The 72,049-nt window shown below is 41.6% G+C and overlaps 2 protein-coding genes across 3 annotated transcripts; one reads left to right on the plus strand and one right to left on the minus strand.

The window, feature by feature from the left end:
• Positions 1-4,027: 4,027 nt before the first annotated feature.
• On the plus strand, positions 4,028-31,901 carry NUDT4 (nudix hydrolase 4). 2 transcript variants are annotated; one of them, XM_081997661.1, is made up of 5 exons: positions 4,028-4,232; positions 18,110-18,220; positions 27,018-27,062; positions 29,408-29,495; positions 31,194-31,901. In XM_081997661.1, exons 1-5 carry the CDS (start codon positions 4,134-4,136, stop codon positions 31,394-31,396), a joined length of 546 nt encoding a protein of 181 aa, XP_081853787.1. In that variant the 5' UTR covers positions 4,028-4,133; the 3' UTR covers positions 31,397-31,901. The 2 variants fall into 2 exon arrangements, with proteins under 2 accessions (XP_081853787.1, XP_081853788.1); XM_081997662.1 differs by having other exon boundaries at positions 29,411-29,495.
• Positions 31,902-41,494: 9,593 nt separating this feature from the next.
• Positions 41,495-60,879, minus strand: UBE2N (ubiquitin conjugating enzyme E2 N; the record flags this gene model as incomplete). Its single annotated transcript, XM_082001446.1, has 4 exons — positions 41,495-41,535; positions 42,136-42,276; positions 42,451-42,697; positions 60,850-60,879. 4 exons carry the CDS (start codon positions 60,877-60,879, stop codon positions 41,495-41,497), a joined length of 459 nt encoding a protein of 152 aa, XP_081857572.1.
• Positions 60,880-72,049: the final 11,170 nt, after the last annotated feature.

Genomic DNA, 72,049 nt, shown 5'->3' on the forward strand with positions numbered 1-72,049 from the left:
CAGAACCAATGATCATCTAGAATGACAGTAACTAAAGACACTGGTTTCCCTAACATAAAGTAATTAATTTGATGTGCTATTTGCAGATATGAGGAAAAAAATCTAAGTATCTATTTCTCTTCAGAGCAAATGTCAAGTAGAGGACTCAAAGTACCTCCAAAGCAAATATTTCATTTTTATTAACTATAATAAACTAAGAGTGGAAAAGAAAAGTTACATAAAACTTGCCAGAACATAGTTATTGAACACTGTAGTTTCTAATCTCAGCAATAAATGTAGGTCAAGGGAACTGGAAAAATCTAATTACTCTGTAAATTTTTAAACCTGTTTCTTTCTTCTCAAGGAAAAGAAAATCATTCCGTTGCATTTAAACAGACTTCACTCAAAGTGTAACTACAGCTAGGTGGAAAGTTATTTTTGTCTGAACGTAGAAGGCTTTGAACTTCCTTTAAAGTGTCTTTGCATCCTGCATTATACACTCAGCTCTGGTTCACACTGGTACTCAAGGTATCATCAGTCACTTCACAATTACTATAACTACAGTGCAAAATCCAGAGACACTCTTCACAAAAACAAACAAAAAACCCCACACCTCTGAATAAAATAGACCTTTGGTACCACGCTGTAGCAGTTCCTTTCAGTAATATATCTCATGCAATTATTTGATACCCAGTATTCATATGCCACATTAACAAAATATGAAGCAATGCCTCATTACAGAACTACTGCAAATATGAATATGTGATAGAGCTGTAAATGTTAATTATTTACTGATGATTTGACTGTTTCACATACAGTTGTTGCTGACTTCTGTGTAGCAACAGACCACATAACTCAGACTTACAAGAAGTTCAAATACTTAAAAAAATACAAAAACCTTGAAGATTCAAGCCTCTTGATGATTCTGAAAGCCAAGGGCCATTCAAGAATCACATCTCCAAATAAGTACAAAAGAACCATTTCAGGCATTTAAGATTAATTCCTAGCACAGTGAATCTCAACTTTTCTCAAAAAAAAAAAAGCAGCACCTTTCAAAAGAAAATCCCTCAAGGTCCAAAAACCGAACACATCCTACCACTTCATTTTTTAGGATTCATCCGTCATCACTTTTTAATATTTTCCATATTCACAAGGTTGGGTTTCTTCTATTTTGTAAAATAAAGGCCTAATTACATACAGGCAAAAGTTGAGGCTTCCACAAAAACAGAGCACGCCCCAATGAATTTACAAATCATTGGAGTTGTTACCATGTTTGAGGATACGTGGACTAGAAAACGTTAACTATAGCCAGCCCCCTGACTGGCCCGTCCCACGGAGCTCTTCCGGCTCTTACCGCTGTGATACGTGACAAAGAAACCATCGAGTTTCACAACAGAGATAGGATTTGTGTGTTGTGTTCTGATTTGACAGTCAAATGTTTTGTTTGTTTTTTGGGGGTGGGAAGGGTGAGCTGTACAAAAGTGGAAAACCTGGCCTAAGCTCGTCTGATCTTTGGACACTGCTCTCGTTAAGTATAAATCCTACTTTTGAACTTCCTCCAATTGCGTGAGAGGTGAAGCCTCCCAAACAAACAAACAAACAAGATAACCATTTTGAAGACTTAAAACTTGTTTGTCTTAAAATGTAAACCCTGAAACAGTAGCTCAAGGAACAACCCAAAGAAAATTAGTTCTGTCATAATGGTCTGTTATAAAAAGCAGACCAATGGCAATTTCTTTTCACAGCATGCATTACAAGAAAGCACATCTCTGCTATTTGTAAAGATGTATCTTCAAAACTAGACTGCAAAGGTGTCAAGGTCAACACGTAAAGTCTAAGAAATGTTGGTGCAATGACTAACTGTACAATCTTAATTTGTAGCCCTTGAGTTTCATTACACCATACTTTTCTGTGTCATGGACAAGTTTATGAATACAAGCATCAAAAACACATTTTTATTCCTCAGCATTCTCAAATGCTTCAGATCTCAGCCCTTTAAACTTTGAACTAAAAATTTCACGCACTAATTGGGTATTGGTTCTTCCATCGCAAAAAAAGAATTTGTTCTGACTGGGGATCTATTAAATAACTACTAAAATTGTACATAGCCTGAGGCCTGACTCATGACAGGTAGTAATAAATGAGACCTGGATCTGCACTGAATGAGGAAAAAAAGAAGTTGTCTAATCTGCCAGTCCATTTGCCAAGTGGCGAAAGTGGCAGGGACCTTTTAAGAAAAATATGTTTATACAAGTAATCAATGTGTAAAAGCAAATTAAATTTGGACTTTCTTAACATTTGGGTGTTTGACTTTATAGCTTAATTATAACTTTAACAAAATAATATAACCGAATACAATTGTGTTTTCCTTCCTTCAGCTTCCATGGTTTTCAAACATGATATGCCACTGACTCGTTGCACTTGGTTCACGTTCTGAAGAACAGTAGGTCCAAATTTGTCAAAGAACCAGAGTAACCAGTGATGACTAACCAATCTCCTTTCAATGCACACCACAAAAAGCATATAAAAAGTCTGACTTGATACAGATCAACAAAGTTGTTTAAAAAAAAAATCTTGGAGTGAAAATAAATAAGTGTTCTGGAACAAGAAACAAATAGGATATAAGTTTAAAGCACATTGGTCCACTCTAAAAGCACAAAGGAGCCTACCGAACATCAGTAAGATTCAGATGAAGGAAAAAGTTTATGAAACAGTTTGGATGGGCGATTTCTAGAAGTATGTAAACACACATTACCTTCCCTCTTCCAACACAACTAAGCAAGCTTTCATGCACAAGCAGTAAGCGCTTCGATGGCTACTTGCATTGACAGCAGTCCGGGGACACTGAAGAGTAGCATTTCCTTGTTTTGCTTTTGGGTTGGGTTTTGTTTTCTTTTTTTTTTTTTATGATCATGGAAACACCAGGGCTGCCACCCTACCAGATGATAATAAAGGTATGTGCATAGTAGACCTTTTCGTGGCCTGTCAGCAGCACTGGGAAGCCCTTTTGTCCACCTTCATCTCCCAAATATTATATAAACAACAAAAACCCGTCAAAATAGCACGGGCACCTGTTTTCCCAGCCTGCATACGCCCATACCTCCTAAAAACCAGTTGCTTCAAAGACAGTTTAATTTACATTGGCAAAGCCACACTCCCCTTACTACTGCACTTGAGCCACGTGCATCCGCCATCTACCCGGCCGGACAGCAGGGAAAGCCGCCCTGCCTCGCACACCTGGGCCGGGCTCCCTGCCACGGAGGCTGCCAGCAGGGACCGCATCCCCGCCGTGCTCGGAGACCCGTGCTGGACAAAGGCCCAGCGCCGCTGGAGCACCGCCTGGGGTAGTCCTGCGGGCCCGCAGGGACCGCCCGTCCCCGGGCGCCGCTGGCAGCGGGCCCGCTCCCGCCCCACGGGCTTGTGCGACCCGGTGTCCCCGTGGGGCAGCCCCGCCCTACCCCTCCGCACCCGCCCACGGCTCGGCGGGGCAACCGCGGCCGGTGGGGCACCGGGGACGGGCCGCCGCCCGGCAACCCTGCCGCGGGCCGGCCCGGTTCCTGTCAGCCCGCGGTGCTGGGAAGGCAGGCGGGGGAAGGAACCAGCCTCCCCCTGGGCATTCTCTGCCGCCTGCTCCCCTGGGAGGGGGTAGGGAGGGGACAGGCACAGCTCCACGCCCGCCGAGGCCCCGCCAGTGACTAAGCACGCCCGCCGCCACGCCGTGACCGGCCTTTTACCTCCCCTCCCGCGCCCCGGGCCCCGCCCGCCGCCGCGGCCCGCCTCTCCCCCGCCTCCCGCTGCCGCGCCCGGCGCCTGCGCAGTACGGTACGGCGCGCGCGGGCGCAGGAATGTGCGTTACAGTTAAATAGTGGGAGCAGGGGCGGCCGCCACGGCGCGAGGGGCCGGCAGGCGGGCGAGGGGCGGCGGCTCGGGGGCGAGCCGGGCCGACGAGGGAGCCTCCATGGCGCGGTGCGGCTCCTGGGGTGGCGGCAGCGGTGCGGCGTTGCTGTGACAGGAGCTTGGCAACTGGGACTGGCCTTTCTCTTTCCCCACTCCCGAGCGGGGGGCCCGCGCCGGCGTCCCGGCGGCGCTGGGAGAGCGGAGCCGTGGCGGCGGCGGCAGCGGCGGCCGGGGGCAGCCGGCGTGTCACCGCCTCTATGATGAAATTTAAACCGAATCAGACGCGGACGTACGACCGGGAGGGCTACAAGAAGCGGGCGGCGTGCCTCTGCTTCCGCAGCGAGCGGGAGGACGAGGTGAGCCCGCCGCGCACGTGGGGCGGGGGCCGCCGAGCCCGGCCGGGCGGGGCTCCCGTTCCGCTGGTGCCGCGTGCCTTTGTCTGGCCGGGGGGCGCGGGCCCCTCGCGGGGACACCCCGCGCACATGCGGAGTTATGCCGGGGCTCTCTTCCGCCCCGAGCCGGGGAAGCGGGGCGACGCCGCGGAGCTGCGCGGACCCACCGCGGCCCGCAGCCCCCCCTGGGAGCGGCGGCGGGCGCTCCCGGGCCGGCCGCGGCGGCTCCGCAGCGCGGACGCGCCTCTCGCCCACCATCTTGGGGCGGGGCGGTGGGTCGCGGGCCCACGTGCGCGACGCTCTCCTTTGTGCGCGGCCGCGGCCCCGCGCCGCGCGGGGGGGACCGGCGGGTTGTGCCGGACACCAGCTGAAGCTCCTGCGTTATCCTCGGTGTGCGCCGAAAATCGGTTAGCGCGTAATGGCGCGCGGAGGGCAGGGCTGGTTGTTGCCCGCAAAACGAACACCCTGCCACCATACTTCGCCGGGGGGGGGGGGAACAAACACCCAAAAACACCCCGTTGTCTTTGCAAAATCTGCGCCTTGGCGGGTGTTTCCCACCAAGACGGTAAAATGGTGCTCAAAAATATTTTGTCAAGGAACTTGGGGGCGGGAGCGGGGTGTTGCGGTTTTGGTTGTAGAGGAGAGCGCTCAGCCGGGTTTTAATGTTGCAGCAGAATCGGGAGGTGGCAACAAAGTTGTCCTGTATTGCTAGCCAAGGTCAACGGCACTGGCCGTTATCTGGAAACTTTGCTGATGGTTTCATTGCACAATGCATTTACAGACTGTCTCAGGCTGGAAGCGTACCCTTTCCTGATTTTCATTTTCATTTTCTTGTTTAATAGCTATAAAATATCTACAAAGTTTAGGGCTGGGTTGGGGGTTTTTTCCCACTTTATATGCTGGAAGAAGCAACTGTCCTATCTTAACTGTCAAAATGGAAATTGCTTGCTTATTTTTAAACATCTAGTAAGGAATATAATGCAGTAGGGAGAGGCCTGATCTCAAAATACTGGCCCTTAAGTTCAGGCAAAAATTTGACATGGTGTTCTAGTATGTGCTATTGCCTATGTGGTGTAAATACAGCCCTAGGATCGCACTGGTCAGCTTTTCCTAGTATTGTAAAGGAGAAGGGTGTCCGACAGAAATCTTGCTGCTGGTCTAGCTTTTTTTCAGTTCCAGCAGCACCTCTGATACTCCAGTGTACTTTCCTATTTATGTGTCTTCAGTATTTATTTTTGGATGCTACTCCAGCTCAGACTTGTTTGGAGTTCAAACACCTGAGCCCCTGTTACAGCTTCTTTGCACCAATTGTAGTTGGGAATTTGTGTCTGGGGTCACCTTTGTCAGTATTTTCCATTCAGTCTTCATTTCCTGCTGCAACTTTGTATATTCTCTTTGAATCTTTTATTCAAATGGGACCACTGGCTGCTTCAAAAATTGTTTATGCATAAGAACACCCTCTGAGGTGAAGGATGGTAGTAGCAGCTTTGTTGGGCTGTGAAAGAAGGGTGAATGCTGACACTTGTTGCGCTGGAGCGCTTTGGGGTATTGCAGATGAAGCACCTGTACAGCTGGCACGAGGCTGGGCTTTGGCGTTGTGCACGCAGACACAACTTCAGGATTAAACGAATAACACCAAGTCAGATTTGGGACATAGAATAAGCATGTGGTAACAGTTCAAATTATTTGAACTGGTAAATTACTTCCAGAAAAGCAGCGGCAACATCTTGAACTTGCTTAGCTGTTTCCCAAGTGCCAGCTCCATCTCTGTCAACATGGAACCTATTCCTGAGACGTTTGATGCCTGACTACTCTTTGTGATTAACTTGTATCACCAGCCATGTTCCCCAGATTGGCTGGATGAAACTTGCTTCTGCTGTTCTTGAACACGGTTGTCTTAATACATTTCTGTGTAGATCTACTTCAAACTCCACCTAAATGTTTTCAGTGTTTCCTTTCCAGTTCTCTAGAGATTGTACCATCGATTTTCAGTTGACCTACATCTCCAGGGATCTTTAAGTGCAGGGTAACTTCCGCTTTGAAGGAGCACAGAGGCAGTACCTGGGTGACTGGAGGGAGAAGAGAGAAACGCCAGACTCCTGTAGAAGCTATTGGGGGGAGGAGGAGAATTAGCTGTCAGTTATTTTAACCTACAGGGTTACTACCCCATAAGCAGAGAGTTACTAGACAGTGGAGGAGAGGCAATAGAACAGAAAACTGAAAGCAATCTTTAGCAATACATTCCTTTTTAGGAGTCTTAAAGCAAGAAATCAAAATACCAAGTTGTTTTTTTTTTACTGGGGATACTGTCTGCAAGACTCTTAATAGATGATGTTCTACTTTTCAGCTGCTTAGTTTCTGTCTGGAGGAGTGAGTATCTGCAGCAATCTTCTGATACAAACCTTAGACTTAACCTATCTTCTTGCTTCTGTTCTGATTTTCTGAAAGGCCAGTTCATATCCAGTTGTGCTTGTGCTTTAGCTTTTTTCCTCCTTTCTTGCACTTAGCTTTCTGATGTATCTTTACTCAGCAGTCATTCCTTTCTTGGCACTTTTATGATGGACTTGAAGTCTTACAGCCCTGTCTCCTAAAGCCAGTTTCCTTTTTCCGATTGTCATGGTAGCTCTTTCATCTCCTTCAGTTTGGCAGCCATATTTTTTGAATGTGGGCAACAGTAGTAGTTCCTTTAGATGGAATCTCACGGTGTTTTGTAGAAGGTTACTAATACTTCTCTAGCTATACCAGAATAAAATATTGTGATAGGACCAGTCTTTATCATGATTGTGAAGCTATCGTGTGATAGTTATTCGATAGATATATAGGTGATATCTTGTGATTAGGTATCTAAGTCTCGAACTTGTTCCCACCTCTTGAACTCTCAACTTGGACCAGAAATTCTTAGTGTCCTGCACATTAGATTGACGATACATTCTTCTTAACCAAATGTGATCCTTCTGCAATTTCAGAATGAGATCTGCTGTTGATATCATGACTTATGGACACTGCTTCTTAATTTGGAGACTAAAAATTTCAATAAAAGCTCTTTGTGATCATCACCAATGTAAAAGGGCCCACTCACTAAAACATTTAATATCTCTATGTTAATCATCATCTAGTAAAATTTGTTTGTTATGGATGCTTGGTCTGTTTCTTGCCTGTATTGCACTCCTTATGCTACCTTTGTAGCCTTGTTGAAGCCCATGTTACAGCTGAGCTCTATGGACAGTGAAGCAACATGTCAATTGAAAAAGACTGTGGTAACAAGGGATGTTTTTGGTAAAACCATACTGTATTTCTATTCATTTTCTGTTCACTTTTTTGTTTCTTAACTTGAAACATAGGTAGGCCCTAGAATACCACTGAGGCAAAATTCAGTCTGGTGGTCCCTGCAAACAGTTTGAAATACAGACACTGAACTACTCTCCAGCTATAGTACCCTGTCCAATTAGACTTACCAGCAGTCTTTGCTGCCAGATGTAAAATTGTTGAGTCCGTTCTCTTGTGTGTTATGGGCTAGAAACTGGGCTTACCCACAGCCTTGCAACCTGTCAAAAGCTTCTGCTTTGTCTTGAAAGCTGGTATTGCAGCTGAAAGCATGTATCTGTGAGATGACTGATGGTTGTCCAGATGCACCACTGCAAAAATCCTCCCTTCCTGTTTGTTTCTTCATCTTCAAGTGACTCCACATATGCCAATTTAGTGCTATATAGCCAGTTTTATTTTTGATTTTGTGGCTTTCATGCTGTGATACTGTGATATTTCATGTGTTGATTTTTTTGTTTGTTTGTTTGTTTTATTTTGTTTTTTCTTTTTTGTTTAAATCCTGGAGGAAGCCCAAACAGCCAAGTAATGTGGCCAGTAGCTTTGATTTTTTTCTGGATGTTTCAGAAGATCTCTTGGACTACTGTCATTAAAGTGTTGCCTGTTTTGGTCTCCCAATGCTGTCATTTGGGCTGAAGAGAGAGCAAGATGGCTAGATTTGAGCTTAAGTGCTGGCTCCTTTTGACGTTCTTAATGTAAATGAAACAGTAGTTGCAAGCACTGTCTGCCCTTTGAACAAAAAAAAAAAATTGCTGGAAATGAAGCAGGAGAAATCCCATGAAAAATGAAACAAGGCTACATGGGCATGAAATGTGTGGGGGCTGCAGGCTTTTTGCTTTGAACAAGCAAGAAGCTGTTAGGTGTGTGCAAAAAGCTGATGGTATTCAGCAGACTGGGATGGGCTGGCAGATTTGTGCATGAGGAAATGCAAGTCTCTCTTGAACAACTAGGAGATTTGGATGGCAGCTTTAGGATAGGCCTGCAGGAGAACCTCTCAGTACCATGAGGACCGACCGCTTCCATGGGTTGGAATTGCTTATGCATTCAGTACTCTGCAAACACTGGTTTTACATAAAACACTGCTGTCTTAGGGTCTGAGCAGAAGGTAGACAAGGAAATTCTTACTTCTCAAAGCAAAGAACAAGGCAAGCCTTTAAAACAGCAAGAGGAAATAGTAATAAACATACTTTTTCTAGTCATTTGGATAACTAAAACAATTTTAAAATTTAAAAGCCAATTTAATTTTTCTTCCATCAACTACATATTATACAAATAAATGAACAGCTTTTTTTAAATACCTTGAATATAAAACTTGAGTGCGTTGTAATTATTTTGGCATCTGTAACACTGCTTTATGTAATTGAATATAATATTGAAAGCCCTACTTTAGTGTTCAGCCAGCAGTTGCTAGTGGCAGATCTAAAAAATCGTTTCATATGCAAAAAAAGTCTTCAAGCTCTTCAACTTTTAATTTTGCTATTTTTGTTGTTCAGTCTTTTACAAGAGATGAAAATAGATGGGAAGGGTTTCCTGTTATCATTGAGACAGTAGTAGTGAGGATAACTGCTGTCACACGCTTACGGGAAATGTGGATTTTTTTTTTTTTTTTCCCTTGTAGCAGGGCATACACTTGCATGACAATAATTGCCTCTGAGTTAAAAATGATGGGCTCCTAGTATTGTATCTTCTTTTTGGTCTTTTTTATTTCTTGGGCTGTAGAATGTCAAGATTTAAGAAAGCCTTGTGTAATCTACCTTGTTCTGGTGATCACGGTTTCATTATTTTAAAAAATAGTAGTGTTCTTCTGTTTTGTACAGCTGTTGCTTCATATTAGAAATGGTTTTATTAGAGGATAATAAAGGAAAAAGTACAATGTTATTTGTATTGGTCTAAATCATCTGAAAACCAGAAAGACCTGTTGTAATGTAACCTGATCTATAAAACCAGGGCCCAGAAGTGTCACCTGGCTGCCCAAGCAAAATGGGGTGTTCTAGGAATTATTGTAAATAAACTTGTACAGCAATGAAAGATCTTCTATAATTGACTCACAATTTGTCATTTGGCTTCTTTATCCTTCAGTGTAAGCTCTCAGGTGTAAACACACAGATAATGTGTGCTTTAAAATATAAGTTGGAGTATGACCGTGGCACCATATTTAAGGCTAGCATGCTGCCCAAAGCAATGTATGGACTGATACAGGTTACCTAGCTTGCTCTCTGATTGCCTAATAGAATATAGGCATATTTTAAAATACCAGAGAGTACACATTTCAATATGCATTTCAGGCATGCTGTGGTTTTAACTTGTTATATCTCATGTCCCTGCCCTGCTAACATACAGGAGGAGTAATTGACGTAGGATGATCAATGGCTTAATTTTTCTTCAGCATTTTCTTGATATTTGGATGTCATCTATGTAGAGTAGGAAGGGGGTATAGCTCAAAAAATCAAGACCTATGAACAGCTTCCAAAATACCTTTTTATGATGTGTCTACAGAGACAGCATCAGCTTATGGTATGTCTCTGCAGGCTTCTATGGGGTTCTGCAGTGGTTTAAGCTTGTGGTAATGTTAAGAAAAATAATTGAATATTAGGCTGCTGTGGTAGGATTTATATCGGGTAACCAAATGAGAAAACACAAGTGCCTTGTTATCCCTACTTCCACAGAAAAACAGCTTTCTGCAGGCATTGCATATGCACCTTACTTTCACGTTGGGATCTTTTTTGACAAATGGCAATGGCTTGCCAGCAGTGGAAGCCTGCAAGTTCAGAGAAGCTGTAGAATTCAGCTGTCCACCACAGCAGGAAGCTTCAGTCTTCACTCATGCCTCTCTAGATATGGAAATCAGTCAACCATGAGCTGTTTCTTATTGTGAAAGCTTGATGATTTTTTTCCAGTACCCATGGTATTACTTGTCAGTACCATATGAATGTGTTTAAAGGCGTGGATAGTTGCTCAAAATAGGCTGAGGGAAGAAGGAAGCATGGCTGTACCTGCCTAACATCAGGCTAAGGTGTCCCCCAACAAAACATGTTTTGTGTTTTGCCCTGTTCAGAAGAGGCTGTCTCTTTCAACTAGTAATATTTGTAAGTGGTTAGATACTTGAGAAAATATCTTTTTATTGCTTACTTGCACCATCCTAAGTTTACTTTGAAGATTTAAACTGGTGGCTAAGTTTCTGTTTGAATTGCCCCAGGTTAACTCAGCAGTGCTCAAAACTTCCAAATTACCAGTTTCTGTGAAATAACAGAGTGGCAGACTTCTTCAGAAATACATACAAATCCTAGCTCGAGATACATACGCATATACACACACACACACACATATGCGTATATATCTCGAGCTAGGATTTGTACCCATGTTTTCTTAAGCATCTTTTGTAGATGTGAGTTCATGGACCACAGGTTGATGTGTATTTTTTTCCAGTCTTATTTGTAGAACACTTAAAAAGCGTATTTTAATTAGGTGGCTTTCTGACTTAGTGCTTAAGAACTTCAGTGGAACCAGTCCTGCAAACTATTTTAAAACAACTTTTGTCTTCAAAGAGGTATTGTTTTTTTTCCCAAGTATCTCAAAGACAAAAAAGGCTGAAAGGTAACTGGTACTTGTCGAGAAATAACCTTGTTCATGTATTTACCTGCAGGTGAATGGTTCTCAAAGTCTTGGAGCTCTTGTTTCTGACAAGTGCTTGGAAGCTGATCCCTCAGTCAAACAGATTATGTTGCTGAGTAACCGGTAAAGCCCAGTTCTCCTGCTCAAGATTAGGCCGTGGTTTCAAGTGAAAAAGAAATGAGCAGTGGTACAAGTTTTGGCTCTGCCCCTACCACCTTATGTGTGTTCTCCCATGGTCTGTATTGGCAAGCCTAAGGGAAGAAGAACATATTGTAAAGTGGATTGGGGAACTGACCCACCATGAAAAGTAAAACTTCTTTTATAGATACTTGTGGGGGAGGTTCTTGTTTGTTTGCAGGGTTTTTTGCAGCCAGGAATCTTTTTTTGCCATATGGCTGGGTGCAAGATCAGCTCCCTTCATCGCACCATGAGACCTGTCACATCTGATTCTCTGAAGAGTACTGAAGTTTAGGGGGAGATGTAATGTTACAGGTGACTTGAGTGCTTGTTGAGGAAATGTGTTCTGACTGACGTGCCGCAGTAGTGTAGTGCTGTCTGTTCCTGATATGAAGACTTTAGCCAAAGAACAAAACAAAGTATTCTAAATAGCCAGAGGAAGGTACTCAAATTCTGCATCACTGTAACATGTTAGCCAAAGATGTGAATTTAATGTGAAATAAAATTTATATAATTTTATTTGCAAATTAAAGCAGAACTTTTTCTGGAAAAGGCTGATGTTTTTCCCCCTATTGCCGTATAGCCTTAAAACAGAATATCTCAAAGGAAAAATTGTTTGCAGATCTGATTTTGAAGTATTATAAAAATATATGTGTATATTTCTTTATCATTCATCTGCAGAATGCTGGTAAAGTCACACTGATTGATGTCCAAGCATCATGCTGCTGCTTTGAAAAGTGACCTTTACTTAAAAAGTTGTGAAGGTATTTCAGACTTTATTTAATATATTGTATAGGCAGAACCCAGTTTTCTGGATTGCTTTCAAGATGCTGCACTTAAGTTAATGAATGTTAGCATTAATGTACTGCTAGTTGTTATGCCATTTTCTCTCCGTTGCTGTTTGTTGAGACTAAATCTTCTTTTTAATCTACATCATAGCTGGGGACTGCTTTTCAGTCTATTGTCTGTAAAGTACTTTGCTAGAGGCTCTTGAATTGGCTTAGGCTGATCTGAAATTGGGTAGCTGCAGTCATGCCTTTCTGCCCCAGTTTGTGCGGGGCTGACCCTTGTATGGCTGTATTCTGATCAGTGTTGAGTGCGTGCAGGCTGAAAACTAAGCTTTAATGGTACAGGCTAGTTTTCAGCCAAATCAGCTTCCTCAACTCATTGTGCCAGTGTAAAGGAGAGAGTAAAGATGTTGCAGCCTTGGCATTAATTAGCTTTTAGAATGCTGTCAAGACTGATCCCAAGGTTTTTTACTCCTCTACAATAGCTTTGTGCACATTACATCTCCAAGTTAAAAAAACGAAGTCATTTTGAAAACGATTGCAGTAAAGAATGAGGACTATAAGCAATCACGCTACTGAGAATATTTTCAGGAAGGCAAAAGTATGTTACTTACTAAATGCTACCTGTGTGACATTAATATGGCAAGTTGTAAAGCTCTACTGCATTTTTGAAGTTTCTGGAGTCCGAAAAGAGGCAATGGCATTCTAGGACAAGGATACCACGGTAACCTGTAGGGGAACCAAGAAACCATTTCAGAACTACTGAAATGAGGTAGTGATTCTTAAAATAGCAAAAAGTGTTAGATAAAGAAAATCTCTTAACCACAGTAGCAGGTTGACATGTGCTCTCTAATTTGAGATGTATGCTTTTGCCTAAAAAATCATACAATGAATCCTGCAAATATGATCCAAGGTTTGTAAGAGGTGCTTTTCCTTGCTCCTCAATAGTGTTTCTGTGCTGTAGCATTCAGAGTAGTTTCCCAGTACTTTTAAAGAAGCTCCCCAGCTCAAAACAATTGGAGTTTGGAAGTGTTGGGGAATACTAAAATATTGCCTGATCATATTGTTCCCTGAACATCTGCTTTTGGCCATTTTTAAGCAAATCATAGGGCTTGACTGACCCTTTTGGCTGTATTTGGATTAAACAATCGTTATGACTCTTTCAGGTGCTTGTAACTTTGGCAGACCAACCAGGTAGGCTGAAGTTTTCATATTGAGTGTGCTAGGTTAGATTAAATTAACCTTCATCAAAGTGGATCCTGTTTTTTTCTCAGATCAGGGTTGAATTTTTTTTTTTTCTCTTAATGTTGCTGATGCCTGTGAGAACGTGCAGTACCCCCGTTCTCTCTAACAGCATTTTGACACTTTGTTTTGTACCTGAGAGGTACCTCTTGCTGCTTTATGATCTTTCCTATACTCTGACCAGTTTAAAGCTTTTGAAATGCTTCATATGTACTCACGTTTGTAGAGCTTGGGAGCTAAATCCTTCATTTTCCACGCACCTGCCTTCTCCTTTCCTTCTCTGCGCAGTGTTTAGTTGTACACCCGAGCAATGTGGTGATCTTGGCAACTGAGCTACAGCTCAGTGGTCTTTCAGGGGTGAGGGGTTGATTCCCTTCTGGAAAGTTGTTCTTTTTAACTGCCAGTTTTACTATTAAAAAAGGCAAAGTTATTTCCATCAGGTAGCTCAAATAGCAAGTTGGACATAGCTAGTGGATTAGTGGGGGTATGAGAGGGGACCAAATGGGGTGTACAGCGGGAAAGAGAGGCATAGATGTGACTAGACTGGGAGGAGAGAGCTCACAAAGACATCTAATGACAAATAATTTCTGTGGAACTGGAATGGTACCTTTTCAACTGCAAGATTGTTTTTCCTTGCAAGTAATGCACTGCTATGGAAGAATTCCCATCTTGCAGTTGGTTTATAATGGCTTCTGCTGCTATTGCATCATTACTTCAAGTTGTGAATAACTCTGAAGTCAAAGGAATCCAGCTGTGCGGGTTTGTTCTTTCTAGCAAGTTTCAACTTTGACCTTGCTTTTTCTTTCCTTCTTTTTAATGTAAGCTGGTTTTTAATACCATTATTTTTGTAAGCTATAATACCCTACAGTTAAGGAAAATAGAAAGTAATGATATTTTGTATAACCTTAAATGATTTTCTACCTCTTTAAGTGCTTGATATAAAAAAAAGTATAAAAAGGAATAGCTTTTGGTGGTAATTTGAATTACTCTCAGCTGTTGCCATTTTAGTCTTCTGGAATATGGCTGCAAACTGTTTCACAAGTTTCTTTTGGCTTGAGAAACTAAACAGGCCAAGACTTTGGCATCTTTCTCTATAGATTTTCAGTTGTTTGTCTGCAGGTTTAGCATTTATAGTGAGCAAGTCCCGTGATGCCACATGCTGTGTAATTATCATTGGGTTTTTGGTTAACCATATCTTTGGTTAAGTGTATCGATAGGTGCTTATTACAAGTAGGCTGGCTAGCAGTTTCTCTTCCTCACTGCACTCAAACAAAGGTCATTGCTATTCCTGGACTTGAAAACAAGGTAAAAACTTGGCTGGTAAGACTGAGTGGAAGAATTTTTCTTTTTTTCCTCTTAGCTGAATTTTGCAGTTTTACTTCCTCACTTGGCAGTATTATGGAAAATAATAGCTTTACCTTAGTCTTTGGCATAAGATAAACTTAGCATCAAATCTGCTTGCCTAGTTATACTGTTATTACTCTGTACTTTGGAAATCATTTGAACAAAAGTCATCAACAGTAACGCTCTTTCAGAGACATGGGAAAGGCAGCAATCACTAGCAAGTAATAAAACACACAAAATCTCACTCCTTTCTCTGCGTTCAGAGATATGGGATTACAGGTACAGTACATAGGAAGTACGTCTGTTGTTTTCTTCTGAGGCTGATGACGTTATGCTGTAAAATTTGGTGTGCACAGGCCAGAAAAAACATAGGTATGTGGGATTCTGCAGTCTTGTTTTTCAGTAGACTGCTGTAATTTGTGTGAACATGAACCTGCCCAGAAAAGACTCGATGTTCAGGCAACCTAGATCTCTATTCTCCTGCTTTGCTTATCTTATATTGAGACAAGGTGAATTGCTGGCTTTTTGCTGCTGATTTTGCACCTCTTTTGGCATGTTGAATGCGTTGTCAACCAACCACAGCTTTTTGGTGTCTTCATTTTTAAGTGATATTTATAACTGCCTGGTCATTCGGGTACTGTGGGATGTGTCTTCTGGCCACTTACAGATAGAAACACCTGAAAACTACAACCATAAATAAATAATAATAAGAAAGAAAGTGCCAAACAAACCAAAAAAAAGGTGCAAGTGAGTGCAAGACTGCTTGCTACCATAACTGGAAGAATCTGTGTGGAGTGCTTTTCAGCCTTACCACACAATCTTGTAATTGCTAGCTATCAGCTCTCAGTTTTTGTAGAAATTGATTACCGCCGAGTACATTTGTGCTAGCACACCCCAGGATGGATACCTCATGCCCTAGTGGTTTCAAATGTTAATGTTACCGGGTGGAAAAAATTGTGCATCTGGAGGTCTCGGGGATATACCTTAGTGCGGTCCCTTGGATTCAGACTGTAAAAGCAGTGGGGTGACAGGACAATAAAGCATAGAGGCAAAGATGCTTGACAAAACGCTTCAGTTCCAGGGTTAGTGGAGAGTTGGGTAGTTGCCAGAACGAACTTGCAGGCTGTAACGCTTGGGAGTTTATTTTATGTAGAGCTATAAAGCCTATTTACCAGAGTTGATGTATTTTAATGTTGATTATTTGCTAGATGTATTTGTTTCTGCTTTCTAAAAGGGTAATTTAAAGCTAATAGATACACAAACACAGCCCAAACATAGTCTACTCAATATAGTAGTTGACTACTATATATAAAGGCATAAGTTCCTGGCTTTATACTACGCTGCCAGAACCAGCAACCTGATTCATCTCTTAGTAGTAATTAAGAATTTATGTTTAGCCTTAACTAAACAATGAAAGCTGATTAAAAACATTCTACCAAGCTGGGAATGATTTAATGTGATATAATCATCCTTTTGTTCATTATTGTTGCTAGCTTCCACATGACTGCAGTGACTGCTAGTTTCATCAGCAGAAAATAATGTGTAATGCTTATTTCTCGGATCCCACAAGGGAATTCATAACTTGATTTTTACAACTGCTCTTTAAGCATTGCCGACATGGTGGTTCTTTGTAGTTGTATAGGTGCTTCACCTATGTGTTCAAAAACCTTTTCTAAAACTACACTTGGTAGAGCTGTGTACCCTCTGGGAATCCTTTGTTAATATCAAAGGATCCTAGGAAACTGAAACCTTTGGCTGTAGAGATCAAGTTGAGACGCATTTGTGTCTAACCTTGTTGCCTTTCCTGACTATTTCTAGGTTTTTAGATAGCTGAATAAAATATTTAAGATGACTGAAAATGTGAAGATTTGTATCAGATGCTAAGAATGATTCTGTACTAAATGTCTCTGCTGTGTTCCTTTATTTTGCATAGGAGAAACCTGGGGAAAATTAGTACAGTGAAGAACTCTTCAGAGTAGGACAAATCTTGAATGCAAATAAAATAAATATTACAACAAGAAAATATCTGTCAGATAAGGCTCTTCTAGATGCACCTCAGTATGCACATGCATTGTCACATTCACAAATGTATGCAGTCATCTTAATTACACTCCCTGGTTCTGGTAGGTGAACCTACCCCATATTTCCATGAGTGCCAAAGGGATGCAGTCTAAGTGATAAGCATTTCCCTGTTGCCCTCATCAGGGAACAGTTTTCCTACTTAATCCAGCAGGAGAGGAGTTTAAAGATCATAAAGGTAGTTGGTGAGGACTGGACTGTCAATTCAGTCATCTGGCACTGGTCAATACTTGAATTTTTAGGCTGAGGTTCTTGTTGCTAATCTTCTAACTGCTCTTAAAGATTCACTCACTGACCCTGTCCCACAGTTGTCCTTTGACTTCATGGTAGAGCTTATATAAGTATTGCCTAGAAGCATGTTGCTACACAGATTATTATGTCTTAGTAATCAGGACATGTGTCAAATACAAGTTAAACTGTTTATTTCCATGTGGCCCTGAATCAAGGTCTTTATTTTCATCAACTTCTACTGCAAATTACCGCTTATATGAGGCATCCTAGTTTGTTGGACAGGTGGCTAAAATCTTTTCATCTGTGAATATTATGAAGGACAGGTCCTATAGACAGTGGGGTTTAAATTGGTGTATATCAATGATATGACCAGTTTACAGCGTCAAAATTAAAGTGTCTTGGGAAAAAAGTTATTAGAAATCATTTAAAATTCAGTATGTTGCAGTTTTTCCTGTTAGAAGAAACCAAATTGGACAAGGGCCAATGAAGTACTTTCCTTATAATTTAGTTACGCAATAATGTAAGCATGCCACTTCAGTGACATGAAACATGACACTTCAGTAACTGAAAAGAAGCTTGTCTAAGACTAAAAATTATAAATATTTTTCAGAAATCCAATTTTTTTAGCCAAAAGATGTAATTTCAGAAGAATTAGTTTAACTTCTGTGTGATGGTGTCTTAATTTTCACGCTTTACTCTCTATATGACCCTAAGACTTACTCAGTATTGAAGAATATTGTTAGATTTTTGCTCTACATCTTCACTCCTGTGCATATTGTATTGTGTATTTTTCACATCTTATTAAAGTATTTGTGCAAGATTACAATGACATTGTCTTGACTTAGTTGTATTAAAAAAACTGGATGTTAATAATTTCACCTCTTTTATTTTTTTAACTTCTTGCAACTCCTGGTTGCCTATTATGTATCATTTCTGAAGTCTATAATCCATCTGGCTAGGTGAATAACTGTGTTGCTGAAAAAGTAGAGAGTACCGAGATTACTGACTTGTGAGCTATATTTAACAGCTATTTGCAATTATTTATAGGTGCTGTTGGTAAGCAGTAGCCGATACCCAGATCAGTGGATTGTACCGGGTGGAGGAATGGAACCAGAAGAAGAGCCAGGGGGAGCAGCTGTCAGAGAGGTGTATGAAGAGGTAACGAAAACAAAACAAAAAAAATCCATCTTCTTTCTGCTGCTGCTATCTTCAGGTGGGAATCAAGAGAGAGAGAACTCTACCTCCTTTATCCAGGATTTGACAGAGACTTCCATGGTTGTGAAATTCAAAGAACTGCAGTTCTATGTGTTAGAATCGAGGTGTAGTGTGGTGAGGTGAAATAATTAGCTTGCTTCCCAGCACGCTTTCATTTCATAGCTAAATTTCTGTCTGCCTTCATAAACGCTTACTGGAAGTGGAACTGTGACTTTATGCCAAATGACATACTATAGTGTAGCATTTCTGTGTCTGTGGAGAAAATTTTTGACTTGCAACTTTTCTAGAACAGACTGAAGGTGAACTAACCATTAATGTGTAGCTACATAAGAAAGAGAAAAAAACAGACCTTCGAGGAGATTCCAAACTAAGCGTATTAGAAACTGATCTTTCTGAGCAGTTGAGAATTCAACAATAAAAAGACCTTGATAAGTACTTTTATCTATGAAGCAAGCACCATAGGTATAGTCTGCCTTTCTGTCTCTGCCCCTACCCCTAGGCAAAACAGAGCTTTAAGTCTTGATGAATTAATGCAGCTTCCCACTCTAGTAGGTGCTTAAATTTCAAATTAAAAATTCTGGGGTTTAACTTGCTATTTATTTTTACTAGGCAAACTGTTTAAAATGTTAAATGTTACTTGAATACCTAACAGCCAGGACTGCTAGCCAAATAAAACTTCAAGAAAAATCAGGGTCGCTTGATTTAGCTAGAAATTATGCAATGTATAAGTGACCACAGATCAACTCTTTAATTCTTCATATCATACCTCTTAAATAGAAGGTATAAGATTTTGCAGAAAGTGGGTGCATCCTGGCAAGTGAGTGAACTGCAGGATTATTTCTGCTAGTCTGAAACAGCTTTCTCATCCCAGTTCAACTGCTACTATTCACAAAACACATGAATATTGTTGCCAATTAGTATGTATAATGATTTTTATTAGCTGTGCTATCTAGTGTTTTAGCTTGCTTACCCTTAAGACTGGTTCTGCTGGGTTGTAGAGGCTTGGGAACTTGATGTAGATGCAACTTGCACCAAATGCTGCCTGCTATTTGGTATTAAGATGAGATCTTCTGTGAACTGTGATTCACTGACACTCCTCCTCTCTGACATGGAGCAGACTAGTTCAGTATTGAGTGCTTTTAGCAGCCTTCATGCAGCAAGGTTCAAGCATAAATATGTCTTATCGATACAAAGTTATTCTAGACTTTCTGTCTATGTCCAGTTTTTCTGGGGGAGCCAATTTTGAGGGGAGCTGCACAAGACATACACAGATCTAAGTGCTTGTGTATTTGTAAAAGTAAAGGAGGCAGACACAAGGCAATCCATTTAAAAGAAGCAATGATTTAAGATTCTAGGAATGAGTCAACAAAGATTTAGGCTTCTTAGGCAGTAGTAGCAGCTCTGAGGAACATCCTGGCACTTCCCACTGTCACAAGTTGATGGGTGGGATGAAAAAGCACAGGACCACTGGCTCAGTGTTCTTGGGAACACTGGTAGCTTTAATAGCTGAGCTGACTAAGGCACAGACCAAGATGAGGGATCGTAAAATCTCATCTCCCTGTCAAATTAGAGCTGACTGAACTGTAATAATATGTTTGTGTTTTTTCTTTGGTGGTGAAGAATGGATCATCTTGAAGGGACCTGTCTGCAGTTAGTGTGTCATCAAAGTTGCTGTGGGGGTTTGACCAGCTATTGAAAGCTGCCTGAGTGGTCTAGCTTCTCAGCTTGCAGGGAATGCAGTGCTACACGCAAAGCTCTCAGGCTGACTTCGTAGCAAAGTAGTAAGCAGTGAAAGTTGCGACCTGGGGGCTGATAACTAGTTTTCTACTACGCGGCCTTCTGCCCTGAGACTATTCTGAGGAACACTTCCAAGTCCTGGCTTTGCTGGAGCTCTGCTTGCAAATTTCTGCAGAGGTGCAGTGCATGGGCCATGAGTGTTGAAGAAGGTTAAGCTGGGATAGCTAAGGAATGGGTAGAGAATATTACTGGGTGATACATCATATAGTACAAATTTATCTGCTAATGTGGGAAAAAAAAAAAAGCAAATCAGAAAGTGAAAAATAGGAGTAACTGCTGTAATGATGTGAAGCAGTCCTTCCATAGCTCTGTTTTGTTCTTGCCCTCATTTCTTTCTCAGGGCAAAGCAAAATACTTTCCCATTCATCATGGTGGTTCTGGTCAAGAATTGCAGTAGTCAGCAACCCTAGGCTGTTTTGAATCCTGAAGACAGAGGTCAGCCTTCTTCGCTTGTACACAGAGCTCTCTTTTGATTGTGTTTTGTTGAAGTGCTGTCACACAAAGTGAATCTTAAAACCAGCTGCATGTTAACATGTGGTTTAGGCAAATGCTTTGACTACCTTTCAGTCTACTGTATGTTAAGCTGTTCTGCAGCTGCTTAGAATATATGCATTGTCATCAAAATTTCAGTAAGAGGCTTCATGATAGAAAAGCTGCATGTTGCAAATGACTCAAAAAATGCCAACATCATCAGTGTTTATATACCACGAGAGAAACTATTTTCTAAAGGTCAAGAAGAGAACCCAGCAAATATAATACTCTTGAGTGGTGATAGCACAGGGGCATTTTGCTCAGAAGTTATACCAATTTTTATTCACTTTTACTACAGTGGCTATGCTTTTTTATTTTTTTATGATGTTCTGGAGTAAGACACAAACTGCCAACCGTGTTCAGGTCTGAGCTGTGCTTGCAAATGCATAAAGATTTTTCAGAGGCTAGGAGCTTTAGTAAGCAAAAATAGTTTGGTGACATTTGTTCTACAGCTTCAGAGTTCCCAGGGTTTGATAGCTTTTGTAGCTCATGGGTATTAAAAGCTCATACCTTAGAGTAGAATATCCTTAAGCATAGGTTGAATCTCGTGTGTTGCCACAAGACTGCAAAGCACCATTTGTAAAGAAAAGCCAGAGTGGTATTCAGGGTTTTTGACTTGAGCCATGGAAATTCATACTAACTTTTCTAGAAATGGATGTCCTTTCTATTTTTATACTAAGGTCAATGTCACCTGGCAAGCTGGTTACAGTACAGTGAAATGAACTGTTAAGAGTTTTGTGAATGAATAAACTTCAAAGGAGGCACACTGTGACACTGGTTTGAACTGTGTTTCTTTAGTATTGGGTCATGCACAAACTAAGCATCTGTTTCCATTAATTTATTAAAATGGAGAAATTGATAGTGGGAGTTACAGTGGCATTTCTTAATGATAGGAGTGCTAATAGCTCACAATATGATAGCCCACTGGCTTTAAATATCCCTCACTTCACCACCACAGTAGTGTATTAGAAATCTTTGGTTTAAAAACAAGCAAAGATCTTTGTGGTCAAATCTATATGCACTGCAATTGTTCCATAGTCTGCTTGTGTGCATGACTCTAGATTTTCTTTTTTTTATCCTTAAGTTCTGTTCATGTTGGTGATTTGGGGTTTTTACCTCTACTAAATGTTTAGTATTAATTTAATTTTGTCTGCCATTTCACAGCTTATAGTAATTAAGGTAACCTGTCAAGTTCCTTAGGTACAATAATATTTTACAAACCTGAAGTAGAATACCAGAATGACATTACAGTATAAAGCAATCACAGAAAGGGATTAAACCTCATCTAAATAAGGACCTACTCCGTTAATGAACGTGGAGCTTAGTCTTTAAGTGGGTAGCGTGAAAGATGGAAATAAGAGTTGTTTGCACATGTGGTGTTCAAAGAGAAATATGACATAAGTAAGAAAGGTAGCAAGCTGATGATGTCCAGCCCCTTAAACGGAAGGAGCACTCTTCTACTCCTGTTTCTTCTTCCATCTAACCAAAAACCTGAGACTCTTGCTTTGTTTGTACTTAGTAGTATATTGAAACACCTACCAAAACCTATGCAGTTCCTCCCAGACCTGTGTGAATATAGCTTCTGAGAAGAAAAGGCTGATCCTGAAGGTTCATCTGCTGCAACAGTGAAAATGACATAATACTATCTAAGACCTCTTGCAGAAAACAGGAATCTGCTCCAGTGAGTGTCTAATATTTGAAAAATGATTGGGTGTTACAGACTAGGACTAGGTAAAACAGCCTTTCAGCTGAGAGATTGTGGCAAGTCCAGTGAAACCCTTTGGGTTTTATAAGAGTATGCAAGGAAGGGCAGGAATAGTCTTGCACTGTGCCTTCAGGAGCGTAGCTGTTAAAGTACTATCCAACAGATCCCACAGTTAAAAATAACTGAAATCTTTCAGATTTTAAGCAACTTTCTGCCCTGGTAGACTGTTAGCCTAAAAATGAAACTGCAGCATGGCTCTTGCTCCATCTACAGGAAACAAAAGGCAAGTCTGACCACACATCTGAGACCGCAGTATGTCTAGAGCTGCCAACAGCAAATGACCTCCAGGCCAGAAAGATTATGGGATGAAGTGGACAGTTTTCCCTTGTGTGGTTGGATTAAGACTAATACTAAAATATATGCATAAATTCAGATTTGAGACCTTATCTACATAGTGCTCTTATACTTCCTTAGGGAATAGTTCTGAGGGGGTGTAGTGCTTAATTCAACAGCTTGTACGTCAAAAGAAATGCTGTTTTTTCCAGGCTTTTCTCCCAAAGTTTAGACTCTTACATTTTTATGGTAGCCTGTAGGATTCTGTTTACTTAAAGAACTATATTTTAACAGCCATAGGTACGTAACAGCCAAAGGAAGAAAGATATTTTTATTAGAGACAAATGGTTCAAAGTCTAGAACTTAAACAGTTTATTGGATTAGAATCACAGAATCACTACAGAAGCTTACAACTGGGAAAGTGGGAACTTTATTTTACTTTCTAGGGAAAAAGCTGAAGCATTTCTTGGTCCTTTAGCACTTAATGTTGACACATTTTGAAGGAACTACATTAAGATAAGAACTTGGAGGAAGTATTTTTGTTTGAAAAGCACTTGCAAAAATGACTGTCAAGTTGATGGTACTTTTTAAACCATGAAGATGATTAAGTTGAATATATTACTTTCAGAGAAAAATCATGAGACTCTTAATTACCACCTTTTTATACTTTTGAGTATAGAGGTGTGGTGGGCTGACCCTGGCTGGATGCCAGGTGCCCACCAAAGCCACTCTATCACCCTCCTTCTCATATAGACAGAGGAGAGAAAGTATAACGAAAGGCTTGTGGGTGAAGATAAGGACAAGGAGAGATCACTCACCCACTACCATCATGGGCCAAACAGACTCAACTTGGGGAAAACTAGTTGAATTTATTGCCAATCGGATCACAGCAGGATGAGAACCAAAACCAAATCATAAAACACCTTCCCCCCACCCTTCTCTTTTTGCCCAGGCTCAACTTTACTCCGAGGTTCTCTACCTCCATCGCCCCAGTGGCACTGCGGAATGGGGATTGTGGGTCTGTTCATCAGATGTCTCAGCTGCTCCTTCCTCCTCAGAGGGAGGACTCCTCTGACTCTTCCCCTGCTCCAGCATGGCGTCCCTCCCACAGGCTCTAGTTCTTCATGAACTGCTCCAGCCTGGGTCCCTTCACGGGGTGCCGTCCCTCAGGAACAGATTGGTCCAGTGTAGGTCCCCCACAGGGTCACAAATACTGCCAGCAAACCTGCTCCAGTGTGAGCTCCTGTCTCCATGTGTCCACAGGTCCTGTGAGGAGCCTCCTCCAGTGCAGGCCGCCCATGAGATCACAGCCTTCTTGGAGCATCCATCTGCTCCATTGTGGAGCTCCATGGGCTGCAGGGGGACAGCCCTGCCTCACCATGGTCTTCACCATGGGAAGGAATGCAGGGGAATCTCTGCTCCGGCACCTGGAGCATCTCCTCCCCCTCCTCCTTCACTGACCCTGGTGTCTACAGAGCTGTTCCTCTCACGTATCTTGCTCTTCTCTCCATCTGCAATTGCTTTGAGCTGGGGTTTTTTTTTTCCCCCCTTCTTCACTATGTTATCCCAGAGGTGCTACAACTGTTGCTGATGGGCTCAGCCTTGGCCAGCAGAGGGTCTGTCTTGGAGCTGGCTGGCACCAGCTCTCTTGGACATAGAGGGAGCTTCTAGCAGCTTCTCACAGAAACCACCCCTGCAGCTACCAAAACCTTGCCACGCAACCCAAGACAAGAGGTTTTCAAAAGATGCTACTGTCTGCAGGAATTATGCCGCATTTTGGAAGCACATATCTTTGTCTAGAGAGTAACTAGACATCAGTGACAGTAATCACACTTATATAGCAAACATCTGGTTGCACAAAAGCTTCATTATAAGCTTTGGGAATTTTTACACTTAATGTAATGGAGTGTTTCTAATTGTTTCATTCAGAATTACTCAGCTAAGAGTATTTGCTTAAACCACTGATTTGCTCAGATAGAGAATAGAGAAGATGTTAAGTAAATTCTACTTAGAGTAGACTTAATGATTAAAGTCACATTGTGACTATGATGTATTAATAAGTTGAAAAAACTTGTCTGTGAAAGCTGTTCAGTATTGGTAAACTTACCTGGTCGTGGTGTTTGTGTTGTGTGTTGGATATCAGTTAATTGTCAGACTCCCACTTAGCAGTTCAGAGAAGTCCTCCTGCATGTATTGACGGTGAGTTTTCTCGTTCAACAGTCCTGTTGCCATAGACCTGTCTTTAAGAAATCTTTGTAATGTAAATAAGGCCTTGGCTAGGATTTAAAGTTATAAAAACTTGAAAGTTTTTTGGGTTGGGAGGGTGTTGGTTGGGGTTTGGGGGGTGGCAGTTTGGGTTTGGGGTGAGGGAGAGTAATTTTTTTGTTCCCTCTGGCTGAGCATGCTCCCCTTTACAGCAGTTCCTTGGTACTTGGAAAAGCTTTTCTTAATGTTTGAAAAACCTGCAGAGTCTGTTCTGGGTGCTCTGTCATGCTGTTAGGCCATATCTTTAAGAATGTTAATCTTATTCTTTGCTGCAAATTTAGGGAAGAAATGAAGAAATTGCAAAACCTATGCAGCTAAAACTGCACACTTGGACACCTGAAGTATTAAAAAAAGACTAACCCCACAGATTCATGTTGTTACTTTTGATGGAATAGGATGATCGGAAATTGTTTTTTTAGTTGTTCAGTTGGCCACAAAGTAGAAATCTTAAAGGATATAGTGATTCCTAGATAGTGCTGCCTTGAGAAGGGCAGAAATTGGGGAGAGAAGCATAAGTTTTGTAGCCCTTTAGGTTCTGCTTCCCTTTTAAAAAAAGGTACTGTAATGTTGAGGAAATTAGGACTGATCAGTAAAACATCAACATTTCTTCAGCATGTGTTCCTTTATGCTAATAAATGCTTTTTCATTACTCAGTGTAAAGCACGAGCACTGTTTAGTGCCTGTTGTGGTGTAGCTGACCCTTCCAGACCAATATATGGGTCTGTTACTTTCATAATTAATGTGCTCTAATCACTTATCCAGTGGGTCCCATTATGTATTTCAAGCTTCATGAGCTGTAACGGGTATCTCCATCATCACAGCAGACAACCAGAATAATATTGTATGCAGTTTTGCATTAACTTCAGGTCTAGCTCTTGTTCTATATAAGCAAAATGCTGGTTGAGTTGTATGGGCTGTGATCAGACTTCCTTCATCAAAACTGCTTAATAGGTAACACCAGCCGTCTGCTTTCTTCAAAAAGAAAGACACTGAAAGCATACACTTGTAAGATCTTGATTAGACTTACTGCTAAAGCCTACCCAGTTGTCTGTCAGAGTTACTCATTAAAATGTAATTAAGATCCATATGGCCCTTTATATAAAGACAGAAGACATCAGTAACTTTCTTTGATTAAAGCTGGAAACAAAGACTGAAGGCTAGAAAATGTCATCTTAGCGCTAAGAAGCCCTATTTTAAATATCAGTTATACAACAAGACTAAAGAAAATCTAAATATGGCTTTGTCTACCAGTAGACTACATATGCTTTTATGTCTCAGGCGTATGGACTGAGAATTGTTTAGAATAAATGGATGATCATAAACTACTTATGTTGGAAAAGGCGTTGCATATTACTTCTGGAAAAACAAACCATAGAGTCTTAGCAGAATATAATGACCACCTTAACTGTATTGATTAAAAATTACTAAGCACAGGCTCATACACATAGGGTTTGTTTTAAAAAGTTGGCGTAAAGCTCTGAATTTGGTAGTGTTACTAACTAGAGAAAGAATTCAAAACTGTTTGTAGAGAACTGGGGATATAAATTTGGTTTTAAGCTTACGTGCCAAAAGCTATGCTTTTATATAAAAACTAGCATACATGAAGACATTATGCTGCAATATCTACCCAGTAACCTACAGTTTAATTTGTTATTGTGTTTTGAAGACTTGGACTTAAGTTTTGTGTAAAACAGGGGTTTTAATGACTCCTCCTCTAGATTTATTATTATGCTATTTTAAATGATCTCTTTGTCCTGTCTACTTCCCTGGATTATTTCAGTATTGGATGTCAATTATCTCTTTAACAAAATACAGTACACAAAGAACATGGTAAGTAAAACGGTATTTTGGTCTGCATGGCAAACTTGAAAGATTTATGCCGCCTTTGATCCACTCATTAGGACAAGCTTTTGTGCTGTAATACTTTAAGTACTCTAAAACTAGAAACCCCAGAAGCAGTGTAGCACTGCCTAATTAAAAATTATGTTAAAACACTGGCTTAAATAACCCTAATAAGGAGGAGTATCCTGATGTAGGAGGCTGATACGGATATTTTAGTTTTTGAAATTAAAAAGCACATGTTAACACTCTTTCCCATTTGTTTTATAGGCTGGAGTAAAGGGAAAGCTAGGCAGACTGCTTGGAATATTTGAGGTGAGCTATTTCTTTTACCTTTTAAAAGCAATGTTCTTTTCTTTTGTGAGAATTGATAAACTACAACACCGGACTTGGGTTCTTACATATCACCTGCCTATAATTTTGTAATGCTACTGGAAATGATACATTAAACAGGTGATTTCCTGTAGTTCTTACATGATGTGTGAAGATTTGAATAGGAAGATTTCAAAGTACTTGGAACTTTCCTGGAAAGATTAAATTAGTACTTGGACAACATCTAAAAGTTTAAAAGGAAAAAAAAAAGTAAACGCAACATTGATAGATCTAGGATTTCTAAAATATCACACATGCCTTTTTTGGGGAAGTATTTTGACTTTTTCTTTCTGATAAGATTTTGCTGAAGTAACTTGTCAGCTTCCACACACCTAAATTGATAGGTCTGTGTATGAAGTATCTCATTATGGCTTTGATTCACTAAAAAAGCCAAGGCTTTGGATAATAGATAAAGCTAACCTTTAGCAATACTATATAATTCAAAACTTCTATTTTGTCATGTAAACATCAGACTGAACTACTGATAGCACAAGGATGCATGCTGGATATAACTCTCTTTTAGCATTGGCATTGCCCACTTCTGCTCAGGTTCTAGACAGGAGTATTCTGTAGAAATGTAGGTGTGAGTCTTCAGAACATAATACAGCCAGCATTATTATGTTGTGCTGTATGGTGGGTGAGAGTGAAAGTCCCTTAGAGTAGTAGTTAGGAATGAAACTTCACAGTTTAATTATAAAACCAACTTTCAGAGGCAGTGTATTTCTGATAGGGATTTCCTATGTGAAATATCACTTAGTCATGTATGACTGGTTGATACAATGCTAAAGGTGTTCCTATTGTAAAGCATGGAAACTATGACAAAATTAGAGACGTTCCTGTTTGTAGTTAGTAGCAGTCACCCTTTTTCTGATTTGTTTGGGGTTTATGACTATACCTAGATGGTCATACACATGAAAAACTTGCCCATGTTTTAACTCTGCTGGTTAGTCTACAGAAGTATTCTGTATTTCCCATCTCAGACCAAAAAAAAGAGTGGATACCTATCATCTTGTTGCCTTAAAACAGAGGCTGCAAGGGATGATGATTCCTTGGTAATTCAGCTGTATGTTCTTCTGAAGTCATCTACCACCAGTGGAGATAAAAAAATCTATGTTGAGTGGTGCTTTTCTAGGTTACTTCTAATTTAAATCAAGGCTCTACTTCAGTTTCACAACACAGCCCCACAAACAGTACCATTGAGGCAGCCACATGTTGCAACCCAGGGATAGAACTAAGAGAGGACGAAAATGATATTGCTGCTGAGTCCTCATTCTAGAACTACAGCCAGAGAGGATACATGTTATAGATGTATCTACTCCATTTAATAGTGATATTGACAAAGACCTGTCTTGGACTATTTTTATTTCCTAGTAAAGCACAATAGTTTAAAACTATATTGAGCTTGTAGTGGAACACAGTTAAGTAGGAATGGTTATTGGCACAAGGATAAAACCATCTGTAAGGCGAGCTAGGGCATAACATCTCTTGGTTCTTAATATAGTTGTAATCATAGATGGTCCTGGGTTTTCTAGGAGCTCAGTTCTTTTCCAAGGGGCAGTGTGGTTTGGTGAGTCGGGTAGCACCTTTAAGAGCGCACCGCGACCCTGCCCTGAGCAGACTACCTCTGTCAGTCTCTGTATTTGACTTGCCTTGTTCAAAAAGCATGTGCTTCCTAAATAGGTGGTTAGTGCTGCGGACGTGGCAAACCTGTTGAGTGAACAGATGGTAATGATTTTTGCATTTGTCATGATTGCAAACATAGGATATTTCATTTGCCTCACTTTACTGAGTGAAACTTTATAGCCAGCATTGCATAGATGATCTGGCCACGTGATACAGTGGCTGCATCTTACAAAAGCTTTTTTTAATAACCTTTCTCCTAGGAAGATGAGTTGTGGAAACAGTTTTAGCAAATGCACTCTACTGTGGTAACTTAGCATACATAAAAGATAAGTAATGGGCAGTACTAGTGGACAACTGCTAATATTAAACTGGATGACCAAGAACATAGTTTGGCCTCAACTTCACGATTTTCAAATTTGCTTGAATTTGGTTGTTGGGTTTGGGGGTTTTTTAGCCTAGTAAAACAGAATAGCTGTTTCAAATAAAACTTCAGTTTTCCCATCCTTTGGGGCCTACTTGGTACAGATGTTTATTTAGTGCAAATAAAAGCCATGTTTTGCTGGCAAGTATCCTTCAGAGGTAAGTAGTTTCTAATTTTATAGTTGTGGTAAGTCTCTAAGTTAACTTTTTGCTGAGAATTAAAACGTCTACTTCTAATATTCAAGCAGAACCAGGATCGGAAGCATAGGACGTATGTTTATGTTCTTACTGTGACGGAAATACTGGAAGACTGGGAGGATTCAGTTAATATAGGTAAACGCATTCTCTGTCCTCATGTGCTACACTTAAAACTTAGTAAGCAATCGTCTTTCATTTTCTGAAGCAATTCATATTATTTTGGGGAGATACGAATTCTGTTCTATAAACTGAAATTACTGGAAATTGTGATGCTGTTCTTCCACGCTTTTGTACACATATGACCAGGGTTGCTTCTGACATACTGTGTTACTCTTATGTTATATTAATTAGGGTATTCTAAGTATTTTGATGGAATAAACTTCATTATTAGTTGCTGGTGCAGCTCTTAATTCTTTTTTTAAAGACCAGATATTATATTGATGAATTATTTTTTTCCTTAAAAAGTAGAATGTTCTGCTGTCTGATACTCTAGGGTGTTTTTGAAATGTTTTTTTGGGGGGTAAAAAAGATCTTTGGAAAGTTTTGATGAGGTTCTTTTTCCCCTGGTTCTCCTGGGGAAAAAAATCACTAGTATTTACTTTCACCTTAGCCTAATTTTTCAGTAGTGGTAGTGCTGACTTAGTGGTATCTATTTCTGTGTATACATCTGTGTCATACAGATACCACTGTCATGCAGTTTAGTTAGATTAACATCCTTTGTGATGTTGTATGGATTTTCCACTTTGCATTTGAATTTAATTAGGTAAGCATTAACTGTTTTTGTCCTTAAGTGTGTGTGTGTGGGGGGGTGTCATTCAGTGTATTTGTCCAGCTGAAATTTTAGTTAACTCAGAATTGGTATAAAAAAATTACATCCTACGTGGATTGGTTATGCTTTGCCCTTTTCCAGAGGTGGCGCTTTAGGAGTGTTAACATGCATAAACTTAGCACTATTGATCTGTCAGCAAATGGCATGTTAACTGTAAGCGTAGCTTGAAAACTGTGCTCAGTTTTTCAGGTGGAAAGAGAATGTTTTGTTTCTGATACTATCAAGTTGTGGGGAGTGCACTCTCTTAATTGCACGTCAGGTTCCCTGTATAGTAACACTGATTAGTGGTCCATTACTTAAGAGGATCAATATTGGCAGGAGTGGGCTGTTTTGAGGTTTGGTTGGGGTTTTTTGTACCTGGAGCTGTACAGGGCCTGTGAGGACGGCACTGGTCTGTCCCTGCTTAATGCCAGGCTGTGGGGTAGAGGGGAGCATCCAGCCCTGGGGCTACTGTTGGCTTCCTTCTGGGGAGCACTGGTGGCAGTGGGATGCTAGCTGGATGAACAGCCCTGGTGGGGCCACATACTGTGGTTAACCTGAGAAACCCCACACATGGGTATGTTTTGAGTATGGAACGCTGCTTTCTAAATCAGACCAAGCCGTTCTTCTGTAACTTCATGCACGCACACGTGCTCGTTCTTCAGATTGGTTTTTTGCTAGGCTTGATAAAGTAGGAACGCTTTTTATTTAAGTCATTTAAATAATAATATCCTTTTCTGTAAGGTCTAGATGTGGCTTTTGGAGCATATGAGCAGTCATATGAGCTTCTGCTCAGTACCTGCTTTGAGAGTTGAAAGGCTTTATTATGAATGGCATTTCAGTAAACTTGAGTGAATCTCTTGTGTTCATCGCTTCTTTCAAGGTCTTTTCACACTGTATCTTTTGCCTGACAACTTGAACTTCTAAAGTAAAAGAAATGAGAAACAGTGAATGATCAGATAGCAGAAAATGGTGCTGTTACTAATTTGTAACTCTGTTTTTCTTTGTGGATTATATTCATTCAGGAAGAAAAAGAGAATGGTTTAAAGTAGAAGATGCAATCAAGGTCCTTCAGTGTCACAAGCCTGTTCATGCAGAGTACTTGGAAAAACTGAAACTGAGCTGTTCACCCACTAATGGAAACTCTGTGGTTCCCCCTCTTCCAGATAATAACTCCTTATATGTCACTTCTGCACAGACTTCTGGGTTGCCCTCTACTGTGAGATAAGCATTTGGATTACCTTTTTATTCATGTCATCACAAGGGGAGACATCTGTGATCACATGTAGGCATCTGTGTAACTGTCAATTCTTAATGAAATATGTGTCATAATATCAAATTTATTTGAACATGTTTTTCCTTTTTAACAATGTAAGATAGTATTTCAGCAAACCAAAGCCATATATGGATTTTTTTAAGATGCCTTAATAGGCCATTTAAAAAAAAAAAACACAACCACCCAAAAAAACAAACCATAAACTTGAGTATATAAATTTCCATATCTGCTAAAATAAAATGTGCATCTCAGTGGTGTTCAACTTATTTAAGACTTGTCAGTTTTAGTCAGCAGTTCTGCAAGGGTACTTGCTTAGAAAAATGCTTGAGCAAATAGTCTTATACAGACCCTTATTTGGTATCCACAGATGAAGCACCAAGATCTTAAGATGGTGGTATTTGGCTAAATGGGTATATTGAAGGCAGAGATGCACAAGTGTGACTACAATAAAGCACTAAACCACATTCAGCCTGTCGAGAGCGAAGGATACCAACACAAAGCACTGCTTGCCTCAGTTATCCAAAAGGTTGCCTTGTCCTATGCAATTTTCATGTAATGTATAACTAGAGCAAGAACAGTAACTGTCTTGCAACTACCAAAACAATCCACTATATTTGTTTCATCACTTGCTCCGCTGATGAACTGTCAGAAGACTTAACATAAAAAGCATTGTAGATTCCTCTTCCTGTGTTTTCTTTTCCTCTTATTGGTATAATTACACTGCAGGTTCCAAAAACTTCTAATCTTCAATGAGAAGCATCTTATGTAGTATCCCTGCAGTCTGCTGTAATTTAAAAATGTTTAGAGGAAAGTAAGACTTACCCAAGGGGCACCCTTTGCATTAGAGGTGCCTATTAGCAAGCATGTGTTGAGGTGTCTTGCCCAGCAGGAGCTAGAGGTGGTACCTGCTGGGCCTGGAGACAGGTGGGTTGATACTTAGACTAATGGAGAAATAATATTCCTTTGTCTTATTCAGAAGGTGTGCTGAAAGCCCCAATTCCAAGTTAATTCTTAAATACTTCATATTTACTGTTTTAATATCAATTGCTTTAGCTTCTTGAATTAAAAGCTGGCCTCTTGATAAAAACTTAGTTGGAAGAAATGAGGTACAGCTGACAGCTTCTCTATTCTTAATTATTTTCTCTTCTTTTTCAGCCAAAAAGATGAAAATTAAATCCACTGTTGGTCTTAATGTTTTTACCATAGGATTACTCTCTCTCTGTGTATGTGTGTGTGCATGGTTTCTTCTACAAGAACACAATCTAATTCATACGAACATCCTAATTCTGAATTTTTTCTAGGATTGAAACCCAACTGTACCTCCTCTATAGCCAGCCAAAACAGAGGTTGAGGTAGACCATTACCTCACATGTGAAGTTTATTCTGGGTAAAGCTCATTCTCATACACAACATTTGAACCTTTGTAAATAGTTCAACTAGTAAATAGTGAGTGTAAAATGGAAAATAAATGTAATTTAAACCTTTTGTTACTCAATACACAAATGGTTAACTTCTACTTTTTTAACACAAATTGTGTAAAATGCTGCTATAAATTAAACTTTTTTTGTGCTGTTACACTTTTTTAGGAAAAAATGTTGTTGCCACAAGTTACTCCTTAGAAAACCAATCTTGTGCCATATGTAAATGCAGTGAAACTAGGGAGACAGATGATCTGATCTCTTATGCTGCTCTCTTTGAAGAGGCATAAATACTACTGACAAGAGGCATGAGCCACAAAGCTGAAGACTTCTGAAATGTTGGCTAGGATGCTGCTTTCCATCCTTGTATCTCCTATTCCATGTCACTTCTGGAAAGAACCCACAACCCTGTTCAGGCGCACTGAAAGGTGGAAGTATTGCCAACAGCTTGTCCATCCTTTCAGTCATGAGGTGTGGGGCTGGGGAAGAAGGAGCGTTGATATTTCAGTAGTGCACACAAGTGTATGTGTAACTTTACACTGAGCCTGAGACAGATTGGGACACCATTTGCTCAGCTCACTTCTTTAAACTGAATGGTTTATCAAAAGCAGTGTTTTGCCAGGTGAAACAGAAGAAAGTGGCGTTGAGCACGGTGAAGAATGTCTAATTTTTGTTAAAATCATACCCACATTGTGTAAGGGTACCTCTGGCTCTAAAGCTGCCCTTAAAAGAGTGAATCATTTAGCTCCCTTTTTTTGATCGCTTTGGTGCTCGCTTTTTTGTTCAGTAGTCATTTTAACACTTTAAATTGAGCAACTTGTACAGGCTTTCTTGTAACAAGGTTATATAGAATCTCTGAAAGCTAAAACAAGAATCCAGCGTTTGAGTTCTTATTCATAAAAAATGTTTCTATCTCCGTTTCAGATTCTTGGAATGAAGCCAATCCAAGCTTGTATGAGATTTAGTGGTAATGCATGATCTTATTTTGTAACTCTTTGAATTATGTATTTGATAATAATGTAAAAATGTACAGTATTGCTGTTGCTAACAAACTCAGAGTTGATTGCCTATAAATATTTTGGTTATTTTTTGGTCACACACATTTGAGCTGTTCAGTAGTGCCAGACAGATTTTATTTTTTTTTTAAAACAGCATTTGTTGTATAAATCTCTTCAGTCTCTATGCAACCTTCAGAATGCTTAATTTGACTTCTATTCTCTTTCAAAGATAAATGTTCTGTGAATTGTAAAGGTAAATTGAAAACACTTCAGTTACGCTACAGGGAACAACTCTAGTAAACAGGCAGTGGTATGGCTTCGGTCCTCATGAAATCTCATGCTAAACTTCAACAGAAAGGGTCTGTGTAAAAATCAGAACAGGAAGGCTAAAGTTTTTTTCTGCTACCTATCAGTTAAAATGTAGAAGCATTTTGGTTTTACATGCATCTCTATTTAGATGGGCCAAACCTATTTTAGATTTGGGATTTTTCCTTATGCCATAAATTCTATACAATATGAGATTATCATGAGTTGGATTATGATGGTCTAAAACAGAAACGCCCTTTAAAAATCATGTGGAGCCAGAAGTGAAATGGATGTGCTTCTAAACACCACAAGAAATACTGAGGTATTGCAGAGAGGCTGTTAAAGTGAGAAATCTTATTTTGGTGCTTACTGCACCCCTGGCTTAGCCTAGCATCGGTCTGTTAACAATGTGCTGTGAAAAAAAAAACCTGAGAGGCAAACACTTGGTTTACTTACCAACATGGTCTGTGAAGTGAAAACTGAAGCGGAGGGGGGGGGGGGGGGGGGGGGGGCAAATTAAGTTGTAAACATTTTGACCTGCTTGCATGGATTTTCTTTAAAGATTGATGTAAGAATTTTGACTTTTTATATTTGAGAAATACCAGAATAAAATCTAAATTAGTCCTGTGGATGATGTAGTCATTCCATCACAAATACCGCAAAAAGAAGCGTTGGTGCAAGAGTTCAATTCCCACCTAAAATATACTTGGTTTCATCTAATGTCTCCTGCCTCTTGCCTCATCCTTGTGCTCTAGCTTCATCTTGCCCTGGGGAAGAGCCCTCTGAAGAGCTTATCGCAGCACAGCTGCACTAGCTTGCTGCACAGCACTTTCCCATGTACCTGCTGCCCGTACCAGTGAGATCTCAAACCCGTGACTTCCTTTCCTTACCTTTGTGCCTGCCAGTTGCAGCACAGACACGTATTTCACACTGGTACACTAACAGTGAGAGCAGCTGCTTCAGATCTGACCAAAGGTCTGTCCAGCCCAGTGCCTCCTTTTCAACAGTGCCTGGAGGAGTTAGTAACAACAGGACAGCATTTGCCCCAAGCATCCCCCTGTCTTGCACCATTTGTGGCTGAGGATTGTTCCCAGCCAGACACCGTTTCATTGTGCTGTCAGAAGGAACAGCTTGCTTTCCCCCCTCCCTTAGAACACCTATGTCTCCAATACCCACCCCAGTTTGGAGAGCATGGCCAGAGCTCAGCCTGCTGCAGACCCACCTCTTCCTGCCTTGCTTTTTTTTTACCCTGTGGAAGGAACTTCCTTCCTTCCACATCATTTTGACGGTGAGGAGTTACTCTGCTCCCTGTCTCTGTATGACTTCTGACAAGTGGACAGTTACATTCTTCTCCAGATTTAACAGAGTTTTACTGTAGTTGTGTCTGGTTCCTATCGCTATCTCCCCTGCACCATGCAAAGTTGAAGCACACAAGCAGGGGTAGAGTGTGTGTCAAAGCAGAACATGCAGAGGGAAAGACAGAATGATTGACTTTTCCAAGACTCAGAAAGAAGATGATAATAATCTTCAAGCTTTAAATTGAATGTGTTTGAGTTTTTTTAAACGTACCCTCTTCAACCCTGTTCCAGCCTCAATACCGCTGTGGCATTAAGCTAGGCACTGCATGCTCAGCTGAAGTCATGAAGCCAGTGCTGTGTCCACATTAGGAGGACAATGCTCCATAAGGAATGGTATCACCTCTTACCCTGCAGACTCAACGGCCGCAGGTATCTCCCTGCTTGTGGCAATCCGAGTGCTATAGGCTATGCCCCACCCAGAACAATGCTCTCGGACAATCTTATGTCCCTAAATACGGAGGAAATGCTTTTCAAAGAGTTTAGGAAGGCTGGAGACCACTGAATGAGCCTGCTGTATGATCAGCTGCCATCTGCCCAATGGCCCACACTGAACTTTCAGCAGCTCTCAGTGGTAGCACTGGTTCCCAATAGCTTTCCCTCATTATTTGTTAGCGCCAGTTCTGATGGATGGGCAGCATGCAGCAGCACATACAGCAGTGCCTGCTACTGGCCAGACCATCACCTCATGGGCTTACCCTGGTGCTGGCTTACATGTGGCCTGGTGCCTGTTACACCCAGAGAGACTTTGTAAGAAGGCCCTTATCCTAAGGGACTTTTTGCTGCCATTCAACTGCTTAATTCTGCTAAATACTTCCTTCTTTCCTGCTGTCCGGGTACGCCAGTAGCACAACCCATCTTTGAATAAGGCAGGCAAACATCCAACAGCGACAGAGGAAAGGAAAACTACCATTAGAATCACCTTACTCTTACTCTTCTGAGATCAGCCCATCTTTAATAACTGCACGGGGCACAAGACCACAACCACGCCTCCATAAATTTATCAGTACCCATCCTGAGCCTTCAGTGTTCCCTGTAATAATAATAATGAGTAGCCGATGGGGAAACCACAGCAGTACTTCCGAAGGCACAGCAGGTACTCGGGCTGAGATGAGCACACCTGCTACAGCAAGCGACAACTGAACATCGCACACAAAATCTTTCACGTTTGTAACTGACCTTGCAAGCTTGCCTACAGAAAGCATGGAGACCTGAACTGGGATGCCTGTCAGGCAGGGAGGTGCAGATTACGCCTGAACCAAAAAACACTCTTTCACAGCAGCTCTGATGACAAGAGCCCGGCCTACACCAGAGTATCTGAAACACAATTTTGCAACAAGTACTCCAGTCAGAAATGAGTCTCCCATGTGAAATAATTTGGGTTTTCCTTCTTAAAAAATAAAAATCTGTTACGTGCTGCACTTGCATCAGTCTCTTTGTCTGGGAAGGCTCACGTGGTGTGATACGCAGAAACCGCAGGCACTGTGCCTCCCAGTGCTCTCCCTTGAGGAGGGTTCCTGAGTATTCAGGGTCTCGGTGAGGAGCTGCTGAACGGTGAGGAGCCCCAAGCAACAAACAGAGCTGCCCCATCAGTCACCGTAGGTACAGTTCCCTTTCCTAACACAGGTTGTCCAGTGGGTAGTGTTCAGCTGACAGCTTCCACCTCCCTTCAAATCAGAGCAGTTTTTATCCTTATTTTTCTGCCCACAGACAAATAGAGAATATTCACACCTAACCCCTTATCCTAAGTGTTGAGGGGAGGTTACACAAGCAAACACCACGGATAAAGCAGTCACGCCGCTTGATGCCACTCTTCTAACGTACTTCAGTGCAACGCAGCAATTAGATACTCGCTTTAAAATCTTCCTGCACACTTGGACAGGAAAGGTTGCAACACACAGTACGGAATCCATCATAGCAGACATGTAATTGTTAACTTTGTGCCATGCTCATAATGTAACACGGTCTAGCAAAGCTTAATACATCTATTGATTTGATTGCGCTAGAAATTGTCCAAGCTCTACACTTAAGAAGGAAAGTCTTGTACTAAAATATGCAGATTTAAACACAGGCAGGCACCAAAAAAAAAACCACCACCCCACTCCAAAACAACACACAAGCAAGCATCCTCTGACCTTGTGTACCAGAGCAGTCCGCTCTGCTGACTTTAGGACAGAGGTGTTGCTCTTTTCTCCCCATAGAAGAGGGGGGGGGAGGGGGGAAACAAAAGCCACAGCAAATAATAGAAAGTGACTTATGACAGAAGTTTATCAATGTTTATTTTCCTTATTTTAACAGATGTTAAGAACTGTTAGGAAACTGTATTGCACACTGATGACAGCCCACTACAGTTAAATGAAGCTCAGTGTTTATATAATGAATAATCACTCTTCCTTTTATTTCAGTGTCATATTACATTACAGTCAAGACATATTACTGACGAAACCTACCAGACACTTTACTTTTAAGAGTAACCCTAAAAAAAAAAAAAAAACCCAAGAAGGAATGTACATAAATCGAGATGTTACAGTTTTTGATGTTACTAGTCCATTAAGATGTTTCACAATAATCTCAATGTGTTGGAAATACACTTTCTTGAAAAGCTATAGAAGCGACATTTCACTTGGTTTAGACTAAGATAGCTAGTCAGCTAAGACACAGAAAACCTGTTCCATCAGTTCCCAGTGGTAATACACTTCACACCCATGACAGAACATGGCTACACGTTAAGAGACCACCACCGAATGGTTATGCAAAAATAAGCACCTTCCAAATCCTCCTCTTGATCTAAAGGAAACTACCACAAAAGTATTTTGCACGTGTGGTTTTAGACCCCATGTGATAAGCCGTCCTCAGCAGCTACACAGTCACTACCCAAACACTGACACACAAAGTGCAACTCTTGCTCAGGACTTGGGGACGTTTGACGCATAGCACCAGTAATGCTAGAGAGAACCCATTTCTTTTGAATTTACTGAAAATGTAGCCAATGGACATCCATTAAAGGAGGAGACAAAACCAACGCTCCCTAGAAGATAGCTGCATTTGTAGCTGTAATGGTAGATATAACAGCAGTAACTCTTGAGTTTCAGACAATGGCTGTGAATATGCACCAGCTTAACTGAGGAAAAAGTTCTAACTTGCTTCAAAGCATTTAGCCTAAAAGTTTCACACATTCCTCAGCATAACATAGAATGAAGTTCCCAGCATGGCTTTATGCAGGGCTCTTAAATCAGGTTTAAAAGATAAATACGTATTATTTAATATATATCAACTTTAAAAGGTTTAAAATATGCCTGAATAGACCCCACAACAAATCTTAGTTTTTAGGAAGCCCATTTAAAGTTTCCTTCATTACAACTATCATTTGAAAATATCCAAGAGTTTTAAAATACTCTATTTTACCTATCCTTTTACATCACTAATTTCAGATGTACCATCACTATGGGCTCATACGTTCAAAGTTGGGCAGCATCGACTTCTTTAATAAAGTCTCAAATTTGTTGAGATGATAGTTAAAAAAAAACAAACAAAAAAACCCCAGACACACACTGGCTACTGTGTACTCAAACAGTTCTATAATCCACTTTACTTAGTCACCAGCAAATGGAGCCAGAGGACTTTTTTCTATTAATATATTAACAACATTCCATCAGTTTTAATTACGTCCTCCGAGTAGCTGCCAACTCTAGCTGAGTTTTAAGTCCTGAACATACAAAATACCTAGTCATCTGCCAAATGACCTTGGGTCTGGACTGATCCCACCTAGTTTGACGTTAAATTGCATTAAGTGCCAGTTCAGGTCCTGTTTCGCTACTGAAAGGAGAGAAAGCCACTTTCAAAGGGGGCGTTAGGTGGGTCTGATGGTCCTCTGGGGGTGCCATTCATCCTTGGACTAGAAAGAGAGCAGAGGAAAGCTGTATATGTCATGTAAGGTAAAGCTTTAAGATACAGGTGAAGTGAATCCAGGGTCCACAGCACCACTCACGTATTCTCAGCTGCCTGCCACAAAAGGTTAATAGCACCTATGGGATGTATGCCAGCTAAACCCACACACATGCTCATTTGTAATGAGAAGGCAGGGTTAATGGTGCTTACCCACTCTGAAGAACAAACAATTTGTTACAAGCCCTGAATGCAACTGTGGCTTACATTCAACACGGAAACTTCTTTTAAAACTTTTTTTTTTTTTTAATCAGTCTGGTGAAAAAGTTGAATTCTGAACCAAGCTTCAACAATGTTACAGAGTACTTGGAGACACAATACCCGTTACTAACCACTGAAAGCACTATCTGTTGGAAAACGTAGTTTTAATAGATATTCTTCATCTTACATATGAGCACAATAAATACACCACATTCTATAGAAATTTCAGATGATACTACAGTAGAAGAGGTGAAAGAGGGAGAATACCAATAGACTACATAACCATACCCCTGAACTGCATGACAAAACATTCCACTGCAACCACTATAAGCTGTCATTTATATACTTCAGGTTGGTCTCGCCAAAAGCTTTTAAGTTTTTTGGGGGATTGTTTTTTTTCTTTTTTTTTTTTTTTTTTTTTTGTGAGGGAGAAGGCTTGGAGAAAGGAAGAGAACAGGGGTACAAGAAACTAAGGGAAGCAATAAGATAAGCGTTCCCAGAAAAGATGCTGGACTCCCAGACAAGTTGCATACACAAAAAACAAGAATGAGAAGGAAGTTTTTAATCACTTTCCTTCCCTCCAATAAAGAAGCTCTGGTGCTATTTAAGCAGACTGGTTGCTCAAGCAAGTAGCTTATTAAGGCTTGTAGCAAAAACCAGTGGTATGAGGCATAGCTAAGCAAACATCAGTCCAAACACAAGCTGACTGTAACAGTGGTTCTACACACTGGTATTTCATGTTAATAGAGGGCAGGAATTAAAGTGAGAAAACTGTGTAGCCTGACATCTGATGACAATCAGCAAAGAGAAATTATGCAGGTATCCACAATTAGTGCTGTCATTTGATCTCAACCTCCTGCTTGATTATGGCTATTTCCATGAAAATGCATATCAATGGATTACTAAACTCATAGTTACAATGGTTACATCAGGGACTTGTTTCTAAAAGTCACTCCAAATGTAATTTCATATTAAATTCGCCAGGTAAGATCACCCACGTAACACAAGCTAATAAAAAAAGTCAGCAAACAGAAGCAAAAAAATCTTGCGAATTCCACCTCTTTACTGTTTAATCTGTCAGACTGGTGAAGACAAATAGTCAATTCTGCTTTCATTTTGTTTAAATACGATTGTCACATTAGAGAAATGAAAACACAGCAAAATAAACTGTACAAAGGCAAAGTAGAATAACAAAAAATATTTTACTAAAACATAAGATTTACAGGAGATTTTCCAGACAAGCCATACAAAATGGTCACAAGCTTTTTCTTGGAGGGATTTTTCTACACTTGACAGCAGAATCACAATATTATTAGTGAAGGTGATGGATGTTTAATGTTCCCATTTTTTGTTCAAACAAAGGAAGCTTGTCCATCTACAGCGTCTAAGTTAGACTGGGCTAGAGGGTATATTCTAAAGTATAACTGGTTAGCTGCTTTTACCAATGCAATTAGCATCACCATAAAAAGGGAGGAGGAGCCCACAAAATTAAAACAAGAAGCCCCACAGCTAACCCTGCCTACCTTCATTCACAGTGCTTATACTTAAACCGTGATGGGAAAAATGATTAAAAGCAGAGATGTGCTGCTGCTTTCAAACAATTTCACAACAATCCAGATGATACTTCTAGCCTCTGCTCATGCGGTACAATAGTGAATTAGGACAAGACACAGATTTGCTAATGTGCATTTAATCACCAAAGGACTGAAGATGTCTGGGTTTTTATTCTGTAATGTTTCTAAGACTGTGTCCATTAAATGCAAACAAAAAAGGAAGAGGTCTTGGCAGAACAGGAGAAGTGATGCACACTTGATGTTGAAAGCGCATTTAAATATTATTCATGGCATATAGCCTAGTCCATGCTCTGGCTGTAATGAAAAAGAAACACATTTAAAAAAAGATGTATTTTTCAGGTTTTATTACAGTCACTTTAAATACATATTTTTAAGGATCACTTTTATACCACTGCTGCAAGTACACAGTTCTGCAAGTATATCAGTTCTGAGATTTTAAATGCAATTTTGAACCCCAGCAGCTGTCAACTTTTGTGTATTACAGAAGTGGCCTGACTGCAGTGGATCCAAAAGTAATCCATTACAGCCTCCAACAGAAGCAGGTATGGAAGAGGTATACTTTCTGAAACCAGATAATCTATTCCTTAAGCTTTAGAGGAAAAGCAGTGGTGCGTACTTTTATTTTAGCACAACTGCAGATTAGACATGCTTCCAATTTAGGAACATGAAAAATCAAAATAAAAAGATTGAGAGAGCTTTTCTTCTAGCAAGCCTCACAGACTGGAAAACAGACTACTGCAGGCACACTCAAGGGTACCTGGACTATGACTGTATGCAATAATGGTTTCTGCAAGTTGCAGACATCAAACAAGAGGTCAGGATTTACATCCCCCAACCAATTAGTAATCGGTTACTTCCAAACTAGAAGAAAAAAAAAGGTCTAAGATACATCACCTGTTTCTATGGCTTGGGCTTCATTGGTCTTCCATTGCTCAGCTACATCATTTGCTAGTGGATCATCTGGATTGGGAGCGCTTAACAAAGCCTGGATTGATAGCAGAACTGTACGAATCTGCAAAGCTGGGGACCATTTATCTGAAGAGACATTTATAGCAGTATGAAACACCATAGAGAAATAGCAAGTTTTCCTCTCCCAGATTAAAAGGACAAGCAAGGTATTCTTTAAACAAATGAAATCTCTTTTTAGGGTTAATTTAAAAGTTTCTGTACTTAGTAAGATCAAAAGAAAGAAAACAAGGAAGCACCTACCTTTCAAAATATCTAAACATATTCTTCCCAGCTTGTCTACATTAGGATGATAAATTTTGGTCATGAAACGTACTTTAGGAGCTGCCATTGGATATTCTTCTGGAAGGAATAGTTCAAGTTTAAATGTCCCACCCTCAAAGGGGGAATCCTGTGGACCTGCAATGACCACATGAAAATAACGTGCGTTGCTTTCATCTGGCTCTGCTTTTATCCCAGGGACTGGCTCTGCCAGCAAGCGCTGGGTTTCCTAGAAGAAGAAGAAGAAGAGGCAATGTAACAAATAACCCATTTAAAAATAAATGACCTGTACAAACTATTTTAAAAACAACAAGTAAATATTCATTATGAGTGATTTGCCTACATCCACAGAAACAATGTTAGACAAACAGCTTGAAGTCAAAGAATATCCGCAGAAAAAAAGATGAGGATGTGGTAAACTGGTACGCACATCCTTCCAGATCCCTCAACTGCTGTAACAGTGCATGCTTCTATAGCACAAGGTAATAGATAACAATTAAGTTGCCCTCAAATTTCTTAACTTCTGATTAATCTACTGCCAAGCTGTTATTTTTTTCAATATACTTGAAAGCACTTCAGAGAATACCAAAAGCATTTCCCATTCTACCTTAAACAGAAAATCCTCTAAGTGAAAAGCCAAAGGGGTTAATCACCCACAGAAAGTGTTCAAGGTTTACTCTAACAAGAGTGGACTGGTTTATTAACCAATCCCTACCATTCTGTGGTTAAGATGAACATTTGTGCTGGAATCAGATCCAGCTTTGAAGAATTTAAAATAATCTGCTGCAATGCTAAAGGTGATTTTAAGGATGTTTTATATAGTTACACATATATATGCATAAATAGTTTCAGTGTGAGCACTCTCAGCCTACGTATAAGCATGTTTAAAGACACCCTAACAAACAGCAGGAGACAGGCAAGTTGTTTTGTAAGCAGCAAAATTAGGGAAGTCCGGTTTCCTATAGAGATTTGTATTCTATGCTGCACAATTCTGCTGCCTACAGCACCAAGCCTACCTCAGGCACCAGGCTGTGACCATAGCCAAGAGCTGCCCACATTCTGTCCATCCATCCCGCTAACGCACGATGCAGACAGACCCACCAAGTCCTGGTCATCTTTCCCTCTCCTCTGCTGTCAATCTTCACAAGTCTTATAGGCACCATTCTGCTCCTTCTTATAAAAAAGGACCTGATGCTGAAACAGGCAAAAGGACATCAGGCAGGGACAAGAAGCCCTGCAGAAGCCTCATTTCCTCAGGTAATTTTAGACCCATTTCCTGCTTTTCCTCTAGCTTGTTTTTACTATATAGTTAACTTTTTTCACCACGTTTCTGTGTTGGCTTTCACAAAGAAAAATGATCCTGTTTCTATTGATGTAAAATTGGAACCTGTAGGTGTAATATTAATTTATTATTCTAATTTTATAGCATATTTATTCTGTGTGTCTACAATAGTGCTAATACAAGCACAAAATAGACAGATTAGCTATAGTTGGCTTAATACAATCTGTGTATGGACTGTTACAACACTGGCATTTTGTAGAAATAAATTTGCAAAGCATTTAAGTGATATGGATGTCTTGATGCAGTTAAATAACACCTCAAGAGCAAAAAATAATCAAATACACAACATAAAGAAGTGAAGTCATAGCAATGACAAAATCCAGTTATTCATCTCAAAAATGTCAAGGTCCTACAAATCATAATATTGAAGTCATTACTATGTACATACGTAAACATAAAAATAAATTTATCTGGTCTAATTCCTCATTGTGACTACATATTGCCTATTTATCTGCACAGGCATTAGCTGCCAAGGCCAGTTATACACCTTACTGGAAGGCCATCCAAGTGTCATCTTAGAGCTGTCTACACTCCCTTCTGCAAGTATATTCTAAGTGACACACATAAATTTATAACGTACTCAAAATTTGTATTCTGCTATTTACTTGTACAGTAATTCTGTAGAAAAGCAGTTATAACGAATGCTTAAAGCTTTAGTTCAGTGGTATCAAAGTCAGTGAGTAAGAAACTATAGATTATCCCTGTAAATGCATAAAACATTCCCCATTTCTTTCAGGAAGTTTTCAGTATGAGTGCTACCACAGGTGAACGGGACAATCTAGATTTCCATTTATGAAGGACCATATACTTATTACAGCTTGGCAGTTTTGGCAGACGAAACTGTATCTTATGCCAAATACAAACTAACACAGTGAGCCAACTTGAAATTAAAGAAGACAGAACTTAACAAAAGACCCAATTTTTAAACTTCTTCCCAGCTGCTTCCACTTGGACTTTGCCAGATAGGCACTAGTAGGCAAATCATGGTTTTGGTTCTTATGGGCATGCTCAAATTTAAGTTTGTGGGGTTTTTTTAATATTAAAGATAACACATTTTAATAGCTGGGCTGATCTCAGCAGTCCCTAGCCCCCACTCAGTCACTCTGGTCCCCAGACTGCCTGCCTAGTTATGCCAGTATGCTCACTGTAGCCGTACTGGGCAGCCAGTCCTGGCTTAAAATAACCCAGAATCAGCAGTTCTCTGGCAGCAGCATCAGCACTTCTACCTGCCAGCGTAACTGCGGGAGCAACGCCTGGCTGCGAGCTGCACATTCTGCCACTAAAAACCATTTGTCAACAAACAATGAGAAAGCCCATGTATGAGAAAAACAGGGTTTTTTTAATTGAGGTACCACATTAAACTGAAGGGCCTATACCACTGCTAGTGTGTCCTCATGTTCAGATAGCCCTTTATGCCTCTGTATTACGTGGATGCAGTTATCTTGCTATGAAACACCACGGAAAAAGGGGAGTGCAAAGAAAAGCATTTATGCTGCATGCAGCTACACGAGTGCCGAGGCAACCCAGAACCCATACAGCCCGCTATGGAACATTAATATTAGATGAAAAGTGCTTTAAGCAAGCACGCCTCACTTCCTGCACTGTGTATGGAGCTCCACTGCTATCGGCACAATTGAAGCTGCTTTCAGACAGAGATGAGGAGGAATACTTGCAAGAAATCTGTCAGGGAATTGGTTGACACTCATCTTTCATACCCACCAGACTCTGATGCAGCCATCATGCCAAGAGAGCAAGCGCCAGGCTAAACTCCTCTGACACACACAAAATGATAGGTCACCTCCTGTGAACATACATCACTACCATTTTATGCAAAAGCTGAGAAACATCTTCAGTTCAGAAAAGGCATCTTTTTAAAACAGTTTAACATAGACAAGCTTGCTAGACTATGAAAAACACAAGAAAGATGCCATTTTTTAACAAAATGTGAAATGTTTGTACTTAAATACATCAACACCACCTGCTAAATTCTGACAGTAAAGGCAGCTTTTGCCCTTCAATTATGAAAAATTTATAATAATATCTTCAATATATTTGGGGAAACCATGGAAAAGGAACAGAAAGGGAGAAATGAATCAATAAGTTACATTTTAAGGTCTAAGCATATAAAATGCTTAAACATACAAGTAGGTCCAGTTCCAAAGTGGTATCAGGGACTTGACTTCCACATTTTACAGGAAGATGGCCAGTTAAAGACACGCTGATACTAAAATCTATTTGATTTGCCATAAGACTTGGAGAAATAAGTCATATTTGAGAGAAACAGTTGTCAGTACACAGGGCAACACTATACACCATGTCAGGAAACTGAACTACTTAAAGATTTGTTTTTAAGTGTATGTTACCAAAAAAAACAAAACCAAACCACCACCCTGTAAGTCACCCACAAGACAGTCACAAGATGCGGACTCAATCTACAAATAAGGAAATGTTTAACTACATATTGATCTTATTTTGTAATTTTATATTGCTTTCCCCAGAGGATGGTTACCCAATGAAAAACAGCCTCTCAAACATGTTTAAATAAATAACTTCTAATTAAACTTTTAACTTCCCAACTTTTTTAACTAATTAGGAAGATCAAACATACGCAATACTTCACAGTATCTTTTTAGGGAAAAATCTAACAGTTTTTTAGCTGAGGAAGTGAGTTTTATGCAATCTCTTACTTCTCCCTTTCTCCCCAAAACTGCCTTCGAACCCTTTGTCCAATTTCAACTTTTCTGTACATTTTGTACCTGTTTCTGGCTAAGAAAGAAACCAAGCTCAGTGCTACAGAAGACTATGAAGGACTCTGATATTACATGCTGTTTGGCCAGTTCGTTTCACCCAACTATGTACTATTCTTGTCTCTCAAAAACCCTGCTAGTAAGGACACAAAAAGGTGGGACATGCAAATATTAACATGCTAAAGAAGGACAAATTCACAGAAAACCATGGTTTACAGTTCTGCTGCTCACAAGAAATGTTTTTACAATAGAGCAGTTAATTTGTCTTCATGGGAATAAAAATTTCCAAATAGATGTTCCTTTCCAGTGTTTCTTATTAGCTTTCCTCTAGCAAACTGAAGTAAGTTTTACAGAAGAGATTTCAGGACATATTTTGAGCTCTAAAGCATTTAATGAAGTATCCCATGCTGCCATAGGCACTTTTTGCTATTTGTCATACTCTGCAATCTTTTTAGACTGAGATTTCTTCTGGCTCCTGCTTTTACTCCACTTTTTCCAATTCCAAGTTAATGTCATAATTTCCATTGACTAAAAGTAATTAATAAAACCAAAATGAAGATGCATGCCAGTCAGTACAAACAAAAAAAAAAACCAAAACACCACAACACTGCCATTCACAACTGGTTATGCCCCTCCCCCCTTTATCTTTCTTATTTTTAATTAAATAGTTAAAAAACACAGAAGTGTTGATGGTGTTTTGACAAGCAAAAGCAAAGCTCTTCTTACTAACACAGGTGGCCTGAAGTAGAGTGACAGATGATATGGATGGGACAGATGGTGTAGCTGACGTTCTGCATAGCTATTCTTCTATGAAGACATTAAATTGAAAACTAATTGTACCCAAGGAGGGAGAAACCCTCAACCTGTTTTTACAGTAACCTGTGAGGACAAGAGGCCTCAGGAAGACAGAGCACTGTGATCTTTAGAACACACAGAACAGGAGGTGGGGGTGAGGGTTTTCCATGTTGCCAAGACAGAGAAGCCACGCAAACACGAGAGATCCATTTGCAGAGGGGTATGTTTCATTCTTTGAGCTTTTGCTTGGTTATCATGCTTTCAGTGAAAGGAAAAAAGAAAAGTTACTGAAAAGCAGACATAACCACCAGGATTCTCCTCATTCGCACATCCAGAACAAGACAGAGGAAGTGACCTGAACAACCCAGAAGATGCTTCCATACAGACATGCACAAAAATCAATTGTTAGAGCACGTGGAGATATGAACAAGCATAAAAAGAAGGAATCCATTAGAAATATACTACTACTTTAATCACTTCCAGTCTTGCAGAAGAGTTTTTAAAAGCCTCAGGCTGCCAATGCCTCAGTCAAAACAACCAAAAAAAGTTTCTGTATGTTACATTTTTGGAAAACAAAAAGCTAGTTCAGAAGTCTTACTTGCTGCCAACAGAAAAGGCAGGATCAAACTGCGGCACATTGGCAAATAAATACAATCAGAAAATTCATGTATGCAAATATTTGAAAAAACAAACAAACAAACATTATTTCTTACATAGCAGAACCACTGCAGCTGAACTGAAATGTCTAAAGCTTCACCTGTCTGACAGAGGTCACTCCAGTAGTGAAAGAAGAAATTGTTGCACAGGATTAGACAATTTTTAAAGCTTCTTCATTGTTTTTTAGGAAGGAGTACTATGTTCTTTGCTTGGAAATGTTATTGCAATTCCATTCCCTGTACTATGGCAATAGTTAATGAACACAAATTTCACACTGCCTGCCAAGGCATGTGGCTAAAAAAAGTTAAGAACAAATCACTATCTATCACATACAAAATACAGGAACTTTAAGGCTACTGTATGAAGGCCACTAGAATTTAAGAAAGAAGCTTGCTTGCAAAATCAGCACAAATTAGCTCAAAGAAATCCAAGGTCCATGTCATCAGCCAAATTTGCTTTGCTTTGTAATTCAGCTGTCTTGCATGCTCAATTTCCTGACAGACACCCCAGTATTCTTATTTCATATTCAATATTACTGCTATACAGCTACCTTCAGTAAATAAAAAAACTCTGCATATTAAATGTACGAGTTACATACAGTAGTCTCTAGTGAGATGCTACAATTGAAGCATCTCACATCTTTTTGACAGAATCTAACACCATCTTCTGCTCTACACAGTCCTTAAATATCATCTGTGAAATCACCTGGTGAAATTCATAAAATCCATTAGATCAAAGGAAACTTAGAGAAATCCCAAGACCTTACAAAGCCTGAACGTTTTAAGCTGATAAATGAGCAGCCACTAGGGAAAGGAAGAAAAAAAAAAAGCTATGCTGAGTTTCCACTTCAGCCTATTATGCACCTTCACTTTTGCCTGTACAGCTGTCTCTCAATCTCATGGTGAAACATAACATGTAGTCAATCTGATAGGAAAAAAAAAAAAAAAAAAAAATTATGCAAGGGAGAAGCATCCCTGATGCAGTTCACCACATGTCCACACAAACAGCTGTGCCAACAAGAACAAGGGCGCAAACACATGCTGTCAAAAGGATGGGAGAACACACTGCTCCTTTTGGTGAAACGGATGGTTTAGTTGAGTTGAGATTGCAACGTTAATCACAGTGAGATACTAGTGTAACAGATTACTATTCTGTAACCAACCTAAAAAGGAAATGCAGAGGAGAGGAAGAAGCTTAACTAGAAAAGGAGGCTAATTCAGTTACAGATGGTAAACTGCTAAATCAAAGTCTTCAATCATCTATAAAAGTCTTAAACAAAGGCTCTGTGTATCTTCTTACTTGTTATAAAGTTACCTAGCAACCTTTTATAGTGTTGAGACTACAGAACAGCATCCTCATGACTAGCAGCATCACGCTACTACCTTAAAGAGAGCGGTAACACCATTAAGACTCTCAGAGGTCAACATAGCTGTGATAAAATTATTCTGAAACTTCAAAACAGAAAATATTAATAAGGCCTCTTCCATGAGGAGAAAATATGGAGGTCTTAGTGCTGTTAAATATTTAAAATGGCACAATACTACATCTTTATGCAGCATCTCAGGGGAACGATTCCTTGTATTTTCAGCAGCGCATCTACTAGCTCAATTTTCTATGCAGTAGTCAAGTAACTTACCTTTAGCATCACCTACTAAGATGGAGGTTACACCCCTAAAACTTTGTCAGGCCAAAGCAAGGTACAACCCCTCTCTAGTCTACTTCAGACAGTGAAAAAATCTAGGTAATATCCACCTTTACCTGTAGGTTCAACTAACCCTAAGTGGCTTTATTCTGAACAGATCAGGGAAGACAGATGATGGGTATCTTTGTCTTAATAAGACTTAATCTGCAACAGGAATTACAGCTCACAGCTGAACTCCGAGTGCTTATTGCTGTCCCCTTGCCAGAAATCACAATCCTGCAAATCTACTCAGAAAGTAAACCCTGTCAGCATTCCCAATTCAGCTCAGGAAAAGTGAACTCTCAACTCTCCTAACTAGATCTTTAACCCAAAAATGTTGACTGACAGCATACAAACTCTGCTGCCATCTAGCAGAGGACAGTAACTCCCAACAGAAACTGATGAACCGTTGGCTGTGGGTAAAAGCATCTTCCATCAGTACGAATTAATGAAACCTGCACATCTCTTGATAACGTTTCTTCCACAGGTGGTGCAAGCAAGGGTCTCCAAACATCTAGCTACACAACAAATTTCTTTGGTAGCCTTGGCCATTTATAAAATGAACAACAGAATGCAACGCTGCATGAACAGTCCCAAGATGGCCTAGAAGAAAGTTACTGGTAAAATGAAAGAGGCACCTAGATTGAAAGACAGACACATCAGCTTGCCTCACTTCTTTCGGACAAAAGACTTGTATCTGGTATGGTCTAATTTAACTGCATAACCACCTAGACATATATACGTACAGCGTGTAGGTGTCAAGGTGTTGGCAGCAGTGGGGCTCCAGGGGTGGCCTCTGTGGGAAGAGGCCAGGCGCTGTGCCATGCCAGACCCAGCCAGCTCCAACAGACATGGCACAGGGCATGGCTGAGCCCATCAGCCAAGCTGGTGGCTCATCTGGGAAAACGTACTTCAGAAAGGATAGAAAACATCACACAGAGAAGGGGGGTGGAGGGGGAGTGTGAGCAAAATTAGTGTGAACACCAAGGTCATAGAAGGAGGGTGAGGAGGTACTGCAGGCACCAGAACAGAGATTCCCTGTAGCCCATGAAGGACCAGAGTAGAGCAGACATCCATGCTGCAGCCCATGGAGAGGACCACACTGGAGCATAGGAAAAGCTTGAGATGGGGGGAACAGCAGAGAGGAGCTGTTATGGACTAACTACAAACCCCCATTCCCCATCCCCCTGCAACCATCAGGGACAGAGGAGGTAGAGGAATCAAGAGTGAAGGGCTGAAGTTGGGTGTGGGAAAAGGGGGGCAAAGGTGGTGTTTTAATTTTGTCTTTATTTCTTACCATCCAACCGTATTTTATTTGGCAATAAATTAATTCATTTTCCCCAAGTCAAGTTTGTTTTGTCCATGAAGGAAGTGATCTCTCTGTCTTTGTCTTGACCCATAAGCTTTTCCATCTTATTTTCTCCCCCTGCCTGGATGAGGTGGGGAGAGTGAGTAGCTGGGTGGAGAGCTGGCCAAGGTCAACCCACAACAGCATAAATCGCAAGGTGACTTTTAATGTGAAACACATTTGAACTGTTGTATCAAGAAGCACTTTTAGAGAGGAGAGCACTTTTTAGGATATGGTAGACAGTTTCAAACTCTGCAGATGATATTGCAAATTAGAGTTTTTCAAAAAAGAGATGACAGATGTAAAAAGAAAGCCACTAGCTCCATTTTCTGCTATAGCTGAAATGGTAACACTAATCACTTGGAGGGTACCACACATACCAATTTATGTGGGAGAAGGTGTGATGAGGAAAACGAGGTATCTTTCAGTTTAACTGATTGCTCATCAGCCTCTACAATATTTGCTTCCTGGAGAAGATCTGACATTTGCTGCCAAGCCCTCCAGGAAGATTCCTAAAGCAGAAGAAATTTCACTACCAACAGCAAAAAGCAAAGATTTTTTTTTTTTAAGTTACACCTAAGTTCCACTCTCAATGACTAAAAATTAGTGCAAGTCCTTTATCTCATTCTTCATTGGCTTCAGCTGTTGAGTTTACAATGGAGTCAAATTCCTTCCCCCCCCCATTTCAGCCTAGTTCTCAGTCCTTGATCAACTTCACTCCCATCTGTAACTACCTCCATCTTTTCCTTTCCTCACAAAATGCAAATGTTTGCCTGAATGGGCAGCTCTAACTTCTCAGCAGCAGTGCTAATTTGTACAGTCACCGTTCCATGCGGTCCAAGCATTTGCAAAGTCAAACAACAAATGAGATCACAGAAGTGATTTGGCTTAAGAAACAACCTTTACTACAGAAATCTGAGACAAATCAGTCCCTCAGTCCAAGTTTACCACAGCAGCATGAAAACTCTTGTGCCAGCACAGCCCAGGCTAAATCTGTTTATACAGTAAGGCTGCTCAACATGAACCACATGCTAATCACCTTGAGAACTTCTGGTTACTCTCACTGAACTAGGCAGTAACTTTTCTGCCTTGTGCTGGCTCTCTGCAAAAACCACAGACGAACACCACCAATGTTAGCATATCAATTCAGACTACATAGAACACACATTTGTTTCATATTTTTATTCTGATTGCAGGAAATGTTTGCCAACTACCAGTGCCATTATCTTCCAACTACCTTTAATAGTTTGGATTAATTTTGGAGTATGAAATAGAAACTAAAGGTTTTAGCTGCATATGGTGAAATTTAAAGCTGCATATCAGCACACAGACAAGTTATAATTACTTGCCAAATGGCAATTCTTTCCTGTTCTGTCAGAGTGGGATAAGGCGGGGGGGCGGGAGGTTGGAAATCACACTGATCTCCTTCACCAAGAACTGATAAATTGCACACAAGAAGGTAAACCACATGCATGGTTTTGCTTTGATTTTTGAGGGGGAGGCAGCAGAAGAAAGTGAAACATAGCAGTCAAAACCATCTTCTACATATAGGGAAAAAGCTGCCTCAGAAAACCACAAAGACTTAATTCAAAAACTTTTTATAACAGTACATCACATTTTGGCATAAATTTTTCTAGGGTCTATCAATTCACTTACTACAGTTATGTAAAGAACTGGCTATAACAACCAGCATGACTGAAAATAAATTGGCTACCTAAGCAGATGTCATACTGTCGGAGAGATTTCAGAATGTTTAGATTAAAACTGTATCACTGTAAAACAACTACACTGGAGAAAGTCTTCTGAAAACAATGTCTGCCTTTTAGGAAAAAAAAGATTAGCAATAAAGCCCGTTAGACTGTAAAGCAAAGGTCAAGCATCATAAATAGAAGGCTGCACTTGTGGTTTCCAGTAGCTGGCCTCCACACGAGTTCTTCTCTTCCTTGCCATATAATCCCTGAGCATCAGCATCCCACATGCCTCCGCTTCCTGGACTCGTTACAGGGCTAACCTCTCTGTACACTAATGCTTCCATCACCCTGCAGGTTCTCAGACCCCATCACCAGCCTCGACTGTATCTACCCCGCCAAACAGGCAAGAAAATGTTCTGAATGTCAACATGTCAAAGCCATAGTCTGTAAAAAAGAAAGAATAGAACAGTGGTACAGGAGACTTAGAAACCATTACCCAGTACTCAATCTATGAACAACCATCCAGCAACTTGAAACTACAGCTCTGCTAAGTGAGCACCCTAAACTCTGGATCACTTACAATCTTCCCTCACACACTTCTGGTTCTCCAGTTCCCATGACCACACAATTTTAACCACTGCAAAGTCACATATAGTGAGATGATAAAAACAAACATACTCCAGGTCGCCTTCTCAGATAAAAAATCCAGAATCTGCCCAACTCTTAGAAGACCATGCTGCCAAACAACTGTAACTTGAAGAGGGGCGTTTTTAACGTCAGCGTCACTTTCCCCTGAGAATGACCTCTTTCTCGAATTTTCCACAGCAGATTACAGGATTTTGGAACTGTGAAGCTGAGATCCTATGCAAATTCCTAGAGGATTATCTATGTACTAGCACAGATCAGGCTTTTCATGGTGCATCTCCAGCTATAGTAAAGTGAGGCATAAGTAAATTCACCAAGCTAATAGTGTAAACCATTCCCGCGGTTATACTGATGGAGCACATTTGCATTAGTCCTGCATTAATATACAGTGCAGAGTCAACTATCAAAGTGTGGCTAAAGCAAACAATAATTCATACAGAGCTTCTGCCCAAATGCCATCTGTATTGGGTTTGCGTGGCAAGGTTTTGGTAGCAGAGGTGCTGCAGGGGTGGCTTCTGTGAGAAGCTGCTAGAAGCTTCCCCTGCGTCTGACAAGAAACACTGCCAGCCAGCTCTAAGATGGACCCACAAGCAATGGTGGTAGCACCTCTGGGATAACAGAGTTAAGAAGGGGAAAAAAACAGTGCAACACCAGCAGCAGTCAGAAGAGAGAGGAGTGAGAATGTGAGAGCAACAGCTCTGCAGACACCAAGGTCAAGGAAGAATGAGGGGGAGGAGGTGCTCCAGGCACTGGAGCAGAGACTCCCCCGCAGCCTGTGGTGAAGACCACAGTGAGTCCGGCTGTCCCCCTGCAGCCCATGGAGCTCCACAGTGGAGCAGATACCCACCTGCAGCCCATGAAGGACCCCACACCAGAGTTGGAGGATGTCCAAAAGAGGCTGTGACCACATGGGAGGCCCACACTGGAGCAGGTTTGCTGGCAGGACTTACAACCCTGCAGGGGAACCACATTGGAGCAGCCTGTTCCTGAAGGACTACACCCTGTAGAAGGGACCCAGGCTGGAGCAGTTCATGAAGAACTGCAGCCCGTGGGAAGGACTCGTGTTGGAGAAGTTTGTGGAGGACCGTCTCCCATGGGAGGGACCCCACGCTGGAGCAAAGCAAGAGTATGAGGAGTCCTGTCCCTGAGGGGAAGGAGCAGCAGAGACAGCATGTGATGAACTGACCACAATCCCCATTCTCCATCCCCCTGTGCCACTAGGAGTGAAGTTAAGCCCAGGCAAAACAGAAGGCAGGGGGGGAAAGTCTTTTTAAGATTTGGGGTTTATTTTCTCATTATCCTATTCTGATTTTGATTGGTAATAAATGAAACTAATTTCCTCAAGTCAAGTCTGTTTTGCCCGTGGCAGTAATTGCTGAATGATCTCCCTGTCCTTACCTTGACCCATAAGCCTTTTGTTGTATTTTCTCTCCCCTGGCCAGCTGAGGAGGGGACTGATAGAGCTGCTTTGGTGGGCACCTGGTGTCCAGCCAGGGCATGCTGGTTTTGGTCGGGACTGAGTTAGTTTTCTCCACAGAAGTTATGAGGCTATGTTTTGGGTTTGTGCTGAAAACAGTGTTGTTAATACAGAGATGTTTTCATTAGTGCTGAGCAGCGCTCACGCAGAGTGAAGGCCTTTTCTGCTCCTCACACCGCCCCACCAGCAAGTAGGCTGAGAGTGCACAAGGAGCTGGGAGGGGACACAGCTGAGACAGCTGACCCCAAATGACTTAAAGGGATATTCCATACCATATGACATCATGCTCAGTATATAAAGCTGGGGAAAGAAGAAGGAGGAAGCGGGGGGCATTCGGAGTGATGGCATTTAGGGAAGTGACTGTGCCACTGTACTCGGCACTGGTGAGGCTGCACCTTGAATACTGTGTTCAGTTTTGGGACCCTCACTATAAGAAGGATGCTGAGGTGCTGGAGCGTGCCCAAAGAAGGGCAACGAAGCTGGTGAGGGGTCTGGAGCACAAGTCTTATGGGGAGTGGCTGAGGGAACTGGGGTTGTTTAGTCTGGAGAAGAGGAGGCTGAGGGGAGACCTTATTGCTCTCTACAACTACCTGAAAGGGTGTTGTGGCAACGAGGGTGTTGGGTCTCTTCTCCCAAGTAACTAGTGATAGGATGAGAGGAAATGGCCTCAAGTTGCACCAGAGGAGGTTTAGATTGGATATTAGGAAAAATTTCTTCACCGAGAGGGTGGTCAAGCATTGGAAGAGGCTGCCCAGGGACGTGGTGGCGTCACCATCTCTGGAAGTGTTCAAAAAACGTGTGGATGTGGCGCTTCAGGACATGGTGGTGCTGGGTTAATGGTTGGACTTGATGATGTTGAAGGTCCTTTCCAACCTTAGTGATTTGTCTTCCCAAGCATGATGTGATTACGTGTGATGGAGCCCTGCTGTCCTGGAGATGGCTGAACACCTGCCTGCCCATGGGGAGTAGTGAAGGAATTCCTTGTTTTACTTCACTTGTGTGCATTGCTTTTGCTTTGCCTATTAAACTGTCTTTGTCTCAATCCATGAGTTTCCTTACTTTTACCCTTCTGATTCTCTCCCCTATCCCACCAGGGCGGAGTGCGTGAGTGGCTGTGTGGTGTTTGGTTGCCAGCTGTGGTTAAATCACAACACAGGGTCAACCCACCACACCATCTATGCAAAAATTGCCCCTTGCTTCTCACTATTAACCCACCAGTCACATGTGACTATGAAAATGTCTTTTTTAGACTGTTACACAAAACAAATTTTGATGATACAATGATAGCCATGTAAACATAACAGACAAGTACAGTATAAAACAACTGCATGCAAAGCAATAAAAAAAAATAAGATTTTTGCCTCTAGTTGGACTATTCGCTGTTTTTTTCCTCAGTTTTTATTCTCTAGTGTCTATTGAAAGCTTCTTTAAGGAAAAGGCTGTGGGAAAGTTTTCAGTGTCCTCTTTATTAAGGCTCCATGTTTTCCTTTTAAAACTGGTACCTTGGTCTAACTTGAAAGGTTTCTTATCTTCTGGGCCTGAGCTTCATTCTCAGGCCCCCTCCCACACCTCCACAAAAGATACCAAACTTCAGGCTTCCAATACCTGCCTGTACACCCCTCCCACTATCACAGCCAGCCTATGCTATACTAGTCACCTGGCAAAAAGACTCAGAGAGGGTCACAAAGTAGCATGTGTATTATCTTCCTACACTGGTGAGGGGGTGGTTTTAAGAAGAACAGTACAAAAACCCCTCTGAAAATTCACGAAATTTTCACCATTCTGTCAAATTTGAAGTTATTCACAAGATTCAAACAAGCATAACAAGAGGCGAAAAGACATTACAAAGACAAAAGATACAGCTTCTCTGACAAATGCCAAGGAACAGCACTCTCCAGAAGTAATGTGTCCTATGCCAGTCCACCATCCAAGCAAATGCAAAATACCACAAAAAGGTATTAAGTTTACCTCCAGCCTTTTTTTAGTTTGTTTATCCAGGAAATTTAAAAGTGGCCAGAAATGTCTGAGAAATCAAAAAGTAATGGCCACTTAAATTTTCATGTGGAGACAGATGTCCATGCCCCAGAAGCCCATAGCTTCCAAGACAAAGTGAGAACCTTCATGTTGGCTGCCAGTAATAATGTTTAAGACCTTCTAGAAAGTTTCAGAAGTTGCAGACTAAATACCTGATTTATATTTTAAAAAACATATAAACCTTATAGATTATAGCTTAACATACAAAGCTTAAAGATTATACTGGCCTCTAATACCAAACACTGTAGATGCCTATCACCACATACACCATGAGAATCCCCATAAAACCTCCCAGAAATTTTTACAGCATTTTATAACTCATCAGTCCAAATGTTACCCAGATTCTCAAAAAATACTGCAAGCAGGAGCTCACTGGCAGGAATGTGGAAATAGCTTCTCACAGTAAACAGCAAGGAAGCAGTATCTCAAACAACCACCACGCTACCACGCAGAGGAGGAAATCAAAGCCTCAGCAATTTAACACTGATAAATTCATTAATAAAAAAAATTGAAGGAATCTCAGATACTGCTTCAGATGGTTTACCTCATGATATGAGCACTTGCAGTGATTGTAACAGAAGTGCTACTAACAATTGGTTACACAGTTAACACATAGACCTGGACATCAAATTATGAACGATGAGATCACTGCAGCAGTGAAAATAGCAGAAAACACATTTGAAAAGATGACACGAGGCAGCATTGCCCATCCCATTCAGATATAGTGACTGCACTTGATACAGCAATGAAGTGGTTTGAATGTCAGCCAAAAAAAAAAAAAAAAAAAAAAAATCAGATGCAATTCAACTCCTCACTCAACTGGAGCTACGTGACTTTGCAACACTGGAGAGAATTGGTGTAATAAGTGCTTGAAAGTAAAAATCGCTGGGCTTATTTATTGTGTATATTGCAAAGGCTCACTTTCTAATACTGTGCAGTAGGAAAAAAGTTTACAGCATCAAACACACATCTGTGTAACTGTGCTGCACCACAGCTTTATTTCATCTTACATTAATAGATTTTTCTTGTCAAGGTGATTCTCAGAGGACCCTTGGTTTTGGACTATTGAAGAAAATAAAAAATACCTCTTCTCTATTCACAAGACCGAAGGTTTTCCAATTCCAAATATATCTTTAAAGATTCAAAACTATATCATCATTTTCTACTTACCATTCGTGATGTGCTAACACTGTCGTAACTCTAAAGCAAGTCATCTCTTGAGCTTACAGATCACCCCCCACCCTTGTTTAAAGTCTGTGTTTAAGCAATCTGCGGACAGCAAACCAGGACTAATTCTGTATCTTCTGTAACAACTGCTTTGCAGCATCTATACTGTCACCTTTTAATTGAATTTGGGGAAAGTATTGGAAATATAAATAGAGCTCACTGCTGAGACAGGGAAGGCTACTGCTCTCCTACTGGGCTAGATGACAGCCTGCACATAGCAAAGCAGCAGGCTGAAGAGTACAGGGCCGCTAGTCAACCTGAGAGCCAGGCCATCTGCCAGCAGTCGGTCAAGACAAGGAACGCCAACTGCATTTCGAGCAGTTAGCTAGATTCTGTGCTTCATTACAGTCCAAATACACACTCCTATTCCAAATCAGCCACCTCCTCAGAGGACAACACAAAGGGTGCATATGGATCAAAGGGAGAAGGTCTTTTCCTAACAGTAACCTAAACCATTTATTTATCACAAAATTTATTACTGTGCATAAAGAAAATCAAATCTTCTTGTTATTGGAGTTTTTTCACCTTTCTACCGCTCTTTCCTTTCTACTCTCTCTCCCCCCTCCCCCATTTCCTTTACCTGATCTTTCAAATTCTCACTAGTAGCAAAGCTCACTCTCTCCCCTCCCTCTAAGGCAACTAGCAATAGGAAATTTAACACTAACATCAAGATTGGCAGGACAGAAGAGGTCAAAACAATTCTCACTCAAGAATCCTGAAGGCGCAAGCAGGCATATTTCTTGGTCTGCACCTCTGCAGCTGCAATATTTCAAAATATGACTTTGCACATTTTTGAGGCTGTAATAACTAGTCAGATTCAAGTCCTGGACAGTATGCACATCTGACAACGCATGCACAGCACAGGAGCTAAAGAACTAGTCTTCTAACACATGCAATCTGAGATTTAAAAGCTCTTGACTTCTGCAAACAACTTCTATGCACAACCCACCGTACACACCACCCTGTAATAGATAATAAACCCCAAAACTCTGAGGGAGATCCTCTGGAGGAAATACAGAGTTTCTAGGACTCTCTTCTGCTGCACTCCACCTCACCTCTCCAGGAAGAAAAGAAACATTCCCATGCCATCACACATCTTTGAAGTGAGTCAAGGTTGCTCCAGGTTTTTTCTAGAAAAGCATGAAGAAACCAAAAGCACCAAGAAGGAAATTTATGCACCAGCTCACAAGTGGGTGCACTTCTTGGTTGTATTCAGGGGAGACAATTCCCTATGGACACCAGCTTCATGACTGAGCTCTTGCCACAACTCTATGATGAATACCAGTTCCACTGTATTATGAATCAGTGTTCCCTCTCACACATGAAAACTATTCAGCTTTGCATGCTGTGCACTAAGGCAGCTGGATGAGTGTCAAACTTATTCTGTAAGATTTGTCTTCATTATTTTTACTACTTGCAATTCTGAGCTGTAATCATAGTTTACTCTATTTCACCCAAGATTAACGCTACTCCTGCCTTATTTTTACCTATCTCCTCTATCACCTGTTAGATAACTTGACTTTTTACAGAAAATCTGGTTATATTTTTTTCACCTGCTATTTAACGTTCTACTCAGGCGTTTTACAATGGTTGCCAACATTGCGTGCTCAACCAAGAGAGTTTCACAGCATTATAAATTGTTTGTGACATTCATTCACTTCAATAAGTAACGAAGGTGCCATCATTTCCAATGAAGGCTAACAAACCTCACTGGAATCACTTAGTAACTTTTCTAAAGGCAGTGATCGCCCACTTGAGGGGTTCCATTCATATCACTGCAAAGCGAGCGGGAGTTAGCAGACCGGCACGAACATCCACGCCAGCTACAAGATCAAGCAACTTTTCGATAGCTTGCAACACAGCTACCTATGTCTCTGTTGAGTGACTCCAGATCATTCAAGTCTTAAACTGAAACTGCACTCGGAGGGTCAGCTGAAAGTACCCCAAAGTTGAGAGCCCTTACAAAGCTCGGTAAATGAAAATCGAAGCAAGACACTGAACCGCCAGCACGAACACGTTAATATGGTAAGGGCCGACAGCTCGGAGCATACGTAGCAGTAACCAGGCTGGCCTAGCATGTACCACTACGGATGCACAGTGTTTTTAACGCCTCGCTGTATTTTGTCCCTCCTGGCACAGCAGAAGGGACTCCACCACCACGCCGCCGCCGCGCTCCCCCAGCCCAAAGACGGCGAAAGCTGCGCCGGGGAGCCAGGGACGGGCCGGGCGCCGTGCGGCCGGCAGAAAGGGGTGGGGGTGCGCCCGGTGCCTTTCGGGCTCCAGGCCCCGGCAGGGGCGCGCAGGCACCCGGCGGACAGCAGCACCGAGGGCCGTGAGGCACTGCCGCCGCACGGGCGGTTACCGTGATAGGCATGTACCCGCTCCCGCCCACCGCCCCCGGCCCGCCAGGAGGGCCCAGCCGCTCCCGGCCGCCCGCGCACGCCGCCGCCGGGCCCGGGAGCCCCCGCGGGCGGCCGCGCAGCCGCCGACAGCGGCAGCGGGAAGCGGTGAGGGGAACGCCAGGTCCGGCACGGCGCCCCCACCCCTATTGGCTCCCGCGGCGGCCAGGCCCGGCAGGGGCATGGGGAGGCCTGGGAGCCGCCCTGCCCCGCGCGGCCCGGTTCCCGGGCACCGGAAGCGGCGCCTGGCCTAGCCCTGCCCGCCGCGCGGGACCGGGAGCGGGCCCGGCCACCCCTCAAGCCCCCCACGCGGCGCGGCAGCGGAGAGGGCGGGGTACCTTGATGATCCTGCGGGGCAGCCCGGCCATCTTGTCTCGTCGGGGTGCAGGCTCGCGGGCTCGCCTCCGCTCGGGGCTCGCGCACAGCCGGAAGTAGTCCGCACCGCGCTTCCGGTGGCACCGCCCTCGGCGCGGGACGCTGGGCAATGTAGGCCGCACCCGCCCGCCCTGCCGCCGGACGGCCGCTCCCGCCGCGGGGCGCTCTGCGGGCAGGGCGGCCCCCTCGGCTGAAAGGCGGTCTCTGGGCTGTCCGTGGGCACGAGCGCGGCAGAGGGGGCCGCGAGGCGGCAGGAGGGCCGGGGCGTGCCGCCGCCCGCACCGCCCTCCGCCTGAGGCCGCGCCGCCCCGGCGTCGGGTGGCGGGGCGAAGCTACCGCCTCTCCTCACAAGCCGGCGGGTTGCCCCAAGTCCTGCAGGAGAAGCGGGCAGCGGCCTCCTAGGCCACCGCGGTTCGAGCTGGCAGAGCCCAGCTGCCGGCGCTGCTTACGGTGCCTCCGATGCACCCCCTCCGTGATTCGCACCGGCTACCTGCAAAGGCAGGAGAAGCCCGTTTGTGATAAGCGTGTGGGGTCATCAGTCAACACGGACAGAATAAGGATTTCATCGGTGTCTCCTGTGCACTGTAATGCTACAACGTGTACCATTTCCTGATTTTGGGCAGTGTGAATGTCACTAAATCTGTCACAAAGATATCTTAGAACATCTTTGTCTTAATAACACCTGGTTAGTGAACCTCCTTTTTTAGCAGAAAGGGAAATATTGTAGAAGTTATGGTATAATTATCACAAGCATCCTAGGGCACTACTGCAGCTGCATAGTAAAAGTAACGTCTAGCACCGTGTATCATTATTGATGGGAAATAAAAGCACAGAAAGATGAAGTGATGTACCATAGGTTACCAAGCAGGCTAGCAGCACAGCCAGGAATAGGACCCTGTTTACATGTTTCACTGTCAAGTGTTTTCTCTTAGTTTACAAACAGAACTTCTAGATGATCTGCATAATTTCTAGATGATCTTGTAGAGTGGAAAGTTCTCTGACACTGTCAAATATGGACTGTGTAATCGCTGAAACACTCCTATCACAGACACTACAAACATGTTCCATATCAGAAAATTTAAGCATAAGTATTATTACATGATGGTTACAATAACATGAACCATGTGTCAGAAGAGTGGTGTGCCTCCTTACTTCACCCTCCCTATAATACTTCCCCAAAACTTACCTAGTTTTCCTTTTCTATCCTTCTCACTAAGTCATTGGCACTATAGAAGGCAACTAACAAGTACTGAGTTGCTCTGCACTATTTGATATCCCCAGCTACTCAAGACACCAGTAATTTCAAACTTCATGTCAGTTCATGAAAACCTGTAATCTCTGTGAACTCTTGTGTACATCCTCAGTCCTTTAAGCACTTGTCCTGGTTTCAGACAGGGTAGAGTTAATTTTCTTCATAGAAGCTAGTGTGAGGCCATGTTTTGGATTTGGGATGAGAAAATGTTGATAACATGCTGATGTTTTGAGTTGTTGCTGTCAAGGACAGTCCAGCTTCTCGTGCTGGCCTGCCAGCAAGAAGGCTGGGAGTGCTCGGGGAGCTGGGAGGGGACACAGCCAGGACAGCTGACCCAGGCTGGCCAAAAGGATATTCCATCCCATATGACATCATGCTCAGTATATAAAGCTGGGATGAAGAAGGAAGGGGGGGACATTTGGAGCAATGGTGTCTGTCTTCACAAGAAACCATTACATGTGATGCAGCCCTGCTTCCCTGGAGATGGCTGAACACCTGCCTGCCCGTGGGAAGTGGTGAATGAACTCCTTGTTTTGCTTTGCTTGCATGTGTGGCTTTTGCTTTACCTATGAAACTGTCTTTATCTCAAACCATGAATTTCCTCACTTTTACTCTTCCGATTCTCTCCCCCATCCCACCGTGGGGGAGTGAGCAAGAGGTTGCGTGGGGCTTAGTTGCTGGCGGGGTCTAAACCACGGCAGCATTCAATTTCTCTCCTAACTTGATGGGTGTAACTTTCTCTGAAGTAGTCAAATCAGCAGTGAAGTGATGTACACCAAGAGAAGTGCACAGAAACATATTTGCAGAATTGAGGCTTAAAGCATTCATCAGTAACACCCCCTTACTCTGCAGTGGAGGCGGATGAGTTCATTTGCCTACATTAGCATGTGAAATGTCCGTGTTTAGATGTGGTCCTTCAGCAAAATCTGGTCTTGCTAGTTACACACAGAACTATTCTTTAATCATGGAGTTTTCTTTTAACTTAATTATTACAATCTCTTGCTATTACTAAACAAGACTGAGTAGACACTTTTTTATACTTGGCACCTTCACAGCACTTACCATCTAACCTAAAAAGGTGAAATGCAGTTCTCTAGAAAAAGAAGTTGTAAGGTAGAGAAAAACCCTTCTAAGATAATGTGTTATCAGCTGCGTGTTAGCCTGTTTTTTTCCTATCTTCACAGATACTGAAGTAGCTATAGCACATCTGGCAACTTAGAATAAACAATTATAATCTGGGCTCTCCTAAGGATGCACAGTGTCATATTGTTTGATTCTGCTGGCAGCAGTCTCAGTGATTTACTAGTTGGGTGCTTTTGGTTGTTTGGGGTTTTTTTTTCAGCTAGGTGAGTTCAGATGCAGAGATGTGAAGCCTCTTCCAAAAAACTACAGCACAGTTTGCCACCCTTCTGCAGGAACAAATTGTCTAAATGAAAAGTACAGTATTTGAGATGTTCTTTGTACAAGCAAATGTAAACCTCACGCCTGGGCTCATATGGGGGTTTTAGAACCCATGTGGTACTAAAATTGCTCTCCAGCAATCTTTGTTCAATCGGAAGAATTTTGAGGCTGTATTTAGTGCTCATTTCTAGAACTCAGATCTACACTTTACAAGGTGTAAATACAGTAATGCCTTCTCAAATCATCTGTCACTTGGGAGTGCAGTGAGATTGGTGTAAACGAATCAACAACATCGAGTGACAACCACAATGCAGTGCTGACCTGCGTATAAATAACTGCTTACCACTGAGCAGCATGTGGATGGGGTAGAGAATCTAATTAGTTTTGAGGAAGGGGATTACAGTGAACTTTGCTTAGGGAGTCAGGAGAGAAAAAGTCAGGACAGAAGGTTAGTGAAAAGAGGAAACTAGCATTCATATAATCTTGAAACTTCATGAATAACTGAAAATATTTGCAATCATGTTGCTATGACACCCAGTAATAACTAGGAGCCTTCATTTTGAGTTAGCAGGTATACTGACATATGTAGAAGGAATGCAAATATTTAGGTTATTTTTAAATTTGTTCTCTCCATGTTGTGTAAATTTCACATAATACAAGAGGCAGTTTAGGGACCAAGACCAGAAATGGTCCCTAAACCAAATGACCCCTTTTCACCCTTCTCTCCTATGCTAGTAATGCTTGTATGCACTTGCCAGCATCAAAGAAACATGAAGATACAGCTGGAGAGGTGAAGCAATTCCTTGTGAAAGGTAGCAATTCCTTGTGAATTTTATGAAAGCAGGAAGACAAAAGAAAAAACATGTTGCTGGTAATCTCACTAGGAGAAAGACTCCATGACTCCAATACCTTATTAGACATCAGAGACTCTTCACTAGGCCGTATCCTCAAGACAAAGTAATTGGAAACCAATGTATTTTTGTTACACTGCAGAATTCTTTTTCTTTCTTTCTGGCTTCTCCTACTCTTTTTTTTTTTTCTTTTACCCTTCTCCCAGACCACTGACCATTAAAGAACTGACCTTAAAAGTGGAAGAAAACGTGGGCCACAAGATGTTTTTAGGCTAAATGCAAGTAAAATGCCACTCAGTTTCTTGCAAATGCTGGAACTTCTGTGAACCTTGCCCTATGTCTGTGAGATGCAACAACAGAGTTGTTAGAGCATAGTTGGCTCAAACAAATGCTCACAAATGTTGCATTCACTGTCCCCTTTCAAGTGTCAGGTAGACCAGGAATCTTGCTTCAGTCTGAAGTTGCAAGTCAATCTGGCAAGCTATTTTATTTTGATAGTCTTCATTGCTCAACAAGTGGCCTGCCACATCCCGGGAAAGTTGAGGTTTTCATGACACCTTTCTTTCTGGCTCTTCTTAGGAAGAGGGTCTTGAAGTCCACATGCTCAGGAGATGGCAGTGAACAAAAACATTGTTTTCTGTTGTCATATCTACAAAGATTTAGGTTGCTTCCCTAAGTCATTCTAGCTCCTACAAAGACTGCTGCAGAGATCCCTGAGTATCCACGCAGGTGCTGGAAAAGCCATTCAAACTGGCTACTCCAGAATACTGCCTTCAGACTTTGCTGCTTTGCGCTCCCTCTGTACCAAGAGATATCTTCCAGGAGAAGCTATAGTAAAAATTGTCCTGCTTTTACATTCTCAAATTCCCAAAGGAGGCAACTTAATCCTCTGAATCAGAGCTGCAACAAGACATGTAAGTGCCAGGGGAACTTTGTCTCCTCAAACTAGCCACACCCCTTGGAGGTTCTTGCATCTTCTAGGTGCCTTCCCACCCCAATGACCTTCCAGTGTCCATCCCTGTCCTTCAGGATTTTCCACTCAGCCATTACTGCCACCATAACTGGGTTCTGGACCCCAGCCTGCACTGCTCTGTGTGCATATCCTCCATTTGACATGTCTCTTGGAAGACATCCTTGGAGAAGCACCATGGATGATCCAGCCCAGCATGCTTCTGCTTTCCCCTTCCCTGGGTAGAACAGTACGTCAACACTCCTACTCTGAAGTTCAAGGTAGTTGCTAAAATGTATTTATTCTTCTCTGCCAGATTATTTATTTTGAGCAGAGAGGAGAAAAGGAAGAAAAGGTAGATCTGAAAAGCGGTATTTCCACAACACTACATCTTGTCAAAATCTGCAGAGTGTTTCAGCAATCCTTTTTTTTTTTAATAAAGGTTTGATGGAAAAAAACCATCAGAGTGTTGTAATTAATGAAGTCGTGTATCCTCCTTTAGACAGCTGCCTTCCCTGACTCAACCTGGTATTTTTCATTTGCTATGTTGAAAGATAAAGATGCTACGTGCTTGGCAGTCATTTAGATTGATATTTTTGTTTAAATTAAATTGAGATTTTTTTCATTAGACTCATTGCCTGGAGTTCTGTCTGATGCTCTCTTAGCACTGGCGATTGCTAACTGTTTGCTCCCTTAATATCCTGAAAAAAACCCTGCAACTCAGGCAGAATGTAAGGAAATCTGGGAATATTATATGCCTGTATTTTGTCAGATATATGCTGATAAACGTTTCAGGGATATCAGACAAGATTCTGGATGCTTGTACGGGCCTTAGATCAGGTTTTTTTAGATGTTATTTTGACTCCACAGCTTTATGTCAGGGTGCGGAGTGCACAAATAGACCTTAATTTCTGTGTTGGCCTCAACAGGGTCCTTCACCCTCATCCTCTGACAGGCCTGGGTGTTCATTCTTTCCTGAGCTACACCTCAGCTGTGCTCACCTGAGTGTCGGGGGTCCCTGGACCAGCCTCAGACCTGGCCTGTGACTGTGTCTTGCCTGATGATCCCTGCACCATCGATAGGACCCGCTGCAGTAACCACCCTGCTCTGCTCACCTGCCTCAGGCGCAGTGGGGCTGCGCCCCATTGGTGGGGTCACCGCTCGGCTCTCCTTGGGGTGCCCTCGGCTCCCGGCTCCCCCCTCCGAGGGAGCAGTGCCTCCCTTGCTGCTCCCTGATGCTTTGTTTCTCAGTTCAGCGTGCCTGAAAAGGCAGGTTCATTTTAGAAAAGCGATCTTGTCATGCTACAGTTGCTGCTGGTTAGCTTTTCTAAAGCAACATTTATATTGCATTTCAGAGGAAATTTAGGTACAGCATTCAGTCAGGTTGGTGTCACCTGTAGTCCCCATTTAAATTAGAGTTCATTCCTACAGCTCAGCTCCACCAAGGCCTACCTCCACAGTGGTTATTTAGGGTGTAGTTTCATGTCAGGGTTACACACTTTCTATTTGCATTGCTGCTAAAGAGGGCTCCTGCCCTCCTCCTCTGCCACACACCGCTGCTCCCACAGCTCACATCATGATCTCACAGAAGATGAGTTGATCAAGAGTGTGAATAGTTCCTGGCTGAGCAGTGAGCTGATGTGAACCACAGGCAGTCACAGCTGTGTAGGTCTGGCACAAGAAAGGGGACAGGAACCCATACCTGAGCGTGTGAGAAGGGGACTGTCTACAGTTCACTGCACTAGGTATGTGTGAAACCACGTATCTGAGGTTAAGTTACACCAGACAGCCGAGTCAATCTGCCAAAAGGAGGACTTCTTATTTCCCCTTCCCATCTCGCTCCTTCTACCCTCCTTCCTCACACATGGTGTTTCCCCCACCGTTCACTCCTAGGGCTTGTCAGATTCTGCTGAGCTGATTCAATGCACTAACTTGGCAGAAAAACAGCCATTTCATCTGGTCTTCTTCTGGACTGGTGAATTGATTTGGCTTACAGTGGGGTCTAGCAAGCACCAGAGACAACAAAAAGTAAACAAGTGGGAGTGAAATTGCCCTTGTAGTATCCATGAGTTATTAACCCAACTTTGGAAACCTCTTACCCTTTTGAAGAAGCTGCAGGCACCACTGAGCTCCTCCTCCCTTCCCCTGCACTCTGCCCTATACTCTTGACCCCTTCCTTCCATTGGTACGCATCTGTTGGGGTACAGGTGGGTTTTTTTGGCTGAGTTACCTTTCTGACCAGCTCACTGAAGCATCAGAGAAGCAGTAGGAAACAGAGTGAGATGTGGCAGATGTAGGATTACATTCACTCCCCACAGCAGTAACCTGTTCTGTTGGCTGAGCTGATCTCATCCCACTGCACCGATTTGAAGGCCAGGATGGGGAACATGACCCTCCTCCCACAAATCCAAGATCATCACTGGGATTACAGCAGTTCTGAGAACAAAGTTAGGCAACCACCTTATTCACCAATAAAGTGCTCTATAATATCACTGTAGGCAGAAAAGGTAAACAAATAATTGCAATTATGCAATTAATACTCCCAGAACAATTCAACACAGCTGCTGACCATCTTCCTATGACAGCTTTTTCTGTCACTGAATTTACTCACCGAGTGGGTGCATCCAGGCCAGCTGAGCCTGTTGCTGACTAATCCTATTTCCTCCTCCTACCCCCCTTTGCAATCTTATAAAAGTCTTACTGCAATTATAACTCTATTTCAAACACCAGATTCTTTATTTTGCATAAAAGCTTTTTTATATTTTTGTCAAGTATTGTAGAAAGTCTGTTCAACAGCAAAAATGTACACATACAGAATGAATTCTCACAGTAACATCGAGATTTATATTGAAAATATTATTCAGTAAATCCAAGAGTATTTTACAAGGGTTGTTATGATTTCTATGTACAAATGTGGAAACTGAGGCACAGAAGTGCTGTGTTTGTCATTTAGCACTAATTGTAAGAGTCACTGGACAATTTCTGAATGATCTTAACTGGTGGTACTGGGTGAAACTGTACTGAGAGAAGAAAAAAAAAACCCACTAGCTGCATGTTTTACCAGCTTAGGACATCAGAATGGGATGCTGTGAGTAGGAGCCTTCACTGTAGCAAATGACTTTTGCTTTTTTTTTCATTAAGTGGCTGCTTACTTGAACTACAGTAATGAACAGGAACACAAATTATTTTGGCTGCATATGACCATTCCAGGCACTTCAAGTTTGTCATCTGTTATTTACAGCTGCAGCTTGACTCCTTACCAGTGACTGGATGGACCAGTGACAAGTTGGCCTGAGATCTGCTAAAGAATGAAGATAGCCTATTGATATAAGGTGTTTTCTCTGAGTGTTTACAGATTGACTTAAAACACAGAAATCTGTCTGGCTACAGCATAACTTGAAAAGAGTTGAGAATTAAGATCATAACTAAACTACAATGTCTCATTAGAAATTTGCATCCTAAATTTATGGAATAACCTCACAAAGATTAAGGTTATTTCAGGACTGAAGGCTCGTCCATCTCCATTGTTAAGACGCCACCTTTGCAAAAAGCCAAACACACCCATTCACAAATTCTGTTCCACTTCTAGGTATGATTGTGTAGTACCTTTTCTACTCCAGATTTAAAGCAAACAAAGGAAACCAAATGCTTATTCCTGGAAGATTTTGAAACATCGGTTTCTATGAAAAAAAGTTACTATATTCAGTTTGCTAATGAGCAGCCTCAATGATTTTACTAAGAAACAATTTCCTAAATATTCTGCTGCAGCAAAAGAGCTAGAACAGTGAAGTCCCAACTTTCCATTTCCCACAAGGAGTGTGTGTAACTGCTTACAGAAAACCCACGCCAATCCAGATGCCAGCTCTGACTTACAAATCTGTTCTTCTAAAACAGAGTCAACCAATTTAGTCCTGCCCTCATTACTACACAGCATTTGTTGCCTAGCTATAGGGCAACTGTTTTATCAGTTAGAATATTTCCTGGAGAAGTTCGTAACTGACTGAGTAAGAATAGATGACGGTTTGTCTTCAGTGAGAGAGCACCTAGAAAGAAAACTTTCCAGGTTTTCAAAGACATGAAGTCCCAGAGGTCTGCAACTCATCACCATGAACACCTTCACAGTATCCCCACAGTTAATGGAGAGAAGAACCTCCTTTCTGTTGAGCCAATACAGAGTGCACAGCTCTCCTCTTTGCTGTCTACAACCTGCTGAAGCAAGCAAGGCTGTTGGCAGTTATTAATAACCCCATCTCCAGACATGCTGGAGAAGTGTGTGGTCACGCTTCTGAGCTGTCCTTAAGCAATTCCCATCTCCCTACCAGAAAGTTGTAATCTGTCAGAACATGCTTCTAAGAATAGACTCGCAGAACATTATGTGTCAGGGAGGGAGTAGACCTCACCTACTGTCTCCTAAAAAATCTTTTTATAGAAACTGTCTAAAAATAGCCTAGAAGCTTGACAGGGAGTGTGTTTTGGTTTAAAAAAAAATAAAGTTCTGCAGTACCTTCAATTGCACCATTTTAGGACCAGGATTTAAGTGACAAGATTTGCCATTACAGTGATGTTTTAAAAGCCCACATTTCCAGAATAAAATCATTACAGAAATAGCCACAGGTAACCTCTAATTTGAAACATAAATAATGTCTTGATAAAAGCAAATAAATTGATATAGGAAACAGTAATGTAGGAGCACCACAGAAGGCTCATATTGCAATGATGTCTAATATACTCAAGCATTATCAAGATCTAGTATTTTTTATGGAGAGGGCTAGTGAGAGGTTTCAAGAATTAATTTTTCTAACAGATGCTGATCAATATAGAGAAGATACGTTAAAAAGTATCTTACACTGGAGAAAGAAGCAGGTGTCATTTGCAGTGGTCTCCAGCTGTGAAGGAAGTTAATTCCAAGATTTCCACTGGACAGCAAAGGATTTTTGTCTCCTGCATGGATGAACAATATCCTTTTGAGAAGGCATCTAAGCATCAGAGATGTCAGCCACAATCATCATCATTGCTGAGTTTAGGCAATCTTTTAAAGAAGCCATGACAACTAAGTCATGAGCACCTTCAAGATAAATTAGAGAAGCCTTAATTTTACATACTATTTCCTAGGAAACTAGAACAAGGCCTAATGTGCTTGTGTCACAGGTTCACACACAAATACACACACGCAGCACACATGACAGCGTTCTGTGCTAAGGGACCGTAGCAAGGTACATTCGCATACAGGTGTGTCACACTGCGGCCATCCAGGAGAAAGGCAAGAATCCTGAGCAGCAGTTCCCCCGTTGTCACAATCTGCTCCTGGTCATAAACTCGGCAAGAGTCACTCTGAAATAACTCTGTCTATCCCCACTATGCCTACAGACCAGATAGTCCTGAAGCTTACTCCTTAAATGCAATTTCATGCCTTTCTTTTAATTTCCAGACTGCAATTGTTTCAGACAGTTTATAACCATTTATTTATTTTTGTTAACACTGTCCTTGTCCTTAAAATCCTCAACATGTTTTCTTTGTCCATCAATATCACCACTGTCTTGCTTGTATTCAGCTTCAAAAGGCTGTTCTTCATCCAAGGGCTGCCCTCATCCTAGTACAAGTATTTCCTGGTGGGAATAATGAGCGGGTACACAGCAGAAGGTACATAGAACTGTGTTGCTTCTGTTTGGTGCTTCAGCACAGATCAGACCCCTCTGTAGCTGCACGCAGAAACGTGATGGGAATGATGGAGAGAACTGATCTCCACAAACATGGAGGAGTCGTGTAGTGATGTGATCTCCCACCTTGGTTGCATCTCTCCAAGTAGTATCTAAAACATTTTGGCCTGACTCTGCCCGCTCTCTATGGTTTACTGAATCTGATATTGCAGCATGGCCCAAAATGGATGTCTTCCATCTTCCACTGTCAGGAAAAACATTCAAAAAAAACCTTTGCCACAGCTAATGGGAACAATTGGCTCGACTAGTGATTTCTGGCTACACTTCTGGAAGTTATCAGTGTAACTACAACTCTGCAGCTACAGAACAAAGTTAGACATTGCTGAAATTGTGAGCCTTCCACCAACAATGACATGAAATTGCTGTAGCACAGCCAATGACCAGAAAAGATGCAATGGTTTGAAGATACCTGGAAGAGGTTGCAGCCTTTTCGGGAGGCATTACTCAAGACTCTCCAGAAGAGTAATTCAGGGAAATGAACTGAGACACAGTCATCTGATGTGACTTAGTGATGCTTCACGGGCACGTGAAAGCTTATGGTGCTGGAGCCTTTTCAAGTACTAGAGCAGCAGGTCAGACAATTGATTTTTGTCTCTACGTCTTGTCATTTATCAATATTGCATACATATAACATTGTCTTTGAAACGCTTTGTGACTTGGTCTCAGAAAGAAGCAAAGCAAGTAGCCCCAGAGCAGCAGTGTGCCTGGGCATTCAGCTGAGTTTTCCGCATGCCTTCAATACCTGAATTGTGCTATTTCGTGTACATAAAACCCAGGCCTTCCCCATGAGAAGGTATTATGAGTACTGCACAGGTTAGGCAGGCTAATAGAGGGAGCTGCTGCAGCCACTGTCTAATTTAACCTGGAAAGCAAGCAGGCTACGCTCACAAACTTGTGAAATAACCGATAATGTTAGAGATGTCCCTTCGACCCGCCCGGGGTAGGCCCGACCAACCGCTCGCACTACATCTCCCGGCGTGCCGCGGTGCGAGG

Source organism: Phaethon aethereus, assembly GCF_964289735.1.
Source record: "Phaethon aethereus genome assembly, chromosome: 1".
Lineage (NCBI taxonomy): Eukaryota > Metazoa > Chordata > Aves > Phaethontiformes > Phaethontidae > Phaethon > Phaethon aethereus.

Bases quoted from the DNA above. Each gene is read 5' to 3' on its own strand.
- NUDT4 (XM_081997661.1), top strand. From the start codon at position 4,134: ATGATGAAATTTAAACCGAATCAGACGCGGACGTACGACCGGGAGGGC. The intron at 4,233-18,109 runs GTGAGCCCGCCG...AATTATTTATAG, and splicing joins GCAGCGAGCGGGAGGACGAG to GTGCTGTTGGTAAGCAGTAG. The intron at 18,221-27,017 runs GTAACGAAAACA...TTTGTTTTATAG, and splicing joins TCAGAGAGGTGTATGAAGAG to GCTGGAGTAAAGGGAAAGCT.